Source organism: Hylobates moloch, unplaced genomic scaffold, assembly GCF_009828535.3.
Source record: "Hylobates moloch isolate HMO894 unplaced genomic scaffold, HMol_V3 SCAFFOLD_16, whole genome shotgun sequence".
Classification (NCBI taxonomy): domain Eukaryota; kingdom Metazoa; phylum Chordata; class Mammalia; order Primates; family Hylobatidae; genus Hylobates; species Hylobates moloch.
Window position 1 is genome coordinate 28,201,375 of NW_026652291.1, and position 62,133 is coordinate 28,263,507.

Consider the following 62,133-nt stretch of genomic DNA (forward strand, 5'->3'; position numbering starts at 1 on the left):
GGTTTTCAACTGGATTTACATATGGCCAGACACAGTACCAATAATAATAATAATAATAATAATAATAATAATAATATTACTATTATTTCTATTTTCTCTGTATCAGTGGCTATTTCCCCATTTTAATGTTCAATTTTGTATATTTGCCTCAATCCTCTCCTAACCCCTATTAGATTATCTCATCTCTAAAAAATCATAAAATGACACATGATTTTCCCCCCAGGACCCTATTTACTATGTACACAACTCAGAAATAGAAGAGCTGAAATCAGAGAAGGGGATGAGAGGGCAGCAGAGGGACAGCTTGATACAAAGTCAATCAACAAACATTTCAGATGTGCAAAGAGCCAACACAGGTATTCCCTGGCTTTAAGCACCCACGGCTGCTTTTCCCAACAACCCCAACCCAGTGAAACCTGCCAGTTCCCCGAGTCCTTCACACCCAGCTGCCACCTCCTCTTGGACCCTTTCCTGACTCCCCAGGGAGATATCAGCACCTTTCCATAGACATCTCAGATTACTTTTCTTCGACTTTGAAAAATTCATTTAAACCAACTGAATTAACAAATGTAAACATGCTGTCATTTTTGCTTCAGCTGTTCTTTGTTAAATGAAGTGTTACTGACAAGTTAGAAGTCCTTCCTTTTCCCCTTTCAGTCTCAGCTCCTACTCTCTCCAAGGTGCTACAAGCATGAGCTTGGTAGGCATTGCAACAGAAATTAGTAAATCCATAAATCATAGCTAGTACTGTTTTGTGATTTTTACGAAAATTAAATTTTCAGCCAGGCACAGTGGGTCACACCTGTAATCCCAGCACGTTTGGAGGCCCATGTGGGTGGATCACTTGAGCCCAGGAATTTGTGACCAGGCTGAGAAACATAGCAAAACCCCATCTCTATAAAAAATACAAAAAAAAAAAAAAATTAGCTGGGTGGGGTGGTGTGCACCTATAGTCCCAGCTACTCGGGAGGCTGAGGTGGAAGGATCGCTTGAGCCTGAAAAGTGGAGGCAGCAATGAGTCAAGATCACACCACTCCACTCTAGCCTGGGCAACAGAGCAAGACCCTGTCTCAAAAAAAAAGAAAATTAAAGTTTAACTAATGGTATTATTTTGCAATTTCCTTTTTTTGCAACATTGTTTTTGAAATGTATTCATGTTAATACAGAATGTATCCATATGTGTATATACATATATATCAGCTTTGCTAAGGTATAATTTATACAAAATAAAACTCCCCAGTTACACATAGTTTAACTGCTGCACAGTATCACAATTTTATTCATTATTCTATTATTGCAGATATTGAGGTTGAGGTCTCTTTTTTTTTTTTTTTTTTTTTTTTCTGTTTGGTTGCCCAGGCTGTAGTGCAGTGGCATGATCATAGCTCACTGAAACCTCAAACTCCTGGGTTCAGGCAATCCTCCCACCTCAGCCTCCCAAGTAGCTGGGTCTACAGGTACACACCACCCCACTTGGCTAATTTTTTTTCTTAGACAGATACAGGGTCTTGCTATGTTGCCCAGGCTGGTCTTAAACTCCTGGGCTCAAGCAATCCTCCTACCTAGGCCTCCAAAGTGCTGGGATTACAGGCGTGAGCCACAGATTCCAGCCAAGACCTCTTTTTTGCATTTCAAGCATTGCTGCCCTAGATACCCTTGGAGCTGTTTCCTTATGCACATGTGTGAGTTTCTCTAGGTAATGTATACCTAGATGTGAAATTGTTGGTCATAAAGCATATATACATTCAGCTTTACTAGCATTCTTGCCAGAATGTCTCGTGGAGTTTTGTATTGCTATTTTCACAGAATGTGATTATTTTTCTCAAGCTATTGTCATTAAGCCATTTCCTTGTTTACCCACCCCCTTTCCCATGAATTACTGGAGGACCTGTGTGTGACTGGCACTCAATGAACACTTGAAAAGTGAAAGGAGGAAGTCCTTCCTAACAGAAGAGATAGACTCAAAGTGTTAAGGGCATTCAAGGCTGTTAAGATCTCATCTGGCTGAGATCCAGGGAGGGCTTCATCAAGGAGGTAGCATTTGACCTGGGCTTTGAAGGGCAGGAAGATGAACAGATGAGGATAGGGATAAGGACCAGGACTGGGATGGGGAGAGGTAGTGGCTCAGACAGTCCAGGGCACGTGAGCAATGGTTCTTAGCCGAGCTGGGGTGAGATGGGGCAGAAAGGCTAGGCATGTGTATTTTGTAAAAACTTCAAGAGCATCTGACACATCCCCCTGCCCCACACACAAATAACCCGAGTGGGAGCACAGCATGTGGGAAGGGAGCCTCCCTGGAGAAGATGGGTTGGGCTTATTCCAAGATGAGCCTTCAATGGCAGGCTCTGGGTCAGAGCTGGGTTCAAAGGTAACTCCCAGGGGGAGTACGCAGAGTCACGGGGACACCAGGCACTGGGATAGGGCTGGGTCAGAAAGCCTGCTCTTCCCACTCACTTCCCTTCCTCTGTCTCTTGGAACAGCTCAGGGCTGTGATGGTCTGGGTTCCCTCCCCAGCCAGACAGGAGGGTGCTGGGACTGGGGATCCTTCTGCTCCTCCACTTGGCAGCTCTGTGACCCAGGCCAGGGGCTTCCTGTCCCTTCCTGCCTGGCTGCTCCATGCAGCACAAGCTGCATGTATGTGCCTGGGCCAGGGCCCCAAGAAGCCCCTCCATGGAGTGTGGAGACTGGGCCTGGCCATGCCGAGTCCCCTTCCTTTGCCTCGGCTCAGCCCCTCAGAACCTGGGTGGGGGCAGGGTGGGAATCCCAGCCTTCCACCTTCCCTGCTCCCGTGACTCAAGATGTCCTTCAGCAGAACCCGGTTCTGGGCGCCCTGCCCAGAGTGGAGGGGAAGGGGAGAAACGCATGACCTTCTCTTCCAAGTCCTTTTGTCTCAAGCAACTTCAGCAAAACCACCAGCCCCAGCAGTAAGAGGTGAGCTCAGGATGTGTCAGCTGTGCTTGGGAGGACAGCACACAGATGGCTCCCCTGGACACAGACTGGCCACGGCCCCAGTTTGGGTTCTGCTGCTTTGGTGTGTGAGTGTGGTTGCAGCTGTCACAACCTCTCAAGCCACAGCTTTCTTATCTATTGAGCGGGTGACTCAGACCTGCTTTCTCTCCCAAGGCGTGGAGAGGATTAAAGAGTAATGACAGAGAATATGAGGCTGCTGAGTGGCTCCAGGGCCTCAAGCCAGGCTCATCGTTCAGGCTGTTGTTCTTCTGCTGCCTGAGAAGGTCTCCCCAAGCCAGGCCTAGTTGACATGCCTGGGCACATGAGGCGCCAGCCAAGGAAGGATCCCTTGTCCAGCAACAGCTTGTTCACTGTATGGAAGGACACTCCCTGCCCACACCACACACACACACACACACACACACACACACACACACACACACACTCCTTTGGTTCTGAGAAGATTCCCCCTCTGCCAGGTCCTCAGGGATGTGAGAAGCCTTTTTGTTTTTTTGTTTTGTTTTGTTTTTTGAGACAGGGTCTTGCTCTGTCGTCTGGGCTGGAGTGCAGTGGTGCAATCACAGCTCACTGCAGCCTCAGCCTCCTGGCCTCAAGTGATCCTCCCACCTCGGCCTCCTGAGTAGCTGAGACTACAGGCCTGGCTAATTTTTTCACTTTTTTGTAGAGACAGGGTCTTTCTATGTTGCCCAGGCTGGTCTTGAACTCCTGGGCTCAAGCAATCCTCCCTCCTAGGCCCCCCGAAGTGCTGGGATTATAGGCATGAGCCACCATGCATGGCCTGAAGTCTTTTTGAAGAGGACCGTTCAGTTCTAACAGTGCCTGGAGCAGTCGACATTGTTGGTCAGCCATTGTTGGACATTCTTTGGTGCCATCAAAAAAGCATGGTCTGGCTGGGCACGTTGGCTCACTCCTGTAATCCTAGTACTTTGGAAGGCTGAGATGGGCGGATCACCTGAGGTCAGGAGTTCGAGACCAGCCTGGCCAACATGGCAAAACCCTGTCTCTACCAAAAACACAAAGAAATTAGCCGTACGTGTTGGCGCACACCTCTAATCCCAGGTACTCGGAAAGCTGAGGCAGGAGAATCGCTTGAACCTGGGAGGCAGAGGTTGCAGTGAGCCGAGATAGTGCCACTGCACTCCAGAGTGGGCAACAGAACAAGATTCTGTTTCAAAAAAAAAACAAACAACAACAAAAAACATGGTCGCCATCCCAGGGGTCCCTGGACAGCTGGCCACTCAGCAGGCAGAGGGACAAGCAAATGGAAAGAAGGGGACTCCTGGTCACCAGGCACCAAGCTGGGCACCTTTCTGCTTCCTCCCATTCATCCTCCCAATGGCTCTGTGTGGAGGGGATTGCTTCACCATGTTGCAAATGGAAGACTCATGGAAGCGAAGTGAGCAGATAATGAAACAGGTGGGAACGCAGCTCCCAAGCACTCCCCCAGGCAGCGTGTCCATGTGTGACAGGTCCTCTGTGCTTCCATGTCCCCCATCAAAGCAGGATTGATTTCCCCACAGGGCCCTGGGTGCATGTTCCATTGCCCTCTGTAGCGTTTCTAGCCTATGGCCAAATCACTGCCACTCAGACACCCCAAGGCAATGAGGCCTCAACACCCAAAACCCAACAGACAGCCATATCCCAGTGGACTGGCCACAGCTCCGTCTTGCCCACCTATCTCTCCAGAGACCTTAGGGTCACTTGCTCTTCTGCCGGGACTCCATGGCCTGAGGCCAGCATGCACCTTGCTGGGCACAACTCTGAGAAGACTCAGCCAGAGTGAGGAGAAGGCTTCTGTCTCCAGGACTTTCCTTGGCCAGGCCACTCGGTAATGGGAAGGGGACAGTTTGGTTTCCTGTTGGAAGCTGGTCTTTCTGCCTCTGATCCTCTAAGGACACCAGAGGCCCTGGCTTGGCAGGAATGAAGGTCTACAGGCACAGGGCTGGGCATGACTCACTCACCTCCAGCCCAGCTCTTTCCATCTCATCTTGAGGGTGCTCATGTCAAACGGCAGAGTGGAAGGCTGGGAAAAGCAGAAGGTGGGAGCCCAGGACACTTGCGTCCTAGTCCTAGCTTTCTAAGCAGGTCTATGCTTCGGTTTCCCTTTGGGGAGCATTACTAATGACTAGAAGGAGGCAGGAGGTGACAATGAGGCGCCCCTTCCCCGCCCACTCAGCCTCTGCATGTCTCAGCACCAGTCCCAGGGGTGTTGGCAAGGAATGTGGCAGCTTGAGTACATATCCTGCCCTAGAAACACAGAACATGGAGTCCTGGCCACACGTTGTTCTTCTTAAGAGCCACCCTCGGTTGGGCCTAAGCGATGCAGACAGATCTAGAGCAAGGACACACCATACTTCATGAGCTGCCCACGTTCTCATCTCAGCTCCTCCTGTAACCCTACCTTGCAGGAGTTGCACCAGCCAACTCATGGGCAAGAATGTGGAGTTCCATTTACACCACCCATGCTGATGTGTAAGCTGTGAAAACCACTGCTTTCCCACAAGAGGAAAGAAGAGTGAGCATTGGGGCCCCACCTCAGGCAAAACAGGGCACTAAAAGCTGCTGATCTCACTGGAAGCTGAGCACGTCCTCTGAGCACTTTCATTACAGCCTTTCCCAGTGTGAGCCTGCCCATGGCCTGAGCACCACGTGGGTTCCTGCAAACTGGACGCTCTGTGCAAACAGCTCCCAGCACTTTATGCCCATTATCTTTATGGTTCTTCCACCTGCCGCTTCCCAGGAAGAATCAGAGCAGAGGTCGTGGGATTCGAGAGTCGAGGCAGTGGGGAGGGTACAGGCCTGTAGGAAGCTCCACAGTGCCACTAGACACCCTCATTTTACAGGGGTGAACATCCTGTTAAATATGTTAAATATAATGGGCAGCTGGGGATGGGGGGAGGAAACTCCTCAAGGCCCCAAGCACAACTTGAAGTGGGCTGGGGAGGGCTGACCTGCCTTCCCAGCCTAGAAGGATGCCCTAGGCTGTCCACAGAGGGAGAGAGCATCCTCTGAAGAAGAAACGACCATGTTTCCCCCATCCAGGCAGGAAACAGATGGCTTCTACCTAGACCAGAGACTCCAGGAATAATACTTCCCATTTGTAATAAACACTTGACAAGTTTCCAAAGCCCTCCCACCCATCTGGAGAAGGTGTTTTCATGCCTAGCTATCAGGTAGAGAAGCTGAGGGCAGAGTGCCCGCCAATAGAGGCACTCGGTCCAGGCTCTCTGCTCTTTAAGTCTGGTTCTCACCAGGGGGGCCTCTCTGAGGCCTGACCCTTTCTCTGCTAGCTGGGAGGGACACATACCATGTGATTTCCCTCCAGTATGGTGGGCCCTCTCCTCTCTGGTGCTATATTGTCACCCCACAAGCAGCTGGTTCCCATCTGGTTTACTGGGAACCCCATCCCTTCCCACAGGTCACCCCAGCAGCTCCTGGTGGACATCATGCAACTCAAGGCTCCTGTGAAGCCAGCAGGGTCCAGCTTCAGGGGCGCTGTGCTCAGAGGGTGTCTGAAAAGGAGCAATTCATGAGCCAGGCACATGGCAACTCCTTTCACTTGGAGTAAACCAGTGCTGGCCCAAACCCCCCATCCGGAGATGCTGTCAGGGAGATAACTGAAGTCCCTCCACCTGTGGATCCCCACGCCCCAGCTATGCTCACAGCTGCTGGCACTCAGGCAGGAGGGATGCCTGTTTTTGGCTCCAATAGGCCCACAGAAATGGTGTATCCCTGTGGGGGCATGATGGGAAGGTAACCAAGAGACTTCACTTCCCCTCTTCAAGCTGCTTCCTTCCCAAGAAACTAGAAAACATATCTTAAAGGAGGAGAAAATGCTGGTGCTGTTCCCTGTCACCGACCTCCTCCACACCCATCAGGAGGCCCTTGCAGCCTCAGCTTCTCAGCGCTGGGACTGTGGGGTGCGAAGAGTAGACAGGAAGAGGCCCCTCCAGTCTGCCCTTTGGTGGTTGGGGAGTCAGGAGACCTGCATGTAGGTAAGAGACCTGGAGAACTCACCCCACCCTCCATGTCTCAGTTTCCTCATCTGGCTCCGGCTCTAAAATGTCACTGTCTCCTTGCCTCAGTTTCCCTCCAGGGAAGGTCATCTGTCCCAGCGAGAAGAACAAGGTGAATTCACTTCTGAGGGGAAAGTTCACTTCTAAGGGCAATAGAGGGAATGTAGCCCATTTCTCCCAGGGCCAGGGGCGGGAGAGAGAATGAGGATGAGGTAACAACAGAGGGTGGTGCTGAGAGATGGACCCTTTCTTGAGGGAAACCACGTCTTCCTGGAGCATTGCAGGCTGTTGAAGGAGAAAGTTCATCTCCTCGTCCCCATCAGCACAGGCCCTCTCCTCAAAGCCAACTCTCATTCTTTCCTTGAACCCACAAGAACAGCACAGGCTCACACCCCCTCTGCTCAGTTCAGTGTTTTTCGTGAGCAATTTTCTCCTGTCCCCAGACAATCTAATTGCTGCTTACACCCATGATACCCTGGAGCTCCATGCAGAAGTTGCAACTCCCTGTATTCTCAGGGATGAGGAAATGGGGTGCTGGGGTAGGGAGAGGTCCGGGGGTCTAGAGAGGAAGAAGGGCCCCCGCCCCTCCAGAGAGCATTTGGTGAAGGCAGTGCCTGGGAGGCCAGCTCTGTAGGGCCTGCTCAGTGACCTTGGTCAAGCCATAGCAACCCTGGGCCTCAGTTTCCCCAGGGCCTTCATCCAAACACAACGTTTCTCTCTCAAGACCAGGGCGAGTAGGGAGGCAAGAGCCCTTCTTTGGAAGCACATGGGGAAAGGGTGGCATTGTTCCCCTGGGGGCCCAGGAGCCCAGCCCGCCAGGCAGCAGCGCAGCAGTGACGTTGTCATAACCCATAACGGCGGAGCAGACTGCCCCCTCCCGTCCCAGCCCAGAGAGTGGGCGGCAGAGCCCCGGGGAATCCCTGGGTGGGGGAGAGGGTAGCCCCGAGCGGTAACTCCCACCTGGCTGTCAGGCAGGAGGCCGGGGACCCCCCAAGCAAACCTCCTACCCCCCTCCGTTCCCCCCACCCAGTTAAGACCGGTCTACTAAAGCCACGCCCTCCCGGGTGGGCGGCTCAGGCCACCCTTTCCTGGGTACAAGCTAGAGGCAGCCAGCGTGGCAAGGGACTGTGGCGCAGTCTCCCCTACCCCCATCCCTCCCAATGCAAGGTCTCAGAAAGCACAGAAACAAGCAATCCTTCCCCGCCCCCTCCCCGTGCGGGACCTGGATCCTGCGCCCCTTCTTCCCGGCCCGACCAGCCCCGGTCACTGCACCCTCGTCGCGTGCTCACCACATCTGCGTCCTCAGCACCGCGGCCCCAGCCCCAGGCTCGGCGCTCAGGCCGCCAGGCTGCAGTGACAAGCTCCACGCTCCCCACCTGGGAGGAGACTGCCAGCGGGTCCTCCTCCTCGCCGGCTGGGCGAAGCCGGCCCCACCTGGCAAGGGACTGTCAGCAAATTCCCCTCTGCATCACTGCGAGAGAGGCATCCTGGCTCCTCCCAAGCAGAGGCCAACCTTGGCCCCGCCCCAAGGCTGCTCTGACCTGCCGGGGAACCCAGGCTGGCGGATCCTACGCGAAGACCCAGGCTCCGCCTCAGAGACCCTATCGCTACTAGGAACCATCTGCAAATTACCATCTCAAACGCACAAGGCTGCCGGTCCCTGGTTCCAGCTTGCTCCAGCTCCCCTGATGCATTGGGCCTTGGCAGCTCCTTTGCCACCTCCCCTCGCCCTCCCTGAGGCATGTCCCCTTTCCCAGTCTCCTTAGTCCCATCAGCCAGAAGCAAGAAAAACCACCCCACTCCCACAAAGGTAGCCCTCTGCCCCGCCCAAGGACCAGGTCCTGGCACCAGCCTAGTGGCTGGTACCCAGCTGCTACCCAGACTCCTTCTTCCCCAGCAAAGGAGTGATCTACAATTGGCCACAGCCCCACTAGAGAGGCCCAAGGGAGTGGGCTGGGTCATTTCCAGTTTGCGGTGGGCCACACTCCTGCAGGTCTCAGAGTTTCATCAAACTCCTGCCCGCTCTGCTATAGACACTGGTTTTGACCCTGAGGACAGGTGCCAGTGTTTGCAACCCCCAAAGATCAGTGTGCAAAACAAGCAGCAGTAGTAAACAGCCTCTCCCTCCCAGGCAGGGGCCTAGGCACATTTATCATCGACATTATCTGGCACTTGCAGTACAATAGCTAATGGGAAAGAAGCCACTGCCCAATGCTCTCTGAAAGTGACTCCCTTTCACCAGTTAGGGCTGTTAGCAGTATGATAAGAAGGCCATAGAGGAAGCCATGTGAACACAAGGTCATGAGGTGCCAGAGGAGGGGGTCAAAGGCTGGTTATGCTTTCATGGGTCGATTTCCCCATAACCAGCAGCACAGCACCCCCTTCCACACAATCCTGCCAGGCTGGTGCACCCTGGTCATCTCCCTCTTCCCCTGACCCCCTGGTTCTCATGACCCAACCACCCCACGAAGACCCAAGGGTGAGTCACATAGACTCTGTCAAAGTCTATCCATTATGCACTCACTCGCCCAGGCTGGAGTGCAGTGGCGCGATCTCGGCTCACTGCAAGGTCTGCCTCCCGGGTTCACGCCATTCTCCTGCCTCAGCCTCCCGAGTAGCTGGGACTACAAGCGCCCGCCACCACGCCCGGCTAATTTTTTTGTTGTTGTTGTATTTTTTAGTAGAGACAGGGTTTCACCACGTTAACCAGAATTGTCTCGACCTCCTGACCTCGTGATCTGCCCGCCTCAGCCTCCCAAAGTGCTGAGATTACAGGCGTGAGCCACCGTGCCGGCCCACTCATTATCTTTTTCATTCACGGAACAGGAAGACTTTTGAACACCTATTCTGCAGTGGCAACAGGGCATCAGGGTCTAGGTTCCAGCCCTTGCTTAGCGGCTATAATGCTATGCAACCTTGGGTAGCTCACTTGATCTCTCTTTGTTTTTCCCTCTCATCTGTAATTCTGAGAGGGCTGGGCTAGTTGGGGTCTCAGACCCCTCTGGTCTGACACCTTTATTCTCCTCTTCTAGGATAAAGGCTGGCGGGTACAAAAACAAACCAGATCAATACAAGAATAGTGCTGGGAACGCTAGCTGCCTGCATTTCAGTCTCAGCTGGGCCACCTAAATGTGGAACTTAACTTCTCTGTGCTTATTTTTTTTTTTTTGGCATATGGAAAATGGGGGAAAACAATAATCATAAGCTTAAAGGGTGATTGTGAGGATTAAATGAAATACCGTATACAAAATAAATACTCTGCAAATATTCATTGTTGTTGCTGTAGTTATGCTATTCACCGTCTGGTGGGACAGCATAAATTCTCAACAAAAGCAGTTTGTCTTTTCCTTCTCTGCTTCATCATCACAGAAGCTGTTGTAAGCCCATATCCAACCCACTCCACCTCCTAGAGGAGAAACCTGATAAGCATCAAGGACATGCCATAAAGAGACGCCAGGTGTGGTGGCTCACGCCTGTAATCCTAACAGTTTAGGAGGCTGAGGTGGGCAGATGACTTGAGGTCGGGAGTTCGAGACCAGCCTGGCCAATATGATGAAACCCAGTCTCAATTAAAAATACAAAAATTAGTCGGGCGTGGTGGCGGGCACCTGTAATCCCAGCTACTTGGGAGGCTGAGGCAGGAGAATCACCTGAACCCAGGAGGCAGAGGTTGCAGTGAGCTGAGATCATACCACTGCACTCCAGCTGGGCGACAGAGTGAGACTCCTTCTTGAAAAAAAGAGAAAGATACAGTAAAGGGGGACGGAAGCCAGGTGTGGTGGCTCACACCTGTAATCCCAGCTACTTGGGAGGCTGAGGCAGGAGGATTTCTTGAGGCCAGGAGGTTGAGACCAGCCTGGGCAATATAGAGAGACCTACATCAGAAAGGAGAGTAGCGGAGGGGAGGGGAGGGCAGGGGAGGGAAGAGGAGGGGAGGGGAGGGGAGGGGAAGAGAGGAGAGGGGAAGGAAAGAAAGAAATAAAGAAAGAAAGAAAAGAAAGAAAGAGAAAGAAAGAAAGAAAGAAAGAAAAAGAAAAAAGGAAGGAAGGAAGGAAGGGGAAGGGAAGGAAGGAAGGAAGGGGAAGGGAAGGAAGGAAGGAAGGAAGGGAGGGAAGGGAAGGAAGGGAGGAGAACCCATGGAAGGAGGAGAACCCATGGAGATGCCAGGTGGGCTGTGTGGTGGGGAAAGAGATGACCCCAATGTCCCAACCAACCACCTAGATGAGTGTCAGCTTGTAGAAGTTTCTCAGTAAAGGTGTATGGGTATGAATAACAGGCTTTCAAAAGAAAGGCCCTTCTGGTCTGTGTCACGGAAAACACTTATCATGCTCTCACTTGTGGATTGGGGTGGGAGTGCCTTTGGCCTGAGTTGTCAAATCTGAAAGATTATGCCTGTTATTGTCTTCATGACTGCGTTGTTAACCTCCAATGTCTGGTCTGGGAACTAATTCAGAACAATATAAAAGAAACAAAAGGACTCTGAGTAACCCTTACAGTGAGCTGAGATGGCACCACTGCACTCCAGCCTGGGTGACAGAGCGAGACTCCATCTCAAAAGAAAAAAAAAAAAATAGAGAGAGAGAGGTACAGAAAAGGGGGATGGAAGCCAAGTGTGGTGGCTCAAACCTGTAATCCCAGCCACTGGGGAGGCTGAGGCAGGAGGATTTCTCGAGACCAGGAGGTTGAGACCAGCCTGGGCAATATAGAGAGACCTACATCAGAAAGGAGAGTAGCGGAGGGGAGGGGAGGGCAGGGGGGGGGAGGGGGGGGGGGGGGGGGGGCTTTTTCTGCAGATCACCTGTGTCTTCAATTGGTGCCCACCTTTATTTACTCCACACAAAATTTCAACAGATCCAGTGTGGCAGAGACTGCTAAGAGCCCCTTTTCTTTCCCTCTTCCTTTTTGCAGTAGGGCTCCCAAGGTTAAAACCTGGATTTATGGCTCCCCTACTAGAGACCACATATCCCAGAACCCCTCGCAGCCAGGTGGAAGTACTAACTAAGTCCTAGCCAGTGAGATATGAGTGGAAGTAATAGGTTTAATTTCTGGGCCACATCCTTAAAAGGAAGCTGGCTGTTCTCTACTTCCTCTTTCCCCTTTGTGAAGACTGGGATGTGGACATGGGGTGGAGGGGAGGGCAGCTTTGATGATGCTGACCAGGACAACTCCTAGAGACAGTCAAGCATCAAGGCAGGAAGAACTTGAGTCACAAGATGACCTGGAGAAGTGCCCTAGAATGCTGACCACCTTGCATTTTTCTCACGGGAGAACAATAACCTTGTAAAGTCACTATTGTCTGGTCTCTGTTGCAGCAGCTGAACCAATAGCCTAAAGGAGAAGCCACTTTCCTGATTTTCAAACCCACAGCAGATGAGCAGGAGCATGTTAGAAGGAGAAAGGACTAATAAGAAAGCCAGCACAGTGAAAAGGGCAAAAGTCAAGAGCAAGAGAAGAGAGAACAACGATTTAAAAAAAAAAAAAGAAAAAGGCCGGGCGCGGTGGCTCACACCTGTAATCGCAGCATTTTGGGAGGCCGAGGTGGGTGGATCACAAGGTCAGAAGATCGAGACCCTCCTGGCTAATATGGTGAAACCCCGTCTCTACTAAAAATACAAAAAAATTAGCCGGGTGTGGTGGCGGGCGCCTGTAGTCCCAGCTACTCAGGAGGGGCTTTTCGCCTTTTGTTCAGCACTTCTCTTCCTGCTGTCGTGTGAAGAAAGATGTGTTTGCTTCCCCTTCCACCATGATTGTAAGTTTCCTGAAGCCTCCCCAGCCATGTGGAACTGAGTCAATTAAACCTCTTTTCTTTATAAATTATTGAGTCTCAGGTATGTCTTTATCAGCAGCATGAGGATGGACTAACACACCACCTAATCTACCAAACATCATAGCTTAACCTACCTTAAATGTGCTCAGAATACTGACATTAGCCTATAGTTAGGCAAAATCACCTAACACAAAGCCTATTGTATAATAAAATGTTGCATATTTCAACACTTTATTATAAAATGGGCTTTGTGTTAGATGATTTTATTTATTGAATACTGAAAGTGAAAAAACAGTGGTTGTATGGATACTTGAAGTATGATTTCTGCTGAATACATATTGCTTTTGCACCATTTTAAAGTCAAAAAATTGTAAGTGGAGTTGTTGTAAGTTGGACTGCCTGTATTGATTGATCAGTGAAATTGTCTGAGATCTTAAACCAGCCCAGTGAACAACTGCAGGGACCCAACCCTCATAGTTTTGTTGGGCCTGTGGTGGCCCTGGGAACTTGCCTCTGTTATTTAGAAATAATTTCCATCATAAACACTCAAGCTCACAAAGACCTACACGCACAAGAATGCTCATTGCAGAATTGTTTGTAATTGCAAAAACAACAATAACAATAAAAAACCTCACAGCTGTGCCCAGCCTACACAAATGTACATGGGTTTTCTGTAGTGCCCAGGTGAGATGTTCAGGAAAAATCAAAATGAGAGAAAAGGCAGGAAGTGAAAGCCACACACCAGTGTCCCTCTCACCCCAAGGCCTGGTGCTGGGTGAGGCTGCTAGGCAGAGGGTAAGCAGGGGGCCATGGGCTTGGAGATGATGGGAGTCAGACCACAGATTTTACTACAGGACCCAGAATATAAACATATGCCACTGACAGGGACAGTATTTTCAAGGCAGAGCCAAGACACTATTTATACTTTAAGTGGCAAGCCACATACTCTAGGGTATCCCTGATCCCAAGAGCCAAATAAAAACTCTCTAAGAAAGTGGATACATTTTGGGAGCTCAGCTCCTATCACATGCTCTAATCTGCCTTTCCAGACAGAAGGGAATTTGATTTCCTGTGCAGAAAGTAGTGGGGAAATGTATTGGAATGGAAAACCATTTTTCCAGTGTCCTCTGCCTAACCAGACACAGGGTTGTGGATTTCTAGAGAGAAGAAGACCTCAGGCTTAGGTCTAGACACACATCCCTGTCTGTACTTGGAAGCCGGAGTTCCCCAGCAGAGAAATCAGGCCCTACGATCACTCAGCCCTGCCACAGAAGAGAATCCAGGCCTCCCTTCTTCTGGGGCAACCCTGGCCCCTCTGCCCTCTCTTACCTCTGGCCTCAGACTGGGCCCCACTCACCAAGACCCCACCGGTGGGTAGTCTTAGCCAGCAGCAATCTCTTTTACTAGTACTTCTGCCCTGGAAGACAAGAAATTCACAGCTGGTAGTAGGTCATTGTTATCCACCGCCACTATCACTTAATGATATTGGAAACTTCTGGGCGGGTGAGGTCAGAAGCAGGTGTTGATGACATCACAAAAGAAACACCACTGTGTTGTGCTGGAACTCTGGGATTCTGGTATCATTTCTTCACCCAGGATTGAGCTCAACTGAGCATTTTCAGACAGATCTGGGGGTTGAAGCTTGCACAGCCTCACCTCAATTCTATCTTGAGCCTGGCTGATGCCCTGCAGAATTAGATCCTTAAAGAATAAATGGGTCGGCTGGGTGCAGTGGCTCACGCCTGTAATCCCAGCACTTTGGGAGGCAGAGGCAGGTGGATCACGAGGTCAGAAGTTCGAGGCCAGCCTGGCCAAGATGGCAAAACCCCGTCTCTACTAAAAATACAAAAATTAGCTGGGCACAGTGGCAGGCGCCTGTAATCCCAGCTACTCGGGAGGCTGAGGCAGGATAATCACTTGAACCTGGAAGGCGGAGGTTGCAGTGAGCCGAGATCGCACCACTGCACTCCAGCCTGGGCGACAGAGCAAGACTCTGTCTCAAAACACACACACACACACACACACACACACACACACACACACACACACACACGGGTCCTTGCATTGATATTTTATTGAGGCTATAGAACTCCCCTGCTTCCCCAAGATGATACTCATGAGGCAGAAATATGGGTTTCTTCTGGGCCACAAAGTGAAGATATCCTCTTCAGGGCCTCATGTCCAGGCTCTTGAAATCAGCTCCGTTGTACTCCTTCCCCTGGGAGTTAGTGTCTGTTTTCAGTAATGAACCTTTTCTTTGTTGTATAAGCTTTACTAACTTTGTGAAATATAATACATATACAGAGAAGCATATACCATACACAAATGAGCACGATAATGAAAAATCATAAAGCAAACTCTTGTGTAGTGACACTGTTTAAGTTGATAAATAGAACATTATCACCAGAAGTTTCCCTGTATTGTTTCCCAATCCACCCCTTTCTCTTTCGGTCCCTTCCCCACGCAGAGATAGCCCTATCCTGACTTCAGTCTTTCCTTGCATTGCTTTGTACTTTTACCACCTGATTATTCGTTCCTAATCAATATGGTTTGGTTTGGTCTGTATTTTGAGTGTACATTAATAGAATTAGAGTATAAATATACTTTCATGTTGGGCTGTTAAAACTCAACATTGGTTTTTTGTTTTGTTTTTTTGAGATGGAGTTTCACTCTTGTCGCCCAGGCTGGAACGCAATGGCACAATCTCGGCTCACTGCAACCTCTGCCTCCCAGGTTCAAGCGATTCTCCTGCCTCAGCCTACCGGGTAGCTGGAATTACAGGCATGCGCCACCATGCCCAGTTAATTTTTGTATTTTTAGCAGAGATGGGGTTTCACCATGTTGGCCAGGCTGGTCTCAAACTCCTGACCTTAGTTGATCTGCCTGCCTCAGCCTCCCACAGTGCTGGGATTACAGGCATGAGTCACCACGCCTGGCCTCAACATTGTCTTTTTAAGATTCATCCACACTGTGGTATGCAGTTGGAGTTTATTCATTTTCATTACTCTATTGTTTGACTATGCCATAAATTAATCCTTCCTGGTTTGTTTGGCATTTGTTTTTATTTCCAGTTTTTTATTAGTGAGTGGTATGATTTGAATGTTTTTTGTCTCCTCCAAAATTAATTAATTAGTTGAAAAATATAGGCCAGGTGCATTGGCTCACTCCTATAATCCCAGCACTTTGAGAGGCTGGGGCTAGCAGATTGCTTGAACCTAGGAGTTTGAGATCAGCCTGGGCAACATAGTGAGATTCCGTCTGTTAAAAAATACAAAAATTAGCTGGGCATGGTGGTGTGCACCTGCGGTCCTAGCTACTCTGGAAGCTGAGGTGAGAGGATTGCTCAAGCCTGGGAGGCAGAGGTTGCAGTGAACCAAGATCACACCTCTGCGCTCCATCCTGGGCGACAGAGTGAGAACCTGTCTCAAAAAAAAAAAAAAAAAAGAAAAGAAAAGAAAGAAAGGAAAAAGAAAAAGATGGTAAAGCAAGAACTCAATCATTTTAAACTGTTCCAGGGCATAGAGATAGAAGTAAAATGTCCACATTATTTTATACAAAGCCCACATAACACTGAAATAATACACAACAATGATTTCACACAAAAATTATTTCCTAAAAATTTTTTTGGTTGACAGGGTCTTAAGATGGCTGCCAGGCAGCTGCATCCTGACAGAAGAAAAGATGTTGAGTGGGCTGGTACCTCCTGGCCTAAATGAAAGTGAAGTTGAGTCAAACTCTGAAGATGAAACTACATTGGAGAGCTCTGGGCTTAATTTACAGGAAGATAAGGAGGATGGGAGCATCAGAAAAGCAGAAATCATAGATTTCTCAAAAGATGAAGCAAAAAGTGAAACAGAGTCAAATGTAAATGCCTAAGAAGAGTGTCCTTCTGGAATGTCCTTAGATATGTGGAATTGAAAGTCCTCAAATGCAGCCCAGTGGAAGGAGCTTATTCAGTATTTTGGAGTCAATGATAGGTTTGATCCCCCTGTTAAAAGGAAAACCGTTGAGAAGGCCTCGAAAAGAGGACAGAGCAGGCTGTGGAGGAGTGGAATAGTGAGAAGGCTGAGGAAGTCAGCAACCAGCTAGCTACTCAAGAGCTTGGCGTAAAAATTGTCAAAGCAGTTGTCTGCCACAAGTTTGTAAAAGCCAAAAACGGAGACTAAAAATTCACAGGGCTGCCCGAAAAAAGAAGAAACTCGCATGGGGGTTTGACGCAAAGAAGAGATGGGCAACCAAAAGCAATGGGATATATGTAACTCGCCAGAGTGCGTGAAGACATTTGTAGACTCAAATGCTCAATTTACCAAGAACGCTTTCCTGCCTATGTTAAATGTCAGAAAATTGATAGCACTAGAAAAGAAATAAGCATAAAATTTGGGAGTTTGATTATCAGCTCTTTTCAATCTTTCTCTAAGAACTTTGTCCTATTGAAGTGAATAAAATGAAGCATTCTGTTATTTTTATAACAAATGTAAGAAAAAATATAGGAAAAAAGATTTTGTTTATTTATTTGTATAAACCCACAGTGTAAAATCAGTTTTGCAACCAGTCGCGGTGGCTCATGTCTGTAATCATAGCACTTTGGGAAGCCGAGGTGGGAGGATCACTTGAGCCCAGGAGTTCGAGACCAGCCTGGCCGGCATGGTGAAACCCCAGCAGCCGGGCGTGGTGGCGCATGCCTGTAGTCTCAGCTACCAGGGAAGCTGAGGCAGGAGAATAGCTTGAACCCGGGAGGTGGAGGTTGCAGTAAGCTGAGATCGCACCATTGCACTCCAGGCTGGGTGACAGACCAAGATTCTGTCTCAAAAAAAAAAAAATCAGTTTTGCTGCTTTTCATTTATTTGGTTTAGCATAGCCAGTGAGCTTCTTGTACTTTCCTTTTTTTTTTTTGAGACAGAGTCTCACTCACTGTGTCACCCAGGCTAGAGTGCAGTAGCATGGTCTTGGCTCACTGCAACCACTGTCTCCTGGGTTCAAGTGATTCTCTGATTCTCATGCCTCAGCCTCCCGAGAAGCTGGGATTACAGGCAAGCACCACCATGGCTGGCTAAATTCTTTTTGTATTTTTAGTAGAGAAAGGGTTTTTCCGTGTGGGTTAGGCTGGTCTTGAACTCCTGGCCTCATATGATCCACCTGCCTCGGCCTCCCAAAGTGCTATGATTACAGGCATAAGCGATCATACCGGCCTTGTACTTCCTTATCTGTACCCAGTGTAACTACACGTTTACTGGAGCTGTGTTTTTAAGATTGATAATTGTTTACAACGGATTAGTTGGAAGTGCCAAAAAGTCTCAATTGATACTGTCTTTACAAATGATGACTTGACCTTAATGTCATAAAAGTAGTTACTGATTTTTTTAATTGAAGGCAGTAGACCTGATATTTCAGAATTGCATAGTAAAAGCAATTTATTAATTTTTGTGTACTTTCAGATAAACTATTACAATAAAGAAAGGGGCCCAATGTTAAAAAAAAAAAAAAAAAATTTCCATCTTGGTTACTGCCTGAGCAAGTTGGAGCTGTGGATGAGGGTTCCCTGGGATGGGGACAAGTTGGTTCCAGATGGTTTTGATACACCTCATTCTGCAACCCTCCTTTTCATACTCCAGCCCCATAAGAAACACATGGTATGGAATTAGTACTAGGAAAACTTCCTCTTCCCTTCTTCAGACTTGCTTCCTTACTTCTTTACTACTTTGGTCAGTATCACTGTAACGTGGCAGCTGCCTCTGAGGGGTCAGTCATTCTCCTTCAGTTCACTCACAGATCATGAGCCAGGTAATCTATTAAAAGCCTCTAAATGTTATCTATTCATCCAGAATCCCTTTCCAGGAAGATGTCTCCTCTCGCACTTTGTGAGATTCTATTCAAAATAAGGATTTTGAAAAGCCCTGACATATTCCTGGGAATCTAGAGGACAAGTGCCTGATCAAGAAAAACCTGAGAAAGCCCTAAGCTCTCACCTCTGCATGACCTTCAGTCTCTATGCAAGAAGAAATTGAAGACTAAGGCAGAGTTGTAAACTGCCTAACTGAACTCTGAAGGCATGTCCCAGTACACACACAGGCTTATCTATAAAGACTGGACAATTTTACTCTTTTTTGTCCCAGGTGTTTAAGGAAATCTCTGTCCAATCACTAGCTGATCATGAAGCTAATGGAACAGAGACTTCTGTGGCCATACACACACACACACACACACATACACACACACACAGAGTTTTTAAAATTAGTTCAGAAAAGGCACTAAACAAACAAACAGCAACAACTACAACAGGCAGGAACAACAAACCCTAAACATTAATTTTAATCCTCAGGACAACCACTATGAAAATAACTAAAAATATATAGTAAAAGAAAAGATGAGGAAATTAAATAGTATATTCGAAAATATCAGCCAATCATGGTGGCTCATGCCTGTAATCCCAGTACTTTGGGAGGCTGAGGTGGGTGAATTATTTGAGCCCAGGAATTCAAGACCTGCATATGCAATATGGTGAAATCCCATCTCCACAAAAATACAAAAATTAAGCTGGTATGGTGGTGTGTGCCTGTAGTCACAGCTACTTGGGAGGTTGAAGCAGGAGGATCACTTGAGCCTGGGAGGTGGAGGTGTCAGTGAGCTGAGATTGTGCTACTGCACTCTAGCCTGGGTGACAGAGCAAGACCCTGTCTCAAATAAAGTAAAATAAAATCAAATAAAAAATATCTTTAACACAAAAGAAGGCAGTAATGAAGGAAATAAGGAAAAAAATGGTATGAAACACAGAAAACAAAGGGAAAAACAGCAGAAGTAAGTCATTCCTTAATTACTTTAAATGTAAATGAATTAAACTTTCCAATCAAAGGCAGATAATAGCAGATGAGTTTTTAAAAATGATGTAACTATGTGCTAACTACAGGTGACTCACTTTACATTCAAATATACAAATAGGCTGAAAATGACAGGATGGAAAAAAGTATACCATGAAAACAGTAACCAAAGGGAGTGGGGGTGGCTATACTAATATTGGAAGCAATAGACTTTAAGACAAAAATTGTTACAAGAGGCAAAGAATGACATTATATAATGATAACAGGGATACTCCATCAAGAAAACATAACAATTATAAAGATATATGCACCCAGCAACAGAGCCCTAAAATATATGAAGCAAAACCTGAGATAATTAAAGAGAGAAATAGACAATTAAACAACAACAGTTGCAGATTTTAATATTCCACTTTAAATAATAGACAGAACAACTATACAGAAGATCATCAAGGAGGCCAGGTGTGGTGGCTCACACCTGTAATATCAGCATTTTGGGAGGCCGAGGTGGGCGGGTCACCTGAGGTCAGGAGTTCAAGACCAGCCTAGCTAACATGGTGAAACCCTGTCTCTAATAAAAACACAAAAATTAGCCAGGAGTGGTGGCGGGTGCCTGTAATCCCAGCTACTTGGGAGGCTGAGGCGGGAGAATCACTTGAACCCAGGAAGTGGAGGTTGCAGTGAGATAAGATTGTGCCATTGCACCTCAGCCTGGGCAACAAGAGTAAAAACTCCATCTCAAAAAGACAAAGGAAAAAAAAGATCATCAAAGATATAGAAGACTTGAAGAGTACTATAAACAAACTAGACCTAACAGATATTTATGGAGAACTCCACTCAACAATGACAAAATACACATTCTTCTCAAGTGCACATAGAACACTCTCCAGTATAAGTCAGATCACAAAATAAGTCTCAATAAATTTTAAAAGATTAAACTCATAAGAAATATGTTTTCTGACCACAGTGGAATAAAACTAGAAATCAATAACAGAAAGAAACCTGAGAAACTTATAAATATATGGGAATTAAACAACACACCCTTAAATAACCAATGAGTCAAAGAATAAATTGCAAGGTAAATTAGAAAATATTTTGAGATCTATGAAAACTGTAATACAACATGCAAAAACTTATTGGATTTAGTAAAAGCAGTGCTTAGAGGGAAATTTATAGTTGTAAATGTCAACAACGTAATAAAAAACAAAGGTTGCAAGTGACTAACATATCCTTCTACCTTAAGAAACTGGAAAAAGAAGAACAAACTGAATCCAAAACAAGAAGAAAGAAGGAAATAATAAAGATTAGGGTGGAGATAAATGAAATAGAGAACAGAAAACAATAGAGAGAATGAACAAAACCAAAAGTTAGTGTTTTGAAAACATCAACAAAATTTAAAACAATAAAACTCCAACAAAATTGAGAATCTTTATCTGGACTGAATAAGAAAAAAAGAGAGAAGACCCAAATTACTAAAATTAGGAATGAAAGTACAAACATTACTAATGACCTTATAAAAATGATAATTTTAAAAGATTATAAGAGAATACTATGAACATCTGTATGCCAACAAATTGCACAACCTAGATGAAATGGACAAATTCCTAGACACATAAGCTACCAAAACTTATTTCAGAAGAAATAGAAAACATGAATAGATCAATAACAAGTAAAGAGATTGAATCAGTAATTAAAATTAAAAAAGAAAACTTCAAACAAAGAAAAACAGAGGATCAGATTGTTTCACTAGCAAATCCTACCAAGTGTTTAAACAGTCAACACTATGTTTTCCTCAAACACCTCCCCTAAAAAGAAAAGGATGGAACACTTCTGAACTCATTCTATGAGGCCAGTATTATTCTAGTACCAAAGCCAAAGATGTCACAAGACTGGCTAGGCGTGGTGGCTCATGCCTGTAATCCCAGCACTTTGGGATGCCAAGGCGGGCGGATCACGAGGTCAGGAGATCCAGACCATCCTGGCTAACATGGTGAAACCCCCTCTCTACTAAAAATTCAAATATTAGCCCGGCGTGGTGGCAGGCGCCTGTAGTCCCAGCTACTTGGGAGGCTGAGGCAGGAGAATGGCGTGAACCCTGGGGGCGGAGCTTGCAGTGAGCTGAGATCGCGCCACTGCACTCCAGCCTGGGTGACAGAGCGAGACTCCGTCTCTAAAAAAAAAAAAAAAAAAAAGATATCACAAGACAAGAAAACAAGAAACCAACATCCCTTATGAATATAGATGCAAAAATCCTTAACAAAATACTAGCAAACCAAATCCAGCAGCATATTTAAAGGATTATATACCATGACCAAGTGGGATTTATCTCCAGAATGCAAAGATGGTTCAACAGACAAAAATCAATCAATGTACTACACTATATTAAAAGATTAAAAGAAAAAACACATAATCATCCCAACTGATGCAGAAAAAGCATTTAACAAAATCCAATACTCTTCAATGATTAAAAAAAAAAACAAACCGTAACACTCAACTAACTAGGAGTAGAAGAGAACTTCTCCAACCTTATAAAGGGCATTACATTAGTCTGTGTGGGCTGCCATAACAAAATACTACACACTGGGTGACTTAAACAACATTTATTTTATTCCAGTTCTATAGGCTAGAAGTCCAAAATCAAGGTCAGGGTTTATTTCTGGTGAGGCCTTTCTTTCTGGCTTGTAGATAGCTGCCTTCCCACTGTGTCCTCATATGGCCTTTCCTTTGTGCTCATGTGAAGACAGAGATATCTCTAGTGTCTCCTCTTCTTCTTTCTTTTCATTTTTTTTTTAAGACAAAGTCTCACTCTGTTGCCCAGGCCAGAATGCAGTGGTGAGATCATGGCTCATTGTAGCCTCAACCTCTTGGGTTCAAATGCCCCTCCCACTTAAGCCTTCTGAGTAGCTGGGACTACAGGTGCATGCCACCACACCTGGCTAATTATTTTTTAAATTTTTTTGTAGAGACAGGGTCTCACTATGTTGCCCAGACTGGTCTTGAACTCCTGGACTCAAGTTATCCTTCTGCATCAGCCTCTCAAAGTGCTGGGAGGATTACAAGAATGAGCCACCACAGGTGGTTCTCTTCCCCTTCTTATAAAGATATCAATTCTAACTAATTAAGATCCTTTTTTTTTTTTTTTGAGATGGAGTCTCACTCTCTCACCCAGGCTAGAGTGCAGTGGTGTGATCTTGGCTCACTGCAACCTCTGCCTTCTGGGTTCAAGGGATTCTCACGCCTCAGCCTCCCAAGTAACTGAAAGTACAGGCACATGCCACCATGCCCAGCTGATTTTTTGTATTTTTAGTAGAGACAGGGTTTCACATGTTGGCCAGGCTGGTCTTGCACTCCTGACCTCAGGTGATCTGCCCATCTTGGCATCCCAAAGTGCTGGGATTGCAGGAGTGAGCCACTGAGCCAGGCTAAGGCCCTCTCTTTATGATCTCATTTAACTTTTATTACCTTCTAATAGGTCCTGTCTCCAAATACAATCACATTATGGGTTAGAGCTTCAATACGTGAATTTGGGAGGGATACAGTTCAGTCAAAAACAGGCATCTATGAAAAACCCACAGCTCACATACTACTTAATAATAAAAGATTGAAAGCCTTCCCCCTACAATCAGGAACAAGATAAGGATGCCAGCTCTTGCCACTTCTGTTCAACAATGCATTGGCAATTCTATCTAGGGCAATTAGTCAATAAATAAATAAAAGACAATCAGATTGGAAAGGAAAAAGTAAAACTATATTTGCAGATCACATACTCTTATATATAGAAACCCTTAAAGAATCTACAAGAAAAGACTGTTAGAGCTAATAAACAAGTTTAGTGAAGTTTTAGTGTACAAGAATCAGTTGTAATTCCATACACTAGTAATGAAAAATCTAAAAATAAAATTGAGAATTTCATTAATAGTAGCATTGAAAAACATAAAATAATTGGGAATAAATTTTACCAAGTATAAGATTTGTACACTGAGGCTGGGCGCAGTGGCTCACGTCTGTAATCCTGGCACTTTGGGAGGCTGAGGAAGGAGGATCACCTGAGGTCAGCTACTCAGGAGGCTGAAGCAGGAGAATTGCTTGAACCCGGGAGGCAGAGGTCGCAGTGAGCCGAGATTGTGCCACGGCACTCCAGCCTGGGCGACAAGAGCAAGACTCCATCTCAAAAAAAAAAAAAAAAAAAAAAAGATTTCTACACTGAAAACTACTGTTGAAAACAAATTTTTAACAGAAATAAATAAAAGACATCCCATATTCATGAATTGGAAGACTTTTTTTTTTTTCGCACAACACATTTTATTTGCAAAAACTCAGCTAAGAGATAGTGTGGAGCTGGCAGGGGCTGGGGGGCTGAGCTGAGGTGGGTCATGAGAGAGCTTAGTCATGTCGGCCCTGTGTGGGGCGGGGGTCGTGGGGACAGGGAGTCCAGTGTCTACCTCACCCTACCCCTAATACTGATCAGAGTTTGGTCCCAGCTGGGCCAGGCCAATGTCTTCAGTCCCAGCGGCTGGGAACCCTTCATCTTGGCGAGCAACTTTGGCAGAAAGGGTTCCGTGATGAGGTCTCCACGGTGGGAAGACAGCTGCGGTGGCGGTGGCTTCTCTGGAGGCTGCTGGTGAACGCAGGGCCCAGAGGCGGAGGCAGAGCAGAGGCTATGGCTTTGGCTGCACCTCGGGGAAGGCTGGAAAGTGGCAGCTGGTAGGTTAGAGATGACAACATACTGGAGGTTATTCTGCAAGGTGTAGATGAGAGAGGGCACTGCGAGCTTGAGTGTGTCCATATACTGCACACAGGACGGCCTCATGGAGGAAGAGAACCAGGTGCTTCACGTTATCCCTCTTCTGTGCGAAGACCAGCAGCAGGCAGGTGAGACCTTTGAGCACCTCCGCCATGACCACAGCAGTGGTGGCAAAGAAGCGGTCCCCTGGCAACGTGCGGGCGTAGCGGATGCTGAGGATGAGGGAGGCATTCTGGACCACCAGCACAGCTAGGGATATGTACTTCAGGCGCCTATGAGCCGCACTCGCGGTCCTGGCTCCAATGCACCCTCGGAAACCGCCCCTGGACCCAGTGCCGCGGTGGAACCACCAGCCCCAATCGCTGCCATGTTGGCATCTGTCTCTTTTTTTTTTTTTTTTTTTTGAGACAAGGTCTCTCTCTGTTGCCTAAGATGGAGTGCAATGGCTTGGTCATGTCTCACTTCAGCCTCAACCTCCTGAGTGCAAGTGATCCTCCTACCTCAGCCTCCCAAGTAGCTGGGACCACCACATCTGGCTAATTTTTGTATTTTTTGTAGAGATGGGGTTTCACCATGTTTCCCAGGCTGAATCTTGATATTTTTAAGATGACAATACTCCTCAAAATGATATACAGATTCAGTGCAATCTCCATCAGAATTCCAGCTGACTTCTTTGTAGATATAGACAAGCTAATTCTAAAATTTATATGGAATTACAAGACATCTGAATGCCGATCACAGTCTTGAAAAATAAAAAAGAAAACCAGCGTTGAAGGACTGACATTTCTCAATTTCAAAATTTACCACAAAGCTTCAGTAATTGAAACAATGTGGTAGTGGTATAATCTCAATTCCATTTCTATATGAAACAGAATTGAGTACCCAGAAATAAACCCATACATCTATGGTCAGTTAGTTTTCAACAAAGGTGACAAGACCACTTGTTGGTGGAAAGAATGGTCTTCTCAACAAATAGTCCTGAAATAATTCAATATTTATATGCAAAAGAATTAATTTGGATCCCCTACTTCATATCATATCAAAAAATTAACTCAGAGCATATCAGAGTCCTAAATATAAGAGACCTAAAACCCTGAGACTTTTAGAAGAAAACATACATATACATCTTTGTGACTTTGAATTAGACAAGTTTTCTTAAATATGACACCAGAAGTACAGGAAATGAAAGAAAAATTGATATATTGAATTTCATCAAAATTTAAAACTTTTTTGCATCAAAGGACACTCTCAGGAGAGACAACCCACAGAATGGAATAAAATATTTGCAAAACACATATTAGATACAGGACTAGTATCCAGAAAATATATATATATAGAGAGAGAGAGAGAGAAAATATATATATATATTTTGAGAATATATATTTTGAGATGGAGTCTTGCACTGCGCCTGGCCTTAAACCACTTAAAAAAATACAATTCAGTGTTTTTTGTGTGTGTACTCACAGAGTTGTGAAACCATCACCAATAATTACAGAATGCTTTCATCACCCCAAAAAGAAAATCCTACACCCATGAAGCAGTCAGTTCAGTCCCTCCTTCACTATCACTGCCACCATGACCATACCCCACACTCCACTTCCTAGCAGTGAACAACCTACACTCTACCTCTATAGATTTACCTATTCTGGACATTTTGTATAGACAGAATCCTACAATATGGGGCCTGTTGTATCTGGCCTCTTTCACTTAGAATAATATTTTCAAGATTCATCCATGTCGTACAACATATCAGTACTTCGTTCCTTTTTATGGCTAAATAATAATTCATTGTATAGATATATCACATTTTGTTTATTCATTCGTTGATAGACATTTGGGTTGTTTCCACCTTTTGACTGTTATGAATAACATTGCTGTGAACGTTCATGTACACATTTTGTTTGAACATGTTTTCAATTTTCTTGCATATATATCTAGGAGTGAAATTGCTGGGACATATGTAATTCTATATTTAATTCTTTGGAGAATCGTGAAACTATTTTCTACAGTGGCTGCACCATTTTACATTCCTATCAGCAATGTATGAAGGTTTCAATTTCTTTACATCCTCACCAACGCCTGTTATTTTCCATTTTGTGTTCATCCTAGAGGGTGTGAAGTGGCATCTCATTGTGATTTTGATTTCTGTTTCCCTAATGACTAATGATGTTGAGCATCTCTTCATGTGCTTATTAACCACTTATATATCTTCTTTGGGAAAACGTCCATTCAAGTCCTTTGCTTGTTTTTAAAAATTAGGTGGTCTTTTTATTGCTGAATTGTAAGAGTTTAAAAAATATATATTCTGGATACGGCCGGGCATGGTGGCTCACGCCTGTAATCCCAGCACTTTCGGAGGCCGAGGCGGGCGGATCACGAGGTCAGGAGATCAAAACCATCCTGGCTAACACGGTGAAACCTCATCTCTACTAAAAATACAAAAAAATTAGCCGGGCGTGGTGGCGGGCACCTGTAGTCCCAGCTACTCGGGAGGCTGAGGCAGGAGAACGGCATGAATTTGGGAGGTGGAGCTTGCAGTGAGCCAAGATGGTGCCACTGCACTCCAGCCTGGGCGACAAGAGCAAGACTCCATTTCAAAAAAAAAAAAGAAAAAGAAAAGGTGTTTAACTGGTGAATTTCATGTTAATTTTGTCTTAACAACAACAACAAAAACGAAACAAAACAAAACAAAACAAAAAAAGCACACACACCTGGAGTGGATTTCTGTGTATATGGGCGATAGGGATCCAATTTCAATTTTTACCTGCGGACCTTCATCATCATTTATTGAAAATACTGTCTTTCCTGACCGCTCTGCAGCGCCACCTCTGTCATAAGTCAACTGTCTGAATACGTGGGTCTGTTTCTGGGCTTTCTCATCTTCTGGCCGATTTGTCTATGCCTGAAACCACCATTACTGTAAGTTTACTGCAAACTTAAAATCTGAGAGAGCAAGTTCTCCCACCTTGTTCAACTTCTAGAGTATCTTGTCCTTTTTTTAGCTCTTTGCATTTAGAATCAGCTTGTCCAGTTCTAAAAACAAACTTGATATCTTGGCTCAGATTGGATTAAATCTATAAGTAATTTGGGGTGAACTGATATCCTTAAATTATTAAATCTTCCAGTCCAAGAATATGGTGTATTGGTATACCAGGAATATGGTAAAGTTTTATAATTTTTTCTATGAAGGTCTTGCATAGCCCTTAAAAAAATTATTTCCAAATTCTAATATATTTATATTATATAAATTATACATTGATTTTTTTTTCATTTTCAAATTATTTGTTTTTGCTATATAGGGTGCAATTGATTTTTATTTTTATTAATTTATTTTATTTATTTATTTGAGACAGGGTCTCACTCCCATTGCCCAGTCTGGAGTACAGTGGTGCGATCTTGGCTCATTGTAGCCTCAACTTCCCAGGCTCAAGAGATCCTCCTACCTCATCCTCCCAAGCAGCTGGGACAACAGGTGCATGCCACCTTGCCCAGCTATTTTTTTTGTATTTTTTGTAGAGACTGGGTCTTGCTATGTTGCCCAGGCTGGTTGATTTTTATATACTGATTGTTTAATTCAGCAACTTTGCTAAACTCTCTTATTAATTCTTAGTAATTCTAATAATTCCTAGATTATTTTGGATTAAAACAATTTAGCCATTATTTAAAAAAAAAAAAGTTCATGCCCCCCAAGTCTAATTACATGTGTATTATTCCAGTTGATATTGTCACCGATTATGTAGGCTCTGTTCCTTTCATCAGGCTTTTTTCTCTCTGGTTCCCTTGTAGCCTCTTTATACGTCATCTACACCCTGGAAGAGTATCCAAAAGCTCTTCACGGGAACTCAAATCGCTGTAAAGCAATTCAACTTTCCTCTCAGATTTATTTATATATTTAAAAAATTAAAAAGAGTGCCCTTGCATAGTCAATGCCAGGGTTCAGGAGAGTGGTTGCCTCTTGAGGGAAGGTAGGAGGAGGGGATTAGGAAGTACATCAAAGATAATTTAATGTTTTCTTTCTTATGCTGGTGGCAAGAGCATGGATTTTATTTTTATTTTTATTTTTACAACCTTGAGTGATAAAGAGCATGGATTTTTGATGTGTTATTTTTTATATATTTTTGTTTGTTTTAAATATTTCATTTTTCAAAAGACACAAAGACATGAATCTCTACATGTTGGAATCTCTGAAAGTGAAAATGAAAGAACTGAAATATAGGATGTTTGGGAATTGAAACAGGATATCAGGAAATCATCAGGGTCTAGACTTGGGCTCCCTGATTCCGCTTCTCCTGTCCTTCCAAGATGCTCCCTTGGTCCTTGCACGCTCCTCTGTATCCTGGAACAGCCTAAGGGGCTCTTGGTGGAGTGGGCAGGAACAGAGGCTGTGGATGCCCATGGTCATTTGTTAAGTCTGATGCTTCTAAGCTGGCACTACCTGCTTTTCAGCATATATTATCCTGACTTTATTGACAGCGTATTATTAGTTGTAAGAAAATATAGCTAACTACTAAGTGCCTTTAGGCTACAGTGAGATGACTTTTTCCTCGCCTTCAGTTCCTTTTTGGTTGAGCAATGCTTAATATTCTCAGCTCTGTCCACTGCTTCCTTTCAGATCTTTCTATCCTGAGCAGGGATCCTCCCTCTCTCCGATGCCTCGCACTGTGATGAGCTGGAGAGCCAGCTATCCCCTTGCCCCAGCAACTTCCTTACTAGGCTAGCCCTTGCCAAGGCATTCCAAACAACAGCAACAGTGACAGTAATCGCTAACATTTGTTATACCTCACACACATTAACGCGTGTATCTGTCTACATGGATAGATAGATACAGGTATATACTATTACTATAGTTTTCAATGAATCTTTAAAATATCACAGGTAAGGGAGACATCATTATTATAATTTGTAATGCTTTAGAGATGAGGAAACTGAGGTTCAATAACTTGGCCAAGACCACATGGGCAGGAAGAGGCTCAGCAAAGACCGGAACCCAGTCTTTCTCTCTCAAGATGCTGTATTTCTTGTGGATGGTCAGAAATGCCTGGCCAACCCACAGAAGAGTGAGAAACAATAAATCATCATTGATTTAAGCCATTGGTTTCTTGGGTGGTTTGTTACAAGGCAGTATATACCTGAAGCAGATGCTGAATATTATATTGTAGATTAATATTTTCAACATGAAGATATGTTTACAACATATTGGTAAGTGAAAAAAAGGAAGCTATAAAACAATGCATGCAACATGAGTTCATTGTTGCAAAAAACAAAAGCAGATGATCTGAATCTATTCTATTCCCATTTGGGGATAGTGAGTGTTTAGATGCTGATGCATTTTGATCCTATTGCCTGGAAGCTGATGACTGGAACCCAAAGCGGGATAATGTGTGTGGAGCATCTTCCACTCTAAAGAGAGGTGAAAACCACTGTGCACCTCCTGGGGCTTTGACAGGCTCCAGAACCAGCTCTCCACTCCCACTGTCACCAGAAACCCTCCTCCTTTCTATAAGCGGATGAGAACAGTCAGAGCAGTCACTCACAGGCAAGACCGCCTAAATAATTTTTGGAGCCCAGTGTAAAATGAAAACAAGTTGCCCCTAATTCAAAAATTATGAGACTTCAAGACAGAAGAGCACTGGACCAACTGCCAGCACTTCTGGCCTGAGGCCTCATGGAAGTGCACAGACCACACACCCCTGAAACTGCCCTTGTTCCTAACCGAGGGTAGGGGCTCTGCTTCCCCCTCCACTTTCTGGAAGTAGGAGTGAGCTCCTGGAGACTTGCTCACAGAGACTGGGGTGCCTGTAAAGGAAGGGGTTGGCATCCCATGGCCCAAGGGGGGCAGGAAAGGGAAGGAGAGTGGACAGTGGCAGCCACACAGAGCCAGCAGCAATGGAGGGGCCCACATGCCCTGTTCGGCCAGGTAAGGGTGCATGAGTTTCCTGGGAGCCCCACAAACACTGGGGAGGTGGCTGGGGAGGAATTTCACTGGTGGGCCTCTGGGAGGTCGAGCTGAGAGGGAAGATATCTAGTCAGAGTAACCCTCTCCCTAGACAACTCAACCACATACCCCACTTGGAAGCCTGCAGCAGAAGGCATTGATTATCAGGCAGTGCTGGCCAAGAGAACAAGATCTATGGCTGCTCCTCTCCAGCTCTCATCCCCCAACTCATCACACGCCAACCTCAAATCCTGGAAATGAAAGGACTCCATGCGGGAGGGGAAGAAGAGAAACCCCGCCCCCCATTCCTAGCCTTGCTGACGCTGATGGACGTGGGGCGGGGGCAGTTGTCCTATAATTGCACACGGTTTTTTAAAGTTATTTTTAGAGATAGGGTCTTGCCCTGTCACTCAGGCTGGAGTGCAGTGGTGCAGTCATAACTCACTGCAGCCTGGAACTCCTGTGCTCAAGCAATCCTCCTGCCTCAGCCTACCAAGTAGTTGGGACTACAGGCTACACAACACTACACCTGGCTAATGTTTTATTTTTATTTTATTTTGATGTGGGTTGTCATCCACATGTACATGATGGAGGACCATGTAGAGACAGAGTCTCACTATGTCGTCTAGGCTCGTCTCAAACTCTTGGCCTTAAGCAATCCTCTGCTTTGGGCTCCCAAAGTGCTGGGTTTACAGATGTGAGCCACCGTGCCTAGCCGAACATGATATTTAACTTTTATTTTATTTTTTTTGAGACAGGGTCTCACTCTGCTGCCTAGGCTGGAGTACAGTGGCACAATCATGGCTCACTGCAGCCTCGACCTCCTGGGCTCAAACAATCTTCCCACCTCAGCCTGTAGCTGGGACTACAGGCACATGCCACCACACCCGGTAAATTTTTGTATTTTTTGTAGAGATGGGGTTTCACCATGTTGCCCAGGCTGATCTCAAACTCTTGAGCTCAAGTGATCCACCAGCCTTGGCCTACCAAAGTGCTGGAATTACAGGTGCGAGCCCCGCACCTGGCCTTAACTTTTTTTTTTGAGACAGAGTCTCCCACTCTCACCCAGGTTGGAGTGCAGTGGCGCAATCTCAGCTCACTGCAACCCCCGCCTCCTGAGTTCAAGCAGTTCTCTCGCCTCAGCCCCCTGAGTAGCTGGGATTACAGGTGCACGTCACTAAGCTCGGCTAATATTTTCATTTATTTATTTATTTATTTTAAATTATTTATTTTTGAGATGGAGTCTCACTCTGTCACCCAGGCTGGAGTGCAATGGCGCGACCTCGGCTCACTGCAACCTCTGCCTTCTGGGTTCAAGCGACCATGCCCGGCTAAATTTTTTTTGTATTTTTAGTAGAGATGGCATTTCACCATATTGGCTAGGCTGGTCTCGAACTCCTGACCTTGTTATTTGCCCGCGTCAGCCTCCCAAAGTGCTGGGATTATAGACATGAGCCACCATGCCCAGCCAATATTTTTATCTTTAGTAGACATGGGGGTTTCACCATATTGGCCAGGCTGGTCTCGAACTCCTGACCTCAGGTGATCCGCCCGCCTTGGCCTCCCAAAGTGGTGGGATTAAAGACATGAGCCACCGCGCCCCTGGCCTGAACTTTTAAATTGAACTAGACTAACCTGGATTTTTAATAACTGGAGGTGACCAGAAAGCTAGGAATCTGCCAGGAATATTGTTCAGGGTCAGAAAAGGAGATTTGACAAAGCGTGGTTGAAAGCTATGATTAGAGACAAAGCATAAATGTTTCCTGTTTGAATCCTGTTAAATTCAGACTTTTCCAAAAGCCAGGTCCATGTGAATAGAAATACATTCAGAAGGAATTAGAGCAGGGCGTTAGGCACCAGTTGGGTGTTGGGATTTTGTACTGAGACAAAAAGTGGCTTTTAATGAAAGGAGACGTGCTACCCTGCCTCCAGCCTGTCCCCTGAGTCTCCATCTCCTCTGGACCCCTGCCAGTGATGGGCAGCCTCTATCCAGTGGCACGCAGCCTCGCTCATGCCTGTTCTGTGCAGCTCAGGAACCAGTCTCATAAATGTCTGTTGCATCAAAACATCACTGCAGAGCCAGGAAAGCTTTTGTGACTCCCTGGAGAAGCCAGGTGGGGGTGATTTGCAGGGATCTGGTGCCAGCAGGGTGGTGAGGGTGAGGGTGGAGTTGGAGAGGGGTAGACAGGGTGCCCAACTCGTCCTCGTGTCATGTGGGGAAACCCCTCAGTCCTGGGCCATCTGGGAGGGTTGGTCACCGTGGCAGCAGGATTCGGGCTGACAGAGAAGAAGACTGGTCGGCATGGGGTGAGGACAGAGCAAGGTTGGAGAGACTGCAGCTGAGAACAGCCTCAAAGGAGAGAGTGCCGCCTCTCCTTTGTCTCCACGGCTTTCACATCTTGTGGGGAACAAAGCCTCTCTCTGCTGGGAGGGGCTCCTTTTCCCTAAACCAGGAGGTGTGTGAGCATGTGAGCATGTGTGAGTGTGTATGTGTGGTGTAAGTGTGTGTATGTGTGGTGTAAGTGTGTGTGTGTGATATATGTGATGTATGTGATGTGTGTGTGCATGTGTGTGTGATGTGTGTGTGATGTGTGATGTGTGTGTGATATGTGATGTGTGTGTGTGATGCGTGTGTGCATGTGTGCGTGTGTGTGATGTGCGGTGCTGGCGCACACCCTCCCTCCCTCTCTCACTCCTTCACTCCCTCCTTCTCTCGCTCCAGTGGGGATGACTCAGCAGGGAAGCCGGGCCTGCTCCTCACTTTGGCTCTGATGCAGCTGCCGCCCGCTCCCTGTCCCCTGCTTCCCCTCCTGGTGGCAGCCATACTGGCTGGTCCCAACTGCAAGAGCCTGGGACTTCTTGGGCTGAGGCCCCTGTGATCTCTCCTTGGTGGCCTTGAGGAGGGGGCTGACCAGCCTCCCCTGGCCGCACAGGCCCCTCATTCCCCCCTCCCCATGCCAGCTGCTTTTCTCCTCCCCAGCTAACACTGATGGGGGTTCCCGTGTACCAGGCACTACGGTAGGACTTCATTCATCCTCACCCCGTAAAGCCAGCGCTTTGACTGTTGTCATCCACAGACTGAGAACGTGAGGGATGAGAGGCCAAGTCATTAGGCCAGCCATTCATTCACATGCAGTTCTGACAGATATGCACACCCACGTGGGCTAAAGGGTACAGGCAGGGACACTCATGAAAGAACCCCAGGTAGCAGGCTGGGCGTGGGGACTCACGTCTGTCATCTCAACACTCTAGGAGGCTGAGGCGGCTGGATCGCTTGAGGTCAGGAGCCTGACCAACGTGGTAAAACCCTGTCTCTACTAAAAATACAAAAATTAGCTGGATGTGGTGGTGCATGCTGTAATCCCAGCTACTCAGGAGGCTGAGGCAGGAGAATTGCTTGAATCTGGGAGGCGGAGTTTGCAGTGAGCTGAGATTGCACCACTGCACTCCAGCCTGGGCGACAGAGCAAGACTCTATCTCAAAAAAAAAAAAAAAAAATTATCCAGGGCGTGGTGGTGGGTGCCTGTAATCCCAGCTACTCGGGAGGCTGTGGCAGGAGAATCTCTTGAACCTGGGAGATGGAGGTTGTAGTGGGTCAAGATTGTGCCGCTGCATTCCAGCCTGGGTGACAGAATGAGACTCCAAAAAAAAAAAAGACACCAGGTAGCAGCAACAAAGTGAAGTGAACAGCTGGAAACTATCTGGTCAGTCAGTAGGACACATCACAGGAGTTATGGTGCATCTGCATGATGGAGGACCATGCACTCATTAAAAAGGACCTGGAAGCTGGGCAGGTGGCACACACCTGTAGTCTCAGCTACATAGGAGGCTGAGGTGGGAGGATGGCTGGAGCCTGAGAGCTGGAGACTGCAGGGCTTGAGGATTGTGCCTGTTGATAGCCACTGTACTCCAGCCTGGGCAACATAATGAGAGCCTGTCTCTACAAAATAATAATTAATAAATAAATAAAAAGGAGGAGCTCTACGTGTGCATGAATATTGAGCAATTGCCAAGGTACATCAATCAACAAAAAAAGAATAAAGTTCTCGCCTTTCTCCCAGCACTTTGGGAGGCCGAGGCAGGTGGATCACTTGAGCCCAGGAGTTCAAGACCAGCCTGGCAACATGGCGAAATTCTGTCTCTATTAAAAACACAAAAAAATTAGCCAGGTGTGGAAGCGTGCGTCGGTAGTCCCAGCTACTAAGGAGGCCGAGGTGGGAGAATTGCTTCAGCTCAGGAGGCAGAGGTTGCAGGGAGTCAAGATTGCGCCACTGCACTCCAGCCTGGGTGACACAGTGAGACACTGTCTCAGAAAAATAAAAAGAAAGCAGAGTGCAAAGCAGTGTGTTAGTGTATCTAGGGGGCTACTGTGTGTGTGTGTGTGTGTGCATCCACGAGCATATGCACACATGCTTATGTCCCTATAGAGGCTCTTATCTGCAGACCAACTCTGAAGGAGGATAATTGGTGGCAACAGTAATCAGTGGCAATGGTAATCGGTGGCAACGGTTGTCCCTGGGAAGGGGAGCAGAGACTGGGAGCTGGGGTGGTGGGGGGGGGATCTGCACTTATGACACCTTTATATGGTTCTAATAATAGATAGTGCCTTCTGAAAATGAGAAACCACTGTTTAAAAACTGTAATGCAGCCGGGCGCAGTGGCTCATGCCTGTCATCCCAGAACTTTGGGGAGGCCAAGGCAGGTGAATCACTTGAGGTCAGGAGTTCGAGACCAGCCTGGTCAGTATGGTGAAACCCCATCTCTACTCAAAATACAAAACTTAGCAGGGCTTGGTGGTGTGTGCCTATAATCCCAGCTACTCAGGAGGCTGAGGCATGAGAATCACTTGAACCTGGGAGGCAGAGGTTGCAGTGAGCTGAGATTGTGCCACTGCACTCCAGCCTGGGCAACAAGAGCGAAACTCCGTCTAAAAAAAAAAAAAACCTATAATGCAATATGTAAAGGAAAACTCCACGTTTGCCTGACTTTAAAGTTCAAACCCTTAACCTTAAGAGTGGACTGCCAGAAGAATTTGGACTAAGGTGTGCAAGTGAGTGCTTGTGTGCTTGTGCATGTATGTGTCTGTGTGAGTGTGCATCTGTGCATGTATGTGTCAGTACAGGTGTGCTTGTGTGTATGAGTGGGCATGTAGAAGCAAGTGTATGCATATAAACTTTCAGAAATCCAGCTTCTGGTCCCCAAGTCCTATTTCCAGGAGGTGAGCCATGATAACCTCAACCCCAAACTGTCCTCCCACACTCTGCCCTTCTCTCTGTCTCAGATAGATGGCTGAATGGAACCACAGGAGAGGGGAGCATGGGAAGTGTGAGTGGGCTGCCCAGACAGGCCTCCTAGCACAGGACTCCACTCCGTGGAGCCAGCTCTGTTAGGGGAGAAGATGCCCTTCCCCTTTCCCTTTCTCTCCCCTCCCTGCCACTCCCACCCCAGGCCCCAAAATTCTCAGCACTACCCTGATCGAGCAGCTTGGGACTGTGGGGTGGGGAGGGGGGAAGACAGGACTGGAGCTGAGCAGGCAGGGCACCAAGGGGAGGAGGTGGAGAACTGAAGGCTGCCTTTGCTGAGTAGAGGGATGATTTTTCTGGGCTTCGAGAGGTTGGAGAGAGGGCAGAGCCAGGGTGCCTGGAGATCAAGTTTGGGGGTGATGGGGAAACTGCCTGGGGAGTATGGGGACAGACAGGGCAAGTGGAGCAGGCAGTGGTGCCTATAGCTCTTGGTCTCACATGACCCCCTTAAACCACAGGCCAGGGTACATGGTTTGCTGCTAATTTTACCAGCGGGGTCAGATTTTCCCTCCCTGCTCCAAAATTATTCCTGAAAAGCTGGCGGGGACAGCCAATGCTGTGCACACTCTCTTGCCCCCAAATGTCTCCTCCCACATCTGGTAGCCTGCTTGAAATTCCACCCTCAGAATCCCACATGGGGTTCCAGTCCCAGGTCTGCCACCTACAAGCTGGGTGACCTGGACCAACTACCAACTACCAACTACCTAGCGGCTCTCAGGCTCAGGGCTTGATCTGTCAAATGCGGGAGGGTGCAGGGCTGGTGTGAGGGTCTGTGGAAAAACACCTGCAAGACTCAATCAGTGTTAATGCCCCATTCCCCCTCCACACCTAGGGTGTCTGAGGGCTCCAGACCCAATCTTACAGGAAGAGGTAATGAGCAGGGAAATGAGTATTTTAAAGGGTGGGAGCAGAGAACAAGTTGAGATGAGGGGCCTTAGCTCCTGAAAGGTGTCTCCTAAGCAGGAAAGAGAAGGTGGTGGCAGGTCAGGAAAATACATTTAGCAGCATCATAGAAATCTCTGCCCAGCTCACCAAGGCAACCGCCGCCTGTCCCTGCTTGTGCAGCTGCCGCTGTCGTGGGGCCTCCCCCTCATTTCTCCCATAGCTTTAACTTTAGCCAGATTCCACTCTAGAAAGGGAGGAGGCAGAGATGGGTGCACAGAGGGCTTTGTCTCAGTGCTGTGGGAGGGGATGCTATAGATGGACTGGGAGGGATAGGACTGGAGGCAGCTGAGCGCATCAGAGGTTCTAGGATGAGGGTTGGCAATGATGATAAGTACAACAGAACACAAATGTCATTTATATGCAGAGAGGAAATTACCCCATTACCATATTTGTGTAATTCTTGTCCTGTGGTGTTATGGTTATTAGGTTATTTTCCTGGTTAATTTATGCTGGGGAGTCTGCTAGGTGGAGATGTTCCCTGTAGGAAGGAGATGTCCCCTCATAGACAAGATATAGTAGAGAATTCTCATGGCTCCTCAATTCCCATTCTCCTCTTCTTCTCTAGGAATTGGACCTCCAATGTTTAGCTAAGCACAGGGCCACCTGGAATAAAGACTCATCTGCTGACCTTCTTTGCATCTAGATATGGTCATGTGGCTAAATTCTAACCAATGGGAGACAAAGAGAAGTACCACAAGTAATTTCCAGGGGGTATCCTAAGAGGAAGAAGGTATGCCCTTGCTCATACCTTTTTTCCTACTTCCTGCTGGTGGAATGTTGAATCAATGGCTGGAGCATGAGAAGCTATTTTGGGCCATAAGGTAAAGGCTGCATATTAAGAATTGAGGAGGAAATGATATAAAAGGAGCCTGGGCCCTGATGTGATGAAGGACTTTGCCAGCCCTGAGCTGACACCTCCATCATGAAGATGAAGACCACATCTGAGGGATGACTGAACAGGGAACTGGAAAGAGCCTGGGTCCCTCCTGGCACTGTAGAGTGGCCATATTAGCTCTGGAATGCCTGCCTCTGAACTTCATTTACATTAGAAGGAACTACAGGTCTAGCTCATTTAAGCCACTGCTACTTTGGAGTTCTTGTTTCTTCACAGCTGTGTCAAATCGTAAGTGAAATCCATAGCAAGTTTGTTCTAGGCTTCCCTGACCCACATGAGAGAGGCAGAGAAGAGCCCAGCTAAGCTTCTCTTCTGCACCGTGGAGTGATCTACAATGGTAGGGGCCAAGTAGTGTCCAGTCATTAAATGTCCTAGGAACTAGGAAGGGAGGAACTGGGTAAGGTCTCTTTCTCCCCAGGGTCCCAGAGGAATGGGATAAAGCCTGGCTTTATCAAGAAACAAGAAACAAGATGGCAACTACACTAACTTTATTGCCCCCATGGGACTGTAAGCAACCTGAGGCTAGAGATTAGCATAGACCTCAGCACATAGTAGATGCTCACTAAATAGGTATTGACTGGCTAATGGATGCACTATACTAAGGAGCTTGGATCAGAGGCTGAAGGGGTCAAAGCAACCCCTTGGGATAGAGTAGCAGCGGAGAGCCAGGAGAGAGATCCCTTATGGGAAGGTGACGCTGGGGGGTGTTGGGACAAGGCAGCGCCACGTGGTCTGTGGCACACCCCTCCCACAATAATGCAGCATATCCTCTCTGGGTAAGGAGGACACTCATGGACACAGTGCTTTATAGCTAGCCATGCGTGGTCATGTTCAGAATAGCATTTGTTCCTTGCAAACCCAAGGGCAGGGATTATTACTGCACTCTTTTCAGAAAGGAAAACTAGAGCCCAGAACTTTGAGGTCACTTGCATAAGACCATTCATAAGAAATGCAGGAGCGGCTGGGCGTGGTGGCTCACACCTGTAATCCCAGCACTTTGGGAGGCTGAGGTGGGCAGATCACCTGAGGTCAGGAGTTCAAGACCAGCCTGGCTAATATGGTGAAACCCCGTTTCTACTAAAAATACAAAAAAATTAGTCAGGCGTGGTGGCGCGTGCCTGTAATCCTAGCTACTCGGGAGGCTGAGGCAGGAGAATCACTTGAATTCAGGAGGTGAAGGTTGCAGTGAGCCAAGATCCCACCATTGCACTCCAGCTTGGGCAACAAGGGTGAAACTCTGTCTCAAAAAAAAAAAAAAATGCAGGAGCTGGGACTTGAACCCAGGATTTCCCATTACATACATCACCTTTATTGGAATAAAGGATGCAGCTGGGGCTTTCTGGTGCTAATGCCACTCTCCTCTGAACTCCCCAGCCCAACTCTGAGACTCTGAGACAATCGATGAAGGGGTGAGACAAGGGAGGGAAGGGGTGTCAGGCAACCTCTCAGCAGTTTGGAGGGCTGGTAGAGAGATGCACCCAGCACTGCAAATAGTCCAAACAGTATATTTGTACAGAAAAGGGGTGTCCTTAACTCAAGATACTTTACTGCCATCTACTGGAAAATTATTATAATAATCATCCAAATATACATGTGTGAAAATCGGGCCCCTGGAATTGTAAAGTGTAGAACCTGAACAACTGTACAAGGCAGCCCTAGATGCAACTTCTCTTGCCTGAAAGAATGAAAAAAGAGAGGACCCTTGCCACCAGGGTGGCTCAAATCCTGCCCTTTTATTTCCTGCCTGGGAGTACCTGGTTTACACAGAGGGTCTGTGGTAGTCTAGCTCCTGTAGTTTCACCATCTAGGGCCCTGTAGAATCTATTCACCCTTCCATCCACTCTATGAACGTGCCCTGAGTGTGTCCTCTGGTCCAGGTCCTTATCTGCATTCTCCGCCATTTCCTAGCTGCGAGCTCTTGGATATTTTCCTGAGCAACTGTCTCCTCTTGTATAAAATAAAGGTATCTCTCCTGGCCATTTGAGACTTACATGAGACAATGTACAGAAAGCCCCTCCTGGCACATGGTCAAAACTTGCCCCTTTACCCCCAAAGCAGTCAACTGTCAACTTACTGTGCTGAGGGACTCCGTGACCAACAATCTTGACCCGCTCCTCGCACTGTTAGATCTGACTTATACATACCACGAAGTTCACTAAGGGAGGACAGGCTCTGGCATGTTTTCCTTCAGAAACAACCAAGAAGCTATGGATGTGAACACATGAAGGTAAAGTGCACAGCACAGAGCAGAGCCCACTGGGTGGTCACCTTCTTTTCCGCCTTTAGGCCCTAGCTAGAAACTGTGCTGGCTGGGAGGGCGCAGGGATCCCTGATCCCGAGAGGGGCTGAACAGTTGAGGTTGTGGGGATTGGACCTTGCAGGTTTCATTTACCTGCAGGAATAGGCTTGCAGACTGTTGCTTGAACAGGCCCCTGGAGATTTCCATTAGGGCTAAAAGCAGGGCCGTCCAACCCTTTGAGTTTCAGTTTCCTTATCTATAAGATGAAGCCAGCCATATTTACTTGGAACCATCATTGAGGGGATTAAAATGCAGGAAGTAAAGGGTCTACCACAATGCCAGAAACGAAGTAAACACAAAATTATAGCTACAATTGCAATCGTGGGCTCCAGGGGGCGTCTGGGGCTAGCTGAAGGATGCCATTCTCTAGCATCCAACTCCCAGCCTCTGTGGGGGGTTGGAAAAGCAGGTCCCAGAGCTGGTGAAAAGGCAGGTTACAAGCCCCTCCCTCCTTGTGTGGGAAGGAAGCTGGCACAAACTTTCTGGAGGATGGTTTGGCGTTAGGGATCCTTTTGACCCAGCCACTCCACTTCTTGGAATTCAGCCAAGGAAATAATCATAGGGTCCCATAGAGTTGTTTGTGTTAGGGCATTCATTGCAATGTTGCTAATAATAGTGAGAAATTGGAAATAATCTAAAGTTAGAGATGCACTCAACACACATTTTGGCTGAACACCAGATGGTCAATTGTTACAATCAGTATTCAGCCGAAGCCCAAGCCAATGCCTTTGATAAAGGAGTACATCTAAAATTTTATCAGAGATTCTCTGTGATGACAGTTTCCTTATTGGTGCGTTTCACTGTCAGTGTTTAACAGCTTAATGTTATAGTGCAAGAACATTTTCTTAGTGCTAGCAGTAGCAAGATTGCTCTGTATTATGCATTCTGTAATGTTTGTGTTAATAAATTGGTGCTTACTTTTGACTGATAATGGCAGAGGAATGTGATGCCTCACTTGTTCTAATAATTTTTTCTTGGCCAGGCGCAGTGGCTCATGCCTGTAATTCCGGCACTGTGGGAGGCCGAGGCAGGTGGATCACCTGAGGTCAGGAGTTCGAGACCAGCCTGGGCAACATGGCGAAACCCCATCTCTACTAAAAATACAAAAAATTAGCTGGGCGTGGTGGTGGGCACCTATAGTCCCAGCTACTTGGGAGGCTGAGGCAAGAGAATCACTTGAACCTGGGAAGCAGAGGTTGCAGTGAGCCAAGATCATGCCACTGCCCTCCAGCAGAGAGAGACTCCATCTCAAATAATAATAACGATAATATTTTTTCTTTTTTTCGTATTCTTTATATTCCATACTGAGTTAAATATAATTTACCGTAGATATTGTTATTAATATATGTGATTTTAGAGGTTTCCCTCCTTATGAAATTATGAGGTTGGTTAAGCTGAGATTCTGTTTTTATTTTATCTTTACAAGATATAAAGAGTTACAGATAGGGCTTTAAAAAAGATTCATGGCTTACATAGAATAAAGTAACTAAAAATGGAATACAGTTTTAAAAGGTTGTTTTGCTTAGTGCTATGAATATTAGCATCCCAAACAATTCTACAAAGATTAGAACTCTGATATAATCTAATCTCTATTATTCTCCTTCATATTATTATTTTAATTTTGTTGTTGTTGTTGTTGCCTCAAAAAGTATCTTTAAGCCAGATGTAGTGACTCAAGACTGTAATCCCAGCTACTTGGGAGGCTGAGGCAGGAGGATTCCTTGAGCCCAGGAGTTCTAGGCTTCAGTGAGCTATGATGGTGCCACTGTACTTTAGCCTGGGGGTGACAGAGTGAGACCCTGTCTCTAAAAAAATTTAAAAATGTTTTCAAGTCTTTAAAAAGTATCTTTTAAAAGTATCTAGCTGACATATTTTTCAAAATTTGTATTAGCTATGTGTTTCCTTCTAAATCTGAACACTTAAAAGCTCTCAATAATTCTTTCCATACATAAAAGGGACAATGTTTACAATAATAAATGATTACAGCAATTTACTCTTGCAATAATAAATGTACATTTATACATTGATAGAATTTCAACACATAGAGCACAAAAGAAGATATTCATTACAATTTACACATAGAAAGGTCATCCATATTTGAAAGTGTTTATTACAGTACATCCAAATGATATGCCAGTATAACAGGTTGTTACGCTTATTGCATGCAAAGTCCATGTAACACAGCCACGGGATCATGGATCATGCCCCAGTCTAGGAAACCCAGAAATGATGCTCAAGTCTGAACTTGGCAGTTCAGCCTTTCAGGGGCCAGAGTTGAAGATGAAGCTCTAGAGCAAAATTTCATACTAAGATCAAAGCCAAATTTTGGCGCACCCCTGCTAAATTGTGTCACTTCTGTAAGAGGGACATACTTGCTGTCCATTAAAAATTACACTGGGAAAATGTATTTATCAACATGGAAGGATTGTCTTATTAATGCTGAATTTTAAAAGCTGGTTATAAACAATAACGAAGATGTGAGCCCAAATTTGTAATTAAGGGGAAACAAATCTGAGTAGATGAAAGATTGTGAGACACATACAAGATGTTCATGATAATTAGCTCAGGGCTTAAGATGAAAAGATTTTGTTTTGCTTTTAATTAAAAAAATTTGTATTTTCTTACAAAACATATTACTCATATGGTTTTTAAGAGTAAAAAATATTTAAAGTGCATCTTTTCTGTCTCCCCTTCTCTTTCATCTGGGGCCAGATTTTGAGCTTATTGAAACAGTCAGATGGCCTGGGACACTGATCATAGCCACCTCCAGCCCTCACCATCCATGTTCATCTGAGGGCCAAGGCTTTGGCAGGCTGCAGCTGCCTTTCCTGCACCTGTTCTGTGAGGAGAAGGAAACGTGCCAAGAGGAAGGCAAAGATCAGGTGGAGGGCAGAAAAGGGCAGCGGGCAATAGCCCCGTTTGACCAATGACAAACTGGAATCTCAGAGGCTAGAAGTCCCAGAAAAATCCGTCTTCAGTCTTGAGGCCCAGGGAATGGATAAATTGCATGTCTAAACTTTTTCACAGTAGAAGAAAAAGCTGCAAGTCATCCCCCAAATCCATTTCCCTCCTCTTCTTTCTCAATACAACTCACATATCTTAGCTGGTTACATACTGACCAGTAGCTAGGTGTGCCCATGTGAACAAGTTCTAGCCAGTGAGAGAGGTAAGTGCATGTAATGTGTGCAACTTCCAGGAAATGTCCTTAAAAAGTAGGGTGTGTGTAGGCCAGGTGCAGTGACTCGCGCCTGTAATCCCAGCACTTTGGGAGGCCAAGGCGGGTGGATCACGAGGTCAGGCGTTCAAAACCAGCCTGACCAACGTGGTGAAACGCTGTCTCTACTAAAAATACAAAAATTAGCCAGGCATAGTGGCATGTGCCTGCAATCCCTGCTACTCAGGAGGCTGAGGCAGAAGAATTGCTTGAACCTGGGAAGTGGAGGTTGCAGTGAGCCAAGATCGCACCACTGCACTCCAGCCTGGGTAACAGAGTGAGACTCTGTCTCAAAAAAAAAAAGTGGGGTGTGGTTGGATGCAGTATCGGTAATACAAGCATTTTGGGAGGCTGAGGCAGGAGTATCACTTGAGGCCAGGAGTTTGAGACCAGCCTGGGAAACATAGTGAGACCCCCCTCCCCCCGCATCTGCCCCCACCCCATCTCTACAAGAAATTGAAAAAAAGATTAGCTGGGTGTGGTAGTGCACATCTATAGTCCAGCTACTCTGGAGGCTGAGGCTGGAGGACTGCTTGAGCCCAGGAGGTTGAGGCTGCAGTGAGCTATGATCATACCGTTGTACTCCAGCCTGGGTGACACAGTGAGATCCTGTCTCTCAAAAAAAAAAAAAAAAAAAAAAAAGCCAGGCGCAGTGGCTGTAATCCTAGCACTTTGGGAGGCCAAGGCAGGTGGATAACTTGAGGCCAGGAGTTCGAGACCAGCCTGGCCAACATGGTGAAACCCCGTCTCTACTAAAAATACAAAAATTGGCCAGGTGTGATGGTGCGTGCCTGTAGTCCCAGCTACTTGGGAGGCCGAGGCAGGAAAATCACTTGAATTCGGGAGGCAGAGATTGCAGTGAGCATTGCAGTGAGCCGAGATCACGCCACTGCACTCCAGCCTGGGTGACACAGCAAGACTCTGTCTCAGGAGAAAAAAAAGGGGGGTGGGGGCGGTGCCTATTCTTTCTCCTTTTCTCCTTTTTGCTGGCTGGAATATGGGCATGATGGCTGGGATAGAAGCAGCTGTTCTGTACCATGAGGCAGCATGCTCAGGATGACGGAACGATATAGAGTCTAGGTCTCACATAACCTTGGAGCCTCTGCATCAACCCTAGAGGGGCTCGCTTCAACTTCGTTTACGTGGCAGTGAATAAACTTTCATCTTAGTTTAAACCAGTTTTGTCTTGGGGCTACTATTACATGCCATGGAACCTAATCCCAGTTCATTACATAACTTCTCACTTCTTTAGTGTTTACTGTGCCAGCCACTATTCTAAGTGCTCTACAGATAGTTATCTTGTTTAACCTATGTAACAACCCTATCAGCCGAGAGCTGTAATTAACTAACACTCTTTTATAAATAGGAAACTGAGACACAGAGAAGTTAGCTGGCTTGCTCAAGGCTGCACCAGTGACTGTTGGAGCTGAAACCTGAACCAGGGTCCTTTGACCCCAGAACCTGTGCCCTGAATGCTCTCTGGACCTTCTTCTTGGAGTCCTTTTTCCTCCTCTGGTCCCATCTGAAACTTCTATCCCATACTGCAGACCTGTTTTTGATGATTCTGCACCTGTAATCCCAGCTACCCGGGAGGCTGAGGCAGGAGAATCGCTTGAACTCGGGAGGTGGAGGTTGCAGTGAGCCAAGACTGCACCATTGCACTCCAGCCTGGGCGACTGAGTGAAACTCCATCTCAGAAGAAAACAAAACGACAAAACCCCCAAAAACAAAAGCTCATGACAAACTGCAAGTTAGCTAAAGTCCTCATTTAAAGGAGAGCAAATCTGAGACTCAGAGAAGCTAAGGAACTTGCTCAAGTTCACATAGCTGGTGAATGGCAAAGCTGGGATACAAGCTCAGGTTAACACACACCAAAAACTTGTGATTTTTTTGGTTGCACCACACTGCCTCTCTCCTGGGGCCTGGGCCATCTCTGCTGGGGTAGGGGGAGGGAGAAAGGGGGGGTCAGGAGTGTGAGGTTTGTGCTGCCTGCTGCTCTGTGATGGTAACAACATATCTAAGAGGCCTCCAAACAGCCAAGGGCACTGCGGGGACCTCACTCCCTTGGTCTCACTCCCCTCCTCCTGTAACTGAGATGTCAACCTTCTGCCTCATTCCCTCCCATCCTGGAAACCTGGCATTGCAGGGCTCTCGATGGAGACAGTTGATTTCGCCCTGCTCCTCCTGAGCCTCCTCCATCGTGAAGACATAAACTTGGTGTGTCAGACAGATAAGTGAGCACTCGCTCACTACCTCCCCTTTCTTCTCTTTCCTCTTCCCTTTTCTCTCTTCTCCTCTCGGCCCTCTCCCTCCCTCCTCTTCATCCTCCCTATACCCCCTCTTTCTCCTACCTCTGCCTCCTGTGTGCTCTGAGATGAAAGGGCCAGTTAATCTTGCTGCCACCGCTTCCACGGGGCTGGGTATTCGCTTGTCCACAGGCACAGGCATCCCCACCAGGGGTCCCTGGAAACCATGGCTAATTGGTGAAAGAGCCCATTGGTTCATTCTTCCACAGCCTGGATACTGCAAAAGAGGCTCTCTCAAGCTAAGCCAGGATTTCCACCCTGATGCACCAATCACCCGGGAGACCACTGGGTTTACTTGTCACCCAGACCTGTAGTTTCTACCTTAACATGTGAGCTTGGAGGCTGAGCATCCCTGCCCCTAATTACACACACCCCCTCCAGCACAACAAACAGCAGAGTGCCTGAGGGCATTTGACTAATGTACAGGCTTACAAGTTTATGCATATTATATTTATTCATTCAACCAATGTTTACTGAGCATCTACTACTATGTACCAGACACTGTTAGAGGCACTGGGGATATAGCAGTGAATAAAGCAGTCGAAATCCTACTCTCATGGAGTTGAGAATTCAGTGGGGAGAGAGAGACAGTAAACAGACAAACATATACCTGTCAAGTGGTGATAAATGTTGTTGAAGACAAACCAGAGTAGACGGGATGCAGATTGCAGAGCACAGCAGTTTTAGGTAAAGGGAGATCCTTCAGGTCTGTTACTCTGGGGGAGTCTGTTACATACCTGCTTCCTTTATGCAACTGACATGTTCCAGAAAAGTTAAATGTCGATATGATGCGTTTTGTATATTAAATCATATTTCAAATCAAACATAGTCAAGCCTTGCAAATTAACATGCAGCAAATCTCTGAACCTCAGTTTCCCCATAAGGAAAATGGGTTTGATAATTCTCACCCCAGCTAGTTTGTGCTGTTGAGAGATATTCATGGGATGAAACTTTAATTTTGTGGATGTACTTTGTAGCCTGCAAAGCACTTTATTACATCAAAGTAATGTTACTGTTGTTAAAATGAAGACATAGTTAGCAAAGTAAATTACCACCTCCAAATAGAAACTCTGTGATAATCCAATTTTCATGTATTTAGTTGGCTAAAGTGAAGATTACACTTGCATGTTTTCCAAATCTGGGCAGGCAGGGATGGCATCTTTGGAAGCCTTCCGAGGCTTGGGAAGCACTCTGTGGTTATCCCTGGCTATGATCTGCTGTCAGCACTAAAGAGCATCCTGACCCAAGCCTAGCTTCACCTTGATCTATCTGAAATAAGAGCATGAGAATGAAAGAAAACCGCCACCAGCCTTCTTAGGTGCAGCTTCTTGCATCTTGGAATAGTCTCCATCCAAAACATTTGGGGCATTATAGGCCTGACAGACATGGAGGCGGGGTTACTCACTCAAGGCAGAAGCTGCTTGCTACATGGATTTCTCTCCTTGTAATACAACACTCTGAGGCAAAGTGGAATAATTTCCACTTGAAAGGGAATTCATTTTATTCAAATAACACCACCAAATAGCAAGATTGAGGGCGCATATCTCCAGGAAAGGGCTGGACAGCAATGAGATGCTTATCTGTGTCCCTGCCCCCATGGGACTGCCTGCAGGTACAGTTATGACTTAACTATAGGAATCTACAACAAGAACAATGGAGAGTGTGGTTTATAAATTATTTCTGTCACTGTTTATGGAGGACGAGATTAAAGTCAGGGTGGGTGGTGGCAAGTTGCAAGATCAATGGCAAATGTGCCCTCACCAGATATTTCTTTTTGAGACAGAGTCTTGATCTGTCACCCAGGCTGGAGTGCAATGGCATGATCTTGGCTCACAGCAACCTCTGCCTCCTGGGTTCAAGCGATTCTCCTGTCTCAGCCTCTTGAGTAACTGAAATTACAGGCACCGGCCACCACGCCTGGCTAATTTTTATATTTTTAGTAGGGACGGGGTTTCCCCATGTTGGCCAGGATGGTCTCGAACTCCTGACCTCAGGTGATCTGCCTGCCTCAGCCTCCCAAAGTGCTGGGATTACAGGTGTGAGCCACTGCGTCTGGCCCTCACCAGACATTTCAAAGACCTCGGAATATAGCTCTTCCTTTCAGAGACAGACCAGTAGCAATTCATCGATTGAGAGACTTTCACTCAGTGTCGACTCTGGGCAAATCATCCTATTAGGAAATATGGAAGAAACCCCAGAACATTTCCAACATAGGCAAGGAGCTCTCATTTTAGTTGGAAAGAGAAGAGAGTCCTGTGGATGAAAAGAGGAGCCCTAAAGAGGATGTGGGAGATGCTCAGGTACTTAAATTACATGATCCCATTTGATCATCATCACCACAAAGTAACAGCAGCATTCTTATTCCCATTATACGGATGAGAATACTGAGATCAGAGAGGTTAAATGACTTGCTCATGGTCACACAGCTGGTAAATGGCAATAAAATGCTCATTCTTAGTCTGCTTGACTCTCATAGGGCCAGAATCCAAGTGAAGTTTTCATATTGATTTTGCCTCCCTATTGATTTTGTCAGGGATAAGCATATGTTTTAGAAAAACAAAATGACATTTGCCGTTCTTCCCTTCACTCTATTCCTTAAGGGGAGCTGAGGAACCACTAGCTTTAGATCTGAAGCTTTAATGTCCTCTGTTGATAAACGATATTTCTAAATAAATAATCGTCCTTGTCCATTTGTGTTTCCACGACCAGATCTCCTTTTCCTGACTGAATACTCCCTTCCCCCACTAACATCTTCCCACGTTCGCTTGGCTTCTTTCTCTCTTTCCCTTTCCTCATACACACAAATTCAGACACACACCTTCCCACCTCACACCCATATGCAAAATAAAATTAGAAATACCACCCGACTCACAAGGTATTTGGGGAATGGAGATCTTCAGTCAGTATACCCAAACCCAAGCACCCCAGCCAGGCTCCCTCCCTACCAAGCCCATGTGAGAGGCAGACAGAGCTTGTGAAAAGGGGCCCAGACGGCCACGATTATGAGACAAAGCTGCTCTGAAGGGAAAAGGGCCATGTGCGCCTCCCCGTGTCTGCCCTGTGGCCACTGGAACTCACAGGGCTACCAGCTGCTCACGGCCACCATGTGGCATATACTGTTCCTTCACTTACATGTCAGATCCTTTTAGAACGTGAAAAGATTTCCTGGCCTCTTTTTTATTTTGATGTATGCTGATAAATTACAGAGGAAACAGTGTTTGGTTATTCAAGAATACAGGCTGAGCTGATCAGCATATGGCCCTTATTTCAAGGGATTGCTCTTGTTTTAATCAGCCAGTTGAGAAAGCAATAAATAAATATTTATTAAGTATGCCATCACCCAGAGGAGAGGAACAGGGCAGGTAGGTGAGCCCTGACACCCAGGACATTGAGGATGGTGATGGCACCAATATTCCTGCAGTGTTTGATGCTTTTAAGGCTCTGCTCCCCCCACCCCCCACTATTTGATACATACTGGTGTCACTACCCTCTTGGCGCATGACAGTGCCCACCTTAGAATAGCGGAGCCCTGGAAGGGAAAGGAAATAGAAATAAGAAGATGGGGGTGGGGCTCGAAGAAGAAGCTCCAAGTTCAAGCTCTGTGTCTGGATAAACTCCCATTGTCTTTCCTTCTCCCAAATCAGAGCTGCCTGTGGGTCCCAGGGTGATACTGGGTTGTGTAGAGGCTGAGCGCAGAAGCATTAATGCTAGAACCAGGTTCAAGTCCAGGCTCTGTCACTTAATGGCTGTGTGACCTTAGACATGCGACTTAGCTTCTCTGAGCTTCAACCTCCTCATCCCCAGAATGGGGCTCAGCCAGCTTCACAGATCAGGCTGAGAGGATTAAGGAAGCGTCTTATGCTAAAGGCTTAGCACAGTGCCTGCTACCTAGTAGGGGCCCGATAAGTAGTGTCTCTAATTATGATCTAATCAAGCAATGCTTGCCCTGGGCAGGCCCTGTTTAAGGGTTTTACATAGATTGTCACTTAACCCTCACATCTCTATTTTACAGATGAGGAAACTGGAATCTAAGATCACACTGGAATTTACAGACGAAGAAACTGGAATCTGAGATCTCACAGTAGTGAATGGTGAATATTCAAACCCAGGTAGACAGGCTCCAGAGTCCCAACTCCCAACCCTCTGTACACAGCCCTTCTGAGGAGATGACGCTGATCTTCATGGGTGTTGCCCTGGCAAGCTGACCTCTCAAACCCCCAGGGTTCCTTCAGTCCGAGTGGAGAGCAGGGAAGGTCGTGGGACATAGCCCAGAGGGAAGGGCAGGATGATGGCTGGAGAATCCACATCAGGGCTGAATCCCAATCTCCCAGCTGGAACGGGCAGCTGAAACCAGGCAGGGCGCCCCAGCCCGCTCAAGGGGAATCGAGAGGGGAGGAGGGGGCAAGTCCACGATGCTGAGACTGGCGGCCAGAGCACCGCCCCCAGGAGCGGAGGGAGGGGTGGCGGGGCTGGGGGGTGCCCAGCTGCCATCCCCGCCGCTTCCTGGCCCCTACTCGCTGGCGCCCAAGTGGGAAGCCAGCAGCTGCCCGCTCCCTCCTCCCCACATCCCCGCTACCTGCCCAGTTCCCGAAGCGAAGCGCAGGCTGCGAGCCAGCCGGGCCGAGACCACAACTTTGCAGCCTCGGGCAGGGCGAGAGCCGGCGTCCGGGGCTCCTCTTGTTGGCGACCAGAGCTCGGTGAGTTGATTTCCTCACCCCTCTGCAGCGGCGGCAGTGCGGCGGCGGCGGCGGCGCGGGGGGCGGCTTCCCGTGCGTCCGGGAGGCGGTGGCCGAGAAGCCAGCGGCCGCCGGCGCTGCCGGTCTTTCCAAGGCTCCGGCTGTGCCGCCCTCTGCCGCGGGCGAGGCGGGCGCCAGGGCTGAACGGACGGCTCCCTACGCCCCGGGGCCCCATGGGCGGTCTCTGCTGTCCCTTCTCCCGCGCAGGGCCAGGGCTGAGGCTGACTATCGAGCGCCCCTCACTCCCCTAGCCCCTGTCCTTCGCCGCCTTCCCAGCGCTGCGGCGCATCTGGCTGCTCCCGCGCCCCCCTGGCGACCGGCGCGGGGAAGGCACTTGCTTCGCCGGAGCCCCAGGCCGAGGGCTCTCTGGGGTGGGCACAGCCGCAGAACCCCGGCGGCGCAGGACTGGGGGCGGTGCCCAGCCCCCGGCGACCACCCTCAGGCGTGCACTGCGCTGCGCCCCAGCGGCAGGGAGAGGCCCACGCTCTCTGCGGAGGCTGCGGGTTCCCGGGGGGCGCTGGGACCTGCAAAGGGGATTCCAAGGTGACCAGTCGACCCGTGCTGACGGCACAGCCTGAACAGAGGCCCCGTGGCATCCACCCATCCTAGGTGCAACCGCCTTCCCAGAACTTTTCTCGCGCCTCCAGCTGGCCGATTCCTTAGCCCCTGGAAAAGTTCTCTCGGGCGCACGGAATCCTATTTCTCGGTGGCTTCCGAGCTGGCCAGGAACCCCGGCTGTGAGGCGTGGGGTGGGATGGGGACGCGGTGAGGGCTGAGCACGGCGGCGGGGTCGATCCCAGGAAAGGCTGGCCAAGCATCCACTCGTGCGCCCAGGGCGGGCTTGTCGGCATGGAAAGGATTTCGGCGCCATGAGGGTTGTTTGGGTTTCTCTCAGCAGGAGGGCGGGAGGCGGGCGCGAAGGGGGGATTTTAATTTCGCCTCAAATGAAAACGCTCTTTGCAAAGAAATAGCCTGGGCAGCCAGCGTTGGAGAGATGTGCTGGCCAGGACCCGCTGACACAGGTATTCTGGCTGCGCCCCCACCTCACACGGTGCCCGAGAGCGAGTGTGAGTGTATCGATTGTTTTAATTGATTTTTTAAAGCTAGGTAGCAGAGGCTGCGTGTCTGTACACGCAGATATATACATACACAAATACAGATACTCAAGCGCACACAGATTACACGTACAGAGTCACAGACAAGGACACACACACACATCGTGGTCCCGCACGCACACATACCTCCAAAGAGCCTTGGGTAACCGGTGAGGTCCCTGAGTGCTGCCCAAGATGTGTGTGGGTGGAGGCGCAGGGACCGAGAAAAGGGAGTGTGAAGCAGGATTTCCAGCAGGTCAAATGCCGCTGATTCCAAATCCTTCCCTTTCTCCTCCCCAACCCCAAATCCTTCCCTTTCTCCTCCTAGGGAGGTCTGAACCAGAAATCCCAAACCTGGGCTTGTTTCCACAGCCACAGAGGGGAGGAGTCCTATCCCCCGGCGCCCCCCACCCTCACAACTCCTATAGACTGCAAACGACTCCCTCCCTCCTGTGCCAGACTCTGCCGCGCCAAGGCACCGAGCTCGTTCAAAACCCCAGGCAACACTCACCCCCAGGTAGGGCCTAGACCCGAGGCCGCTGCGGGCTCGGGTCCCTGGCCTGCCTGATTCGGGGTTAGGGAACTGGGGAGGGGAAATCCGCGGGACAGGGGGTTGGGGGCGTGGAGTCGCGTGCAGTGCCCCAGACGCGCGGCACGGAGGAGCGCGCGAGGGCGCCCCCTGGACGCCTCAGTCAGTCAGTCCTCTTCTCACCCTGGGCCCCGCAGGAATGTAATCGAGGATGCTGGCCCTGCGGCTGCTCAACGTGGTGGCCCCCGCCTACTTCTTGTGCATCTCCCTGGTGACCTTCGTGCTGCAGCTCTTCCTCTTCCTGCCCAGCATGCGCGAGGACCCCGCGGCCGCCCGGCTTTTCTCGCCCGCCTTGCTCCACGGGGCGCTCTTCCTATTCCTCTCGGCCAACGCCCTGGGCAATTACGTCCTTGTCATCCAGAACTCCCCAGACGACCTGGGGGCCTGCCAGGGGGCCTCGGCCAGGAAGACTCCATGCCCCTCACCTAGCACCCACTTCTGCCGAGTGTGCGCCAGAGTCACCCTGAGGCACGACCATCACTGTTTCTTCACCGGCAACTGCATCGGCAGCAGGAACATGCGCAACTTCGTCCTGTTCTGCCTCTACACCTCCCTCGCCTGCCTCTACTCCATGGTGGCCGGCGTGGCCTACATCTCCACTGTCCTTTCCATCTCCTTCGCCCACCCCTTGGCCTTCCTCACGCTCCTGCCCACCTCCATCAGCCAGTTCTTCTCCGGTGAGTGGGCCTTGGCGGGCAGGTTGGGCTCTACACAAAGACCTCCCACACCAAAGGTTGCTGGGCCCCAAACCCTAACCCCAAAAGTTGCCAGATTTAGCAAATAAAAATACAGACCGTCCCGCTAAATTAAAATTTCAGATAAACAACTCATAATTTTTTAGTATAATTATGTCCCAGATATTGTATGAGATGCACTGAGAAAATTTGCTATTGGCTATCTGAAATACAAATTAAGCGGACATGCTGTATTTTATTGGCAACATCCCTCCTTACCCCCATCATCCTCATCCATCATGCTGTCCATATGCTCACAGAGTTGTGGCATCCGGGTAATACACCTGCTGTGTGCCAGGCAGGGCTAGGTGCTGGCCATTCCTCCATGTAGCCCCATGAGGTACAACCGTGCTATGACATTCCTCTGCCTGGTCCCCAGTCCTGCTTACATGTCACCCAAGGACTCTGCTCTCCAGAGGTCTCACCAACCAACTGAGGTAATATTGAACCTGTTGCCAGCTCAACCCAGCAGGAGGCTAAGCCCTGTCCTCCTGCTATTATGTTTGACCTCACCAGCCTGTTCTCCAGCCTGCTGATGGCTCAGAGCAGAGGGAACTTGGGTGGGTGAGGCAGGTTTTTTTTTTTTTTAAGACAGAGTCTCACTCCACGACCAGGCTGGAGTGCAGTGGTGAAAGCAATCTCTGCTTACTGCAACCTCTACCTCCCAGGTTCAAGTGATTCTCTTGCCTCAACCTCCTGAGTAGCTGGGATTACAGGTGCGTGCCACCACGCCATGCTAATTTTTGTATTTTTAGTAAAGATGGTGTTTTACCATGTTGGCCAGGCAGGTCTTGAACTCTTGACCTCAAGTGATCCGCACACCTCAGCCTCCCAAAGTGCTGGGATTACAGGTGTGAACCACTGCGCCTGGCTGAGGACTGCACTTTAGTATGCACCAAGGACCACTACCTAATACCTGGCCCTAGAAGGACTCAGCTCCTGGTGGCAGTTCTTACCACTTTATTCGGCCTTGAGACTGGCTCCTACTGCGTTTCCTTCCACTTCCTCCTTATCCTGGCCTTTGACTCTGAATGGCTTAGCTTCCACAATTGGTAGTGTCTACGTGCTTGAGCGTGCATGTATAGCATTGTTATCTCCATTTCTCAGATGATGAAACCGAGACTCAGATGGGATTAAGTGGCTTGCCCAGTATCTTTCTACTACTGAGTGGCAGTCTCTGGTCTGCCTCTCAGGTCCTTAATCCACAGGTCTTCTGCAGTGGCTCAGGGAGTAGAGCATGCTTCCTCACCTGTTGGCCTTCTAGGAGCAAAGAAAGACAGGGGGCAGCTACTTCCTCTGAAAGCGCAAGATTGTTTTGAGGTGCCTGGGCTGAACATTCATAAAAATTCTGCTCTACTTTGGGGGAAGCCATCATTTCAGTCTTTGTGGTGGCTACAGCCCAGCTCTTCCCAGGCATAGAACTATCATGCCATTTGGCAGTGGGAACACAGAGATACAGGGGGGACCCAGCTACGGGGGCTGCCTTCAGGGCTGGTGGCTGAGCTGGGTCCAGAACTCACAGCTTTCAGGCCTTCTGGATCCCAGCACTGGCACAGGAGGCTGCTGGGACCAAAATAACCAGGACGGGGGAGGGCGGGTGGGTGGGCTAGTGGGTGGAGTGTGAGCACAGGCAGGTGGAGGGATGAGGAGAGCCAACAAGCCTGGTTATACTTTCTTCTCCAAGTAGTTTCGCCAACCGTAAAAATGGATGGTTCCAGAAGGAAGACCTTGAAATGGTTTGATTTGAGATAAATCTGGGCTTGAGGCCTGTCCATATGTACTAGGTTTGATCTGATGGGAGAACAGAGCCAGTGAGTGCCCACCTTGGGGCCCAGACTCCTGTGCTAGCATAAGGATGAGTTCCAGTGACTTTCACTTCCTCACCATATCCACTGGAAATAGGTGACCAAGACTTCTTATCTCCAACTCTCCTATCTCATCCTTTGTGACCTTTCATCTTTCCTCTTGACAACCTTCCTTCTTTCCCTCCCATGACATACACCCCACCTGTTCGGCTTTCTCTTTCCATTCCTCTTGTTCCCCAACCCTCAATCCGAACAGTTGGTAGCACCCTCTCTCATCTGCTCAGGAGGACAGGTGGACAGGAAAGAGTAAGAAGCATGGGTTGTTTAATAGAAATTGAGTTCGAGATCAGCCTGGGCAAGACGGTGAGACTCTGTTGCTACAAAAATAAAAAATAAATAAATATACTAGCCAGGCATAGTGGCGTGTGCCTGTTGTCCCAGCTACTCAGGAGGCTGAGGTGAGAGAACTGCTCAAGCCCGAGTTTGAGGCTGCAGTGAGCTATGATCATGCCACTGCACTCTATCCAGCCTGGGCTACAGAGCAAGACTGTCTCAAGAAAAGAAAGAAAGAAAGAAATTGAGCTGCCTCCAACTCTGGTACAGATCTGAGTCAGATCTGTCACCACAGCATGGATGGCTGTGAGTTTGGGCCTTGAGAGCTAAAAGTGGGAGGGGTCTTCTAGTGTGAAGGTGGCGGCCAACCACAGGCCCTCAGCTGATCCAGAGAGGGAGGCGGCTAGCTAATTAGGTTTCAGAAGTTGCTCTTTCTTTTGGCTTTGTGAGACCAGTACAGGTTGCTGTGTCACCTCTCTGAACCTTATTCTTATCTGGGAAATAGAGATACCACCATCTGACCTGTATCTTGGCATTTGGGTAAGTACACCAGCATGATGGGTGCTACTAGAAAGTCCAGTAAGAGGGAAAGGGGACTAATATTTATTGAGCACCTATTATGTACCACCCACTATGCATGTCACATTTCACCCATTCCTCATGACTAGTCCATATTATCATATCCATTTTTAAGGCTCAGAAACCAAAGACTCAGCAGGGTTAAGCTGCACCAACACCACACAGCTGGTATGATTCCAAACCAAGATTTGGAGTTGGGGCTTCTAGCCTCCAAAGCTCATACTCTTTCCACCACACTATACTGCCTCTTGGGGGCTGCCTCTCTGAAGCTGCTTCTCGAATGAGCCACTTTGGGAGGGAGGATGTACTTGTTCTTGGATGTGTTAAAAAGTATGCTGGGTGATTATTTGTCAAAGGTGTTACAGATGCTTGTTGGGAGGAAGGGGCGGGGGAGATTGATTGATGTGTCCTTTTAGGCCCATTAGGAAAATTCTCTGATTTTTAAAAAGAAGCAGAACTATTATTAAATAGTTAAGAGGAGCTGAAGCAGCCAGGCTAGGTAACTTCAAACACTTTTAGAGAAAGCAGGTCCCCAGAATAGCCTTTTGTAGCTGCTGCATGGGGCCAAGAAAAGGCTGCAAGGTCTTTTTCTCATGCCTTGATTTAGTGCCAGGAAAAAACCCTGTGGGAAATGGCTTCCATCCACCCAGGCTTGTTCCTGGGGCAGTGTTGCAAGGCAGGCCCAAGCTTGACAGCTCTGATGTTCTCACATCCCAGCTTGAGGGCCATCTTTGCCTGTCAGCATTCCTCACGCCAAAGGGCACCATGGACCTGGGATCCTCCATCCTGCACATGGCTGCCCAAGCTAATCTGTGCCGACGTGGAAGAAGTGGATCAGGGAATGGCACAGCCCAATGTAAGCCCTGTCCCACTGCTGCCCCTGTGCCAGTGGAGGGGCTGCTCTAAATGGCAGCTGGGCCTATCTGTCCCCAGCTTTGTAAGAAAACAAAACAAAACAAAAACAAACAAACAAACAAAAAACAGCTATCCAAGCTCCTAGGGATGAGGACAAGAGGAGGCTGCTAATGAGAGAATCTGAATCAGATCCACATCCTCCCTGGCTGCTGAGTCCACCATTGCTCATACTGGACAAGTGTTGAAAGCCCAGTTGACAGGGCTTTGGAAATTGGAGGCTGGAGAGACTTGCAAAGAGGTGGGCTGGGGCAAGAGAAAGCTAGGGAAAGGGCGAAATATGGTTGAGATTTTCAGGGGCAGAATAGGTTGTAAGGTGGAGTCCTTAGAGGAGGTGCCCCCACCCCATCAGAGGAGGTGATAGAGTTGCCCTACAGGGAGCCAAAGGCTAAGGAATACTTTTGAATTAACTCCGGGGCCCTGGCTGCTGGGTAGGTCAAGGTAAGTGTCTTTTCCACAGCTGCCAAAGTTGCAGCCCAGCCAGGACTCTAAGCCCTGAAAAGGAGAAGGAGAAAGCTTGATAGTTTCAGGAGTTGAACTCATTTTGGATGTAGTCTCCTGCTCTGTAAAATGACCCTCTGCTGGGAGCGCTGCTCTGAGTGTGAACCGGGATGCTGACCACTCTGTACCTCATTTTCTTGAATCATGCAGCTGTATGAAATCGTTAGTATTATTATACCCATTGTACAGATGAACGAGCTGCAACTGAGAGGTTGGGACACTTGTGCCAGTCCACACAGCTGGGAGATTCAAACCTAGCATGGACCAGCCACCCAAACTCTGAGGAAGAGTGTGGGAGCTCTTACTCAGTGGTTATTTCAAACCAGTAATAGGATGTGCTTGGTTTAAAGGGATTCTGGAGAGATCCTGCCCCACGACACAGAGCTGATGACCTTGGGGGCCTCTTCTAGCAAGCTTTGATTGACAGAACCAGCTCTGGTGGAATGCTGTGCTGGCCACACTGTCCTCTTGTTAACATTAATGACTGAATTATTCTCTACGTTGGTGCTCTGGGCTGCTCTTGAGACTAAGCTCGTTACTTATTCTTCCCGGCTCTCCATCATGCTGTCATTTTCCTGAGTCCTCTCAACCAGCGTTCCCAGAACAGTAGGGAGAAGGTGCTGTGGTCTAGACAGCTGCCCAGGCACCTGCTCCCTCTTTAGGGTCCCCAGCTCACCGCTCTCTCCTCCTTCACCCTGCTTCCGGCCCAAAAGGAGAAAGCAGAGAGAAACAGGCATCTCCTACTCTACATAAATGTTATCAGCGGCCAGGTGCTGCCCCAGGAGCTGAGGGCTCTCCTTGCTAAGCTCATCAAACTTAGCTCTCTTCTTCTCCAGGTCTCCAGTCTTCCCCTCTTGCCTCAGGTGCCATCCACACCAAGAAAAATTTAGGGCAGCTGGTTCTTCCTTCCTCTCCCTCACTGCAGCTGCAGCGCTGAGGTTGCTACAAAATGTAGCGTCAATCTCATTAATCTCCCTCCCTCCCGGTGGAAAGCCTGCCTAGATCGTAGTTCTGCAGGTGGCCTGGGTGTAAAGCGGCTCTGGTGTTTCCCCTCCCCCTGCTCTGCAGGAGCTGTCCTGGGTTCTGAAATGTTCGTCATCCTCATGCTCTACCTCTGGTTCGCCATCGGCCTGGCCTGCGCCGGCTTCTGCTGCCACCAGCTGCTGTTGATCCTCCGCGGGCAGACCCGCCACCAGGTGCGGAAGGGGGTGGCAGTGAGGGCCCGGCCCTGGCGCAAGAACTTACAAGAGGTCTTCGGAAAGAGGTGGCTGCTGGGCCTGCTGGTCCCCATGTTCAATGTCGGAAGTGAGAGCTCCAAGCAGCAGGATAAGTAGTAGACACTCCCGTCATTTATCTCTCTGTCTCTGTCTTGACTCCTCATGAGCATAAAACCATGGCAGCCTTGTCTCCACCCATGACTCACTACAACCTTGTGCTAGTAAGGTCCTAGCATCTTCCCCTCGCCTTCCACCCATGAGAACAGCATGGGCTGGTGGATCGTGACAAGGAGGAAAAATGTCCCCCCAGGCATTTCTAGGCTCCTCATGAGCCAGCCAGGTGGCTGCTAGCCGTTAGGCTGCCTCTGCTTTCCTTCCGTCCCCTTGGGATCCCTGCTTTCCCCCTCTTCCTGGCTCATCCATTCTCCACTATGTCTCATTCATCACTGCTGTCTGCTAGAGCCCTTCCTCTCAGCCTCCATTTTGGGAGAGGGGAGTGGATTCTTGCTGCCGGTATGAGACTCCCTGGGACCTAGAGGCTGGCAAATGTTTAAAATCACCATGTGTAAGAGGCAGCCAAGTCAGCTCTGCCAACTGCTAGGGGAGTTGGGAAAGAATGGGTGTGTGTCGGCATCCCCTCTGTAGGAAAAAGAACTCAGTAGCTTGCTGCTCCCTCAGCCCCCCACCTGTTTCAAGACCCTTTCTCTGGGAGACAGCAATCAATGGCCTGCTTTTTCCAAATGTTATTCCCTGTCCACCCTGCCCCAACTGGCCGGCCAAGCCTAGTCCAGGACGTGGCTGGATGCTTCCTCTCCCTGGAACTCTTCCAGCCTTTCTACTTGATCTCCAGCCCCCAGGTCTTTGCCAGATGATGGGAAGGCAAGGAAGAAGGGACAGGGAAAGATGATTACTGATAAATGAAGGGGGTATTCAACTGTGTAACCATATGGAAGTGTGTGTGTGTGTGTGTGTGTGTGTGTGTGTGTGTGAGAGAGAGAGACAGAGAGAGAGAGAGAGAGAGTGAGATGGGTGGTGGTGAGAAGTGTTGTTAGAAACATACAGGAATAATGCCTAGGGGGAAGGGAGAAGTGAGAGGGACAATTGGGTTCATTTATGCCCTATACAAAGGGCATTCCAGCAGCTGAAACTGTTCAATGTTTGAATGGCTGCCTGTGAAGGTAGTGAGTGCCCCATCACTGGAGGTATTCCAGCAGAGTCTAGGCAGTCGTCTGCCAGGCATACTGTGGAAGGGATTTCTGTACAGGGTCATTCTAGGTGAGCTTACACATTCCTTCCAACCCCAAGGTCTGGTGACCTGATTGTGATTGCTGGACCCAGAGGCAAGATCCACGGAGATGCCTGTGAGATATTTGCTTTCCTAGAGGGGTGTGTGGGCATGGGAGGGGTCTGAAAATCAGGACCCAACCCTGCCACTGAAGAGAGAGTCTCTGCAGAGACAGGGCTACCTGGGTGGTTGAGGGGACTGGCATTTGAGGACGGGGAGATGGAACAGTGTCATTGTTGGTGGCAGGGTGTGGGGGGCAGAGGTGAGTTAAGGCTGAGGAGTGGAGATGACCAGAATATAAGGGTGCAATTCCCAGACCATCCCTGTGCATCTGACTGACTCTGGTGGAGGCACTGCTGTGTGTTTTCTGAAACCCAGAGGACCAGACCCCAGGGGCCTATAAGGGAGTAGGGACAACACAAGTGCCCCCTCCTGACTGGGTCCCAAAGCCAATATGACATCCATGCAGGCAGCAGTGCTGAATCCATGCCCTGCAATGTCCAACCGCCGACCACAGCGACCTGCTGACAGCTGCACAACAGCCTGGGTTCTTGAGCAGAGATTGGGAGGACTTTACTGTGGTTCTGCCTTCATGCCCCCTAGAGAGCTAATGTAGTATTGGCTCCACCTGCTCATATTTCTCCCTCTCATACTCATTCGTTCATTCATCCATCCTACGTATATTTATTGAGTGCCAACTACGTTCCCAGCCTCTTCCAGGCACTGGCAATGCAGTGGTGAACAGGATGACAAGATTCACTCCATCAGGGGCACCTCGTCACTGCCGTCTGCACTGATTCACACCCCTTGAAAAATGGTCACTCCGCCATCTTGGTGGTTGGTGGGGCAGGTCATTTGGAAAGAAAGAATGTGATAGAGATGGCTGAAGGGGGGAAGCCTAGGCTGCCTCAATGGAGGAGTAACCGGGGGCATCTTCACCCCCCAATTCTGGCCATACTTAAGCAATGGGAGGGAGAGGGAGGAGGGGAAGGTCTGGGCAATTTTGGCCTTGACTCTTTCCTGACCCCAGAGCTCAAGCTTAGAAGCCAGCCCTGCCATTTCCAGCCTCCTGAAGGCTCAGCACGGTGAGGCCTGACATCCTGGGGAAGGGCAACAGGGATGTTGGCTGCTTGCAGACTGGTCAATGGGGGATGACGGTGGGGAGGTTGCCAGACGTGAGACTTGAGTAGCATTTGTACACATGGCCCTGTATTGTCCTTGAAGAACATCAATAAAATATATGGTTTTAAATTGGACTTGATATGATTGTATGGGCACTGTGGGTAGCAGGGCTGGACTGTACTGATGCAGCCATACTAGCTATTCAAATATTTAAAATAAGTATTGAAAACACTAAGAAATTCTTACAACTAAGAAAGTTGGTAAACAACCATGGCTCAGATTCTCTGAGTATCCTACCCCTTCTGCCCCTGCTTCTCCCTGGAGACCCTTGATTCACTCCACAATCCAGCAACTAAAGTGATAATGCCTGGCACATGCATGGGGCCCCCCAGCCCTGCTGCAGCCCTCAGTCACAGTCCATTGTGATTTGTCAGGGCTGGGCTGTGTGGTGCTAAATATGTATCACCTCTGGTTGGTAACCAGAGGTTTCAGTGCTGGGGTCCATGGACCCACAGGGACCAGGGATGGAATATCTTACCTAGGAACTTTCCTTTTCCTCCTTCTCCTTCCACTCTTTCTCCTCCTCTCCCTCCCCTCCCCATATCAGAAGACAGGTGAGGAAAAGAGTGAAGAGAGTCCGTCTGCTGCTCCTCCACAGACAGAGCCAACTGCTCCTAGGGATCAGTCAGGCCTCCTGCCCTCTCAGGCCCTGCAACATCTGGAGGTCTCAGGCTTCCCAGCCCTGGGGACAGTTGGGAGGGTGTTGAGCCCTTCAGGGAGTGGGCCCTGAGCAGATGAATGAGCAAGGCCTCTGATTCATCCTAAAGACACAAGGCCTGGACTGAGGAAGGATACAACTGCAAAGAGCTGTTGCAGAACCCTCAGCCTAGCCCAGTGTCATGATGGTGTACGTTCCCTGAAAACACACCAACAGGCGACCAGCTTTGCTGCAGGAGCTGGGTGAATGCAGCTGTGGTGAATCCTCAGCACATTCTAGAGCATGGGCTGCCTACACTCCACAGGGCAGGCACCACACTTGCCTTGGTCACTGTCACATCCTTGATGCGTAGCAGGGATAGTAGGCACACAGTGGGTGCTCAATGAATATTGCCTGAATGATACAGATTTAGCGCTCACATGCTTACTCCACATCTCTTATTCCCGTGCTGGACCCAGGACTGCACTTTGCACATTGTGGGGCTAGAAAACAGATGAGACCACTCTCTCTTCGAGGAGTTCCCATTCTGGCAGAGGTTTCTGGGAGTGCTCAGAGGAGGGAGACAGCACATTCTGCTGCTAGGTCTGGGGCCTTTCCATGATACGGGGCCTGCAAGGATGGATGAGATTTCAGCAGGCAAAGAGGGACAGGGAGGGCTTTCCAGGGACAGAGAACAGGCCTGGGCCTTGGGGTATAAGGGATATCACGAAGAGGCAGAGGAGGTTAAGGCTGAGAGTAGGGAACCAAGCAGAGAGGGCTCTGAATGCCAAGCTAAGGGACTTGGAGGGCATTTGACAGGCAATAGGGAACCACTGAAGGTTCTGAGCAAGTGAGCAGCATGATCAGAGGTAGATTTCAGAAAGCACAGCCTTGGAGGATAGACTGGAAGTGGGAGAAACTGGAGGTTTAGGGACCTCATAAGAGGCATGTGCTATATCTCAGTGAGATGTAACCAGGGTCTGGGTCAGGATAGTGGTTGTGGGATGGTAAAGAGGGGAAAGATATCAGAGGCACTTCACTGACATGGAGCATGAGTAGAGGGATGCTAGGGAGGGGGCCCAAGATGGCCCTGAAGGTGAAAATGGGGTGATTGTTAGGAGGATTGGGGTGGAAAAGATTGTGACACTAGGGTTCAGGGCCATCTCATGCACTAGCCTCTGTCATTGGCCCATCAGATGGCAGTTGACAGTGTCATTCTTAACTAACCACTCTGCGTCCATGGAGGAAGGGGTTCAGGGACATCTGCCAGTCATTCTTTACAGCACAGCTCTCTGACTCCCACAGCAGGGGTACAATCATCTG

The 62,133-nt window shown here is 48.1% G+C and overlaps 1 protein-coding gene, 1 long non-coding RNA gene and 2 pseudogenes across 4 annotated transcripts in view; 2 read left to right on the top strand and 2 right to left on the bottom strand.

The window, feature by feature from the left end:
* Positions 1–14,354, bottom strand: part of LOC131381587 (uncharacterized) — a 40,308-nt gene extending 25,954 nt beyond the window's left edge. Inside the window, exon 1 of the long non-coding RNA XR_009210429.1 lies at positions 14,111–14,354. This is a non-coding gene — a long non-coding RNA (uncharacterized LOC131381587). The remainder of the gene's footprint in view (positions 1–14,110) is intronic.
* A 1,834-nt stretch (positions 14,355–16,188) lies between these two features.
* LOC116456120 (protein FAM204A-like) lies at positions 16,189–17,591 on the top strand (annotated as a pseudogene).
* A 6,318-nt stretch (positions 17,592–23,909) lies between these two features.
* LOC116456121 (UDP-galactose translocator-like) lies at positions 23,910–25,134 on the bottom strand (annotated as a pseudogene).
* Positions 25,135–40,823: 15,689 nt separating this feature from the next.
* Positions 40,824–60,314, top strand: ZDHHC22 (zinc finger DHHC-type palmitoyltransferase 22). 3 transcript variants are annotated; one of them, XM_032134708.2, is made up of 4 exons: positions 40,824–49,903; positions 51,365–51,553; positions 51,763–52,302; positions 57,558–60,313. In XM_032134708.2, the coding sequence occupies exons 3-4, from the start codon at positions 51,777–51,779 to the stop codon at positions 57,821–57,823; spliced, it is 792 nt and encodes a 263-aa protein (XP_031990599.1). In that variant the 5' UTR covers positions 40,824–49,903; positions 51,365–51,553; positions 51,763–51,776; the 3' UTR covers positions 57,824–60,313. The 3 variants fall into 3 exon arrangements, with proteins under 3 accessions (XP_031990599.1, XP_031990598.1, XP_031990600.1); XM_032134707.2 differs by lacking the exon at positions 51,365–51,553; XM_032134709.2 differs by lacking the exons at positions 40,824–49,903; positions 51,365–51,553 and adding an exon at positions 50,708–50,964 and having other exon boundaries at positions 57,558–60,314.
* Positions 60,315–62,133: the final 1,819 nt, after the last annotated feature.

Excerpts from the sequence above, each read along its gene's own strand:
- ZDHHC22 (XM_032134708.2), top strand. The coding sequence starts at position 51,777 with ATGCTGGCCCTGCGGCTGCTCAACGTGGTGGCCCCCGCCTACTTCTTG. Across the intron at positions 52,303-57,557 it reads CATCAGCCAGTTCTTCTCCG|GAGCTGTCCTGGGTTCTGAA; the intron begins GTGAGTGGGCCT and ends CCTGCTCTGCAG.